This window comes from Eschrichtius robustus, chromosome 19 (genome assembly GCF_028021215.1).
Source record: "Eschrichtius robustus isolate mEscRob2 chromosome 19, mEscRob2.pri, whole genome shotgun sequence".
NCBI classification, from domain to species: Eukaryota; Metazoa; Chordata; class Mammalia; order Artiodactyla; family Eschrichtiidae; genus Eschrichtius; species Eschrichtius robustus.
This window is the reverse complement of record NC_090842.1, coordinates 13651706-13723435: the sequence shown is the minus strand read 5'-3', so window position 1 is coordinate 13723435 and position 71730 is coordinate 13651706. Positions and strand designations below refer to the sequence as shown.

Sequence of the window (71730 nt, the reverse complement as noted above, 5' to 3'; positions counted from 1 at the left end):
CTAAATGCTTTCCCCACTAAGATCAGAAACAAGGCAAGGATGTCTACTCTCACCACTTCCATTCAACACTGTAATGCTGAATGTGCAGTTAGTGCAATAAGGCAAGAAAAACAAATTAAAGTCCTCTAGATTGGAAAGGAAGAAGTAAAACAGTCTTTATTTGCAAATGATATGATCCTGTATGTAGAAAATCCTAAGCAATGTTTTAAAAAAAAAAAACCTACTAGAACAAAGGTCTCAGGATACAAAATAAATATATAAAAATCAAGAGTATTTGTATAAACTAGCAATAAACAATCCAAAAATGAAACTGAGAAATATTTCCTTTCACAATGGCATAAAAAAGCACAAGACCTAAATGCATAACACTATAAAACATTGCTGAGAGAAATGGAAAAAGATCTAAATAGATGGAGAGACATTTCATATTTATGGATTAGAAGACTCAATATTGTTAAGATGCCAGTTATTCCCAGATTCATCTACTGATTCAATGCAATTCCTGTCAAAATCCCACAACTTTTTTTTTTTTTTTAATATTTTTTATTTATTTTTGGCTGTGTTGGGTCTTCGTTCCTGCACACAGGCTTTCTCTAATTGCGGTGAGCGGGGGCTACTCTTTGTTGCGGTGCGTGGGCTTCTCATTGCGGTGGCTTCTCTTGTTGTAGAACACGGGCTCTAGGCACGCGGGCTTCAGTAGTTTTGGCTCGCCGGCTCAGTTGCTCCGCGGCATGTGGGATTTTCCCGGACCAGGGCTCGAACCCATCCTGCATTAGCAGGCGGATTCTTAACCACTGCACCACCAGGGAAGCCCGCCTTTTTTTTTTTTTTAAACAAAGTGAGAACTGGATCCTAAAATGTATCTGGAAAGGCAAAGGAATTGGAATAACCAAAACAAATCTGAAAAAGGAAAAGATGGGAGGACTTGTACTACCTGATTTCAAAACTTGCTATGAAACTATAATAAACACAACTATGTGGTATGGAGAAAAGATAGATATATAGATCAAGGGAAGAGAATAGACACTCCAGAAATAGTTAAATTTATAGTTAATTGGTTTTTTAAAATTTTTTTGGAGTATAGTTGATTTATAATGTTGTGTTAGTTTCAGGTGTACAGCAAAGTGATTTGGTTACACATATACATATATTCATTCTTTTTCATATTCTTTTCTCATATAGGTTATCACAGAATATTGAATAGAGTTCCCTGTGCTATACCGTAGGTCCTTGTTGGTTATCTGTCTTATATATAGTAGTGTGTGTATGTTAACCCCAAGCTCTTGATTTATGCACCCCCTCAACATTTCATCTTTGGTAACCATAAGTTTGTTTCGGTATCTGTAAGTCTGTTTCTGTTTTGTAAATAAGTTCATTTGTATCATTTTTTAAAAATTAGATCCCATATATGAGTGATATCACTTCACTTAGTATGGTATCTCTAGGTCCATCCATGTTGCTGCAAATGGCATTATTTTGTTATCTTTTGTTCTTTTATATATATATATACACACACACAGTGGAATATATATACCATGAAATATATGCCAATGGATGCCAATGGAATATATATACATCTTCTTTATCCATTCATCTGTCGATGGACACTTAGGTTGCTTCCATGTCCTGGCTACTGTAAATAGTGCTGCAGTGAACATTGTGGTACATGACTCTTTTTGAATTATGGTTTTCTCTGGATATGTGCCCAGGAGTAGGATTGCTGGATCATATGGTAGTTCTATTTTTAGTTTTTTAAGAAACCTCCACACTGTTCTCCATAGTGGCTGTATCAATTTACATTCCCACCAACAGCGCAGGAGGGTTCCCTTTTCTCCACACCTTCTCCAGCATTTATTGTTTGTAGATTTTTTGATGATGGCTGTTCTGACCGGTGTGAGGTGATACCTCATTGCAGTTTTGATTTGCATTTCTCTGATAATTAGCAATGCTGAGCATCTCTTCATGTGCTTTTTGGCCATCTGTATATCTTCTTTGGAGAAATGTCTATTTAGATCTTCTGCCCATTTTTTGATTGGGTTGTTTGTTTTTTTGACATAGAGCTGCATGTTTGTATATTTTGTATATATGCATTTGTTTATATTTGGAGATTAATTCCTTGTTGGTCGCGTCATTTGCAAATATACATTTTCTCCTATGGTCAATTGATTTTTGACAAAGATGCCAAGACAGTTCAGTGGGGGAAAGGATGATCTTTTTAACAAGTGGCGCTGGGACAATTGGATATGCTAAATCATGAGGTTACACAGCTACTTCACATCATACACAAAATGAATTTCAAATGGATCATAGACCTGAGTATAAGAGCTAGAACTATAAAACATCTAGAGAAAAAATTGGAGAAAATCTTTGTGACTTTGGGTTAGGCAAAGAATTCTTAGTTATGATACCCAAAGCACAATTCATAAAATGAAAAATTGATGGAATGGATTTCATAAAAATGTAAAACTTTTGGCTTTGAGAAGTCACCATTATGAAAATGAAAAGACAAGCCACATAGAATATGTACAAATCATATGTCTGATAAAGGATTTATATGCAGTACACAAAGAACTCTCACAGTTAAACAGTGAGAAGACAAACAACAAATTAAAAATTGGGCAAAGATTTTAATAGACATTTCACAAAAAAGATATATGAATGGAGACTAAGCACATGAAAAGATGCTAAACATCATGAGTCACTAAGGAAAGGAAAATTAAAACCACAGTGAGGGGGCTTCCCTGGTGGCGCAGTGGTTGAGAATCTGCCTGCCAATGCAGGGGACACGGGTTCGAGCCCTGGTCTGGGAAGATCCCACATGCCGCGGAGCAACTAGGCCTGTGAGCCACAATTACTGAACCTGCACGTCTGGAGCCTGTGCTCCACAACAAGAGAGGCCGCGATAATGAGAGGCTCGCACACCGCGATGAAGAGTGGCCCCCACTTGCCACAACTAGAGAAAGCCCTCGCACAGAAATGAAGACCCAACACAGCCATAAATAAATAAATAAATAAATAAATAAAAATTAAAGAAAAAAAAATTAAAAAAAAAAAAAAAAACCGCAGTGAGGTACCACCACATATCCAGTAGATTGACTATAGTCCAAAAGACTGATGATACCAAGTTTTAATGACATGTGGTCAAATTGGAACCTGCATATAATGCTAGTGGCAGTGTAAATTTTACAGCCACTTTGGAAAACAGTTTGGCAGTTTCTTAAAAAGTTAAATATATACTTATCACAAAACCCAGAAATTCCACTTCTAGTTATCTGCCCAAGAGAAATAGACACACATGTCCACACAAAGACTTATACACAAATGATCATAGCATCATTCGTAACAGCTCAAAGCTGGAAAAACCCAGATTTCCATCAAAAAGGTGAGCTGATAAACTGTGGTATATCTATATAATAGAATATCATTCATCAATAAAAGGGAACAAACTTTCCCCCCAGCTTTATTGAGATATAATTATCATATAAAGGAACAAATTTCGACACATGCCACAACATGGAGGAACTTCAAATGCCTTTAGCTAAGTGAATGAAGTCAGACACAAAAGATGATATATTGTATGAGTCCATTTATAGGAAATTTCTAGAAAGGGACATCTCTAGAGGAGAAAGATCAGTGGTTGTCTGGGGATGAAGATGGGAGCAGAGACTGACTATAAATATTTATGAGAGAACTTTTGGGGATGATAAAAGTTTTCTAAACCTGGATTGTGGTGAAGGTTGTACAGATGTATAAATTGACAAAAAGTCATTCAAATGTACATATACAGTGGGTGAATTTCACAGCAGATAAATTATATCCCAATAAAGCTGTTTAAAAAGCAAACAAACAGTAGGAAACACTTACCAAATCATTTTATGAGTCCAGCATTACACTGATATGAAAACCAGACAAAGATATTACAAGAAAAGTATGTAGGGTGAAGTGGACTAATGTCCACAATTTACTTTGAAATGTACCAAAACCGGGTTAAATTAGTGAATTGATATCGGGATGAATAGATGAATAAAGATCTGATAAAGGATGTTTAGAAAAATGGTAGAATCTAGCCTTAAGTATTTTGATATTCATTGTAAAATGCTTTTAACTTGACAGTACATTTGAAATCTTTAAAAATAAAATGCAAAAAAGGAAATGAATTTGTATGGCTCAGCTGAGAATAATTTTTATAAAGACAAAAAATGTAAATAGTATGGATTTAATCCAAAAGGAAAATAAAAACAAAGCTTACAAAATTGGTGGCAAGTGGAAGGAACGAGTGTGTGTATACAGTGTGGGAGCTAAATCATCTTCCAGGTCAGCGGAGAATATCTGAAAACTGGAAAACCAATAAAATAGCAGGATAAGCATGAATTAAGAAAAAAAGAGTTAATCACCAGAAGAAAGACCTGTAAGAGTCAGACGATTACCCCTGGGGATTGAGAATCACTTGTAGTATTACTTGACTTGAAATTTGTGTTGGTATTACTTTGATGAAAGTCAAAATTAAACTTAAAAATCAGTCATAAAAAGCTGATACTTAAGTCATAAGGAAAGTAATAAGCAGGTCCTACGTGAGTCAGCAGCCCAAGACCTTCGCCTGGTTGGGTTGCATGGTTGAGCTGGAGACCAAAGTTACCCAAGGCTGGTTCCCTGAGGTCAGGGCTGCTCCTCCGTGGAGGGTTCCTGGATGCTGAGGGTGGTGGACTGGCCCCGAGCCCTCTCGAGTCTCCAGAACCTGCCCCTGCCTCAGGTGGTGCAGTGGGGCTTAGAGGTTGCAGGAGCCTGGAGGTGGCATCCCCATCTGCCTCTCTTGTTCTCTGTTCTTCTTAGCTCCTGACTGGCTGGGCATCTGCAGGTGGAGATCCTGGAGGGCTGCCTGGAGGAGGAAAGCATGGCCTGGCTAGGCAAAGAGAATTTTACGTGTGGGATGGGGTGTGTCACCAGGTCATATGGAGAGAGTCTGTGCCTGACCTTTAATGAGAAGGGTATGTGGACCAGATGTTTAGAAAGCGTTTGGAGGAGGAAAGGTGGAGCCCAGAACAAGCAAGCGTGTTGTAGGCCCAGAGCTCTGGCACTGAGCGCGAGTGGAGAGGAGAGTGGGATCCTGCTTTTTCAGGCCCAAGTCCTCCGTGCTTGTTGCCACTGGTGTGTCTTTCTCCCGTGATTCTGCTGAGCTTCGGTTTAAAAAGCTGCCAGGATAAGGGGAACGAGTCACAAGTGGGGGCCCTCTGCTTGGGTGAGACTCTGGCCAGGCTCCCCTGAATCCACACTCTCCTCTGTGGCCAAGGGTCCTGGCTGCCTTTGCTCCTCAAGGAACAAGGCTGGCAGGAGCTTGTGACAATGGGCTGAGAGACAGGACACAAGTTTCCTGGGAGGCTGCTGTGATGTTTCAACCTAGAGCCTGTAGGAACAGAGGCTGGGTGTCCAAACTGGTCACCCAGGGGAGGAGGTCTAGCCAGTAGAGGGGGGCCAGCTGGTCCGAGTGGGAATGAAGCACAAACATCCAGCGCTACTCAGGGCTCTGAAGAAGCTGGAAAGCATGGAAGCCAAGTCAGCCAAGATCACCGGAGGCCGGGGTAAAACTGCTCACAGGTCATCCACACACATGCATCCCTGGGCCTGGAAAGAGCTCACTCAGCTCAGACAAGCCCACTGGATTCCCAGGCTGCCTCCTGAGTGAGTGAGTCTCCACCAAGCCCAAGTAACTCGTAAACAAGTCATGATGAGCGCAAAGCATCAGCCCCAGGGGCACCTGGGGACTCCCGCCCAGCTCCCGCCACAAGCGTCAGGCTCACAGGCCTGGGCGCAGGTCTCTGCTCTTCAGCTGCGCGTCACCAGCCTCCGTGGTCATTCAGTTTGGCTCATCACCCCCACCCCCCACAGTCTGGAGCCTCAGGTGCCAGGCCGTGCAGCTCACTTTGCAAGAATAATAATAAAAGTAGCTGTTGTGCAAAAACTTTCACAAATTTTGGGCCAAGTATTTTATACGCATTATTTGAGTCTGCAAAAACAAAAACAAAAAGATATCATTGCCCGTTTTACAAGCAAGTAATCGGAGGCTGTGATGATTAATTTTATATGTATCAACCTGGCTAGGATATGGAGACCAGATGTTTGGTCAAGCACCAGTCTAGATATTGTTGTAAAGGTATTTTCTGGATGTGAATAACAGTAAAATCAGTAGGCTTTCAGGAAAGCAGATTACCCTCCATAATGTGGGTGGGCCTCATCCATTCAGTTGAAGGTCTTAAAAGAAAAGACGGAGATCCTGTGGAGGAAGAAGGAATTGGGCCTCCACACTGCCTACGAACTCAAGACCCCCAACATCAGCTGTTCCCTGGGTCTCCAGCCTGCCCGCCTGCCCTGTGCATTTCAGACGTGCCAGCCCCACAATCCCATGAGTCACTTCGACATAAATCTCTCCCTCTACATATATACACATCCTACTGGTTCTCTCTTTTTGCCTATTAAAAAAAATTTTTTTTAATTATTTACTTTATTTATTTTATTTTTGGCTGTGTTGGTCTTCGTTGCTGTGCACAGGCTTCTCACTGTGGTGGCTTCTCTTGTTGCAGAGCATGGGCTCTAGGCACGCGGGCTTCAGTAATTGTGGCATGCGGGCTCAGTAGTTGTGGCTTCTGGGCTCTAGAGCGCAGGCTCAGTAGTTGTGGCGCACAGGCTTAGCTGCCCCACGGCATGTGGAATCTTCCCAGACCAGGGCTCGAACCCGTGAACCCTGCGTTGGTAGGCGGATTCTTAACCACTGCACCACCAGGGAAGCCCTTTTTGCCTATTTTTGAAATTTCAGGTAAATAAAGTTATATTAGCATGTGTTCTTTGGGGTTTTGTTAGACATAACAATATTATGTCCATGAGACTTACCCATGTTGTTAGGTTTGGCAGTAGTTCTTTTCCATTGCTGTGAATATACCACAACTTTTTTTAAAAATTATTTATTTATTAATTAATTTATTTATTTTTGGCTGTGTTGGGTCTTCGTTTCTGTGCGAGGGCTTTCTCCAGTTGCGGCAAGCGGGGGCCACTCTTCATCGCGGTGCGCGGGCCTCTCACTATCGCGGCCTCTCTTGTTGCGGAGCACAGGCTCCAGATGCGCAGGCTCAGCTATTGTGGCTCACGGGCCCAGTTGCTCCGCGGCATGTGGGATCTTCCCAGACCAGGGCTCGAACCCGTGTCCCCTGGATTGCCAGGCAGATTCTCAACCACTGTGCCACCAGGGAAGCCCAATATACCACAACTTATGCCTCCATTCTACTTAAGCGAAAGACCTGTTAATTAACAAGACATGTCTTCTGCCCTATTCTGCCTTTCCTCCTCTGCCATCCAGCAAACAGGACAGGATCACCACAGTCAACATTCCCATTGGGAAAAGGAGAAGATGGGACGCACACAGCACTCTTTGTTTCAGAGTAATTCTGAAATCTTGGGATGCAAATGTTACAAGAGCCCTCTATTCTCCAGGTGGAAAATATTCTATGATTAGATATTCATTCTGGCTTTGGGGAGCAGGCCCCTAGCACGTTGTTTTCTGTAGCTCCTTATTCTGTCCTCTGGGCTCTTCATTATACCCCCTTCCTTTTCCTCCTTGGTCACATCTGAATAGGCCACACCTGCGAGGGCTAAGCAGCTTTCTCATCCTGCTTTGATCCCAGAGAAGATTGGGGGCCCAAGCTGGTTTAAAGCTCAAACAGTCACTGCCAATTTTTGTCCAAGGCGATATTCCTTGGCAGTAAAACTTTTTCGAATACATAGCTTTTTTTTTTTTTATAAGTTTATTTTATGTTATTTTTTAATTTTTGGCTGCGTTGGGTCTTCGTTGCTGCATGCAGGCTTTCTCTAGTTTCGGTGAGCGGGGGCTACTCTTCGTTGCGGTGCATGGGCTTCTCATTGCAGTGGCTTCTCGTCACAGAGCATGGGCTCTAGGCACGCAGGCTTCAGTAGTTGTGGCACACGGGCTCAGTAGTTGTGGCTCACAGGCTCTAGAGCTCAGGCTCAGTAGTTGTGGTGCACGGGCTTAGTTGCTCTGCGGCATGTGGGATCTTCCCGGACCAGGGCTCAAACCCGTGTCCCCTGCATTGTCAGGCGGATTCTTAACCACTGCGCCACCAGGGAAGTCCCAGTTTTTTGTTTTTCTTTTCCATTATGGTTTATTACAGGATACTGAATATAGTTCCCTATGTTATACAGTAGGACCTTGTTGTTTATCCATTCTACATATAATAGTTTGTATCTGCTAATACCAAACTCCCAATCCTTCCCTCCCCCACCCCACCTCCCCCTTGGCAACACAAGTCTGTTCTCTATGTTTGTGAGTCTGTTTCTGTTTCATAAATAAGTTCATTTGTGTCATATTTTAGATTCCACATGTAAGTGATATCCTGTGGTATTTGTCTTTCTCTTTTTGACTTACTTCACTTAGTATGATAATCTCTAGGTCCATCCATGTTGCTGCAAATGGCATTATTTCATTCTTTTTTATGGCTGAGTAGTATTCCATTGTATGTACATACACCACATCTTTATCCATTCATCTGTCAACAGACATTTAGGTTACTTTCATGTCTTGGCTATTGTAAATAGTGCTGCTATGAATGTTGGGGTGCATGTATCTTTTAGAATTCGAGTTTTGTCTTGTTATATGCCCAGGAATGGGATTGTAGGATCATATGGCAACTCTGTTTTTCGGCTGAGGAACCACCATACTGTTTTCCATAGTGGCTGCACCAATTTACATTTCCACCAACAGTGTAGGAAGGTTCCCTTTTCTCCACACCCTTTTCAACATTTATCATTTGTAGACTTTTTGATAATGGCCATTCTGACTGGTGTGAGATGATACCTCACTGTAGTTTTGATTTGCATTTCTCTAATAATTAGCAATGTTGAGCATCTTTTCTTGTGCCTATTGGCCATCTGGATGTCTTCTTTGAAGAAATGTCTATTAGGTCTTCTGCCCATTTATTTTTTGTTTTTTTTTTGTTATTGAGTTGTATGAGCTGTTTGTATATTTTGGAAATTAAGCTCTGTGGGTTGCATTGTTTGCAAATGTTTTCTCCCAGTCTGTAGGTTGTCTTTTCATTTTGTTTATGGTTTCCTTTGCTGTGCAAAAGTTTATAAGTTTGATTAGGTCCCCTTTGTTTAGTTTTGCTTTTATTTCTATTGCCTTGGGATACTGACCTAAAAAAACATTGCTACGATTATGTCAGAGAATATCTTGCCTATGTGGTCTTCTAGGAGCTTTACAGTGTCATGTCTTATGTTTAAGTCTTTAAGCCATTTTGAGTTTATTTTTGTGTATAGTGTGAGGGAGTGTTCTAACTTCATTGATTTACATGTGGCTGTCCAGCTTTCCTAGCACCACTTGCTGAAGAGACTGTCTATTCTCCATTGTATATTCTTGCCTCCTTTGTCAAAGATTAATTGACTGTAGGTGTGTGGATTTATTTCTGGGCTCTCTATTCTGTTCCATTGATCCATATGTCTGTTTTTGTGCCAATACTATGCTGTTTTAATTGCCATTGCTTTGTAGTATTGTCTGAAGTCTGGGAGGGTTATGCCTCCTTCTTTGTTCTTTTTCCTCAGAATTGCTTTGGCAATTCTGGGTCTTTTATGTTTCCATGTAAATTTTAGGATTGTTTGTTCTAGTTCTGTGAAAAATGTCATGGGTAATTTAATAAGGATTGCATTAAATCTGTAGATTGCTTTGGGTAGTATGGCCATTTTAATAATATTAATTCTTCCCATCCAAGAGCATGGGCTATCTTTCCATTTCTTTAAATCATCTTCAGTTTCCTTTATCAATTTTTTTAAATTTAATTTTTATTTTTTTAATTTTTATTTTTTTTAACATCTTTATTGGAGTATAATTGCTTTACAATGGTGTGTTAGTTTCTGCTTTATAACAAAGTGAATCAGTTATACATATACATATGTTCCCATATCTCTTCCCTCTTGCATCTCCCTCCCTCCCACCCTCCCTATCCCACCCCTCTAGGTGGTCACAAAGCACAGAGCTGATCTCCCTGTGCTATGCGGTTGCTTCCCACTAGCTATCTATTTTACGTTTGGTAGTGTATATATGTCCATGCCACTCTCTCACTTTGTCCAGCTTACCCTTCCCCCTCCCCATATCCTCAAGTCCATTCTCTAGTAGGTCTGTGTCTTTATTCCTGTCTTACCACTAGGTTCTTCATGACTTTTTTTTTTTTTTCCTTAGATTCCATGTATATGTGTTAGCATACTGTATTTGTTTTCCTCTTTCTGACTTACTTCACTCTGTATGACAGACTCTAACTCCATCCACCTCACTACAAATAACTCCATTTCGTTTCTTTTTATGGCTGAGTAATATTCCATTGTATATATGTACCACATCTTCTTTATCCATTCATCCGATGATGGACACTTAGGTTGCTTCCATGTCCTGGCTATTGTAAATAGAGCTGCAATGAACATTTTGGTACACGACTCTTTTTGAATTATGGTTTTCTCAGGGTATATGCCCAGTAGTGGGATTGCTGGGTCTTTTGGTAGTTTTATTTTTAGTTTTTTAAGGAACCTCCATACTGTTCTCCATAGTGGCTGTATCAATTTACATTCCCACCAACAGTGCAAGAGGGTTCCCTTTTCTCCACACCCTCTCCAGCATTTATTGTTTCTAGATTTTTTGATGATGGCCATTCTGACCGGTGTGAGATGATATCTCATTGTAGTTTTGATTTGCATTTCTCTAATGATTAATGATGTTGAGCATTCTTTCATGTGTTTGTTGGCAATCTGTATATCTTCTTTGGAGAAATGTCTATTTAGGTCTTCTGCCCATTTTTGGATTGGGTTGTTTGTTTTTTTGTTATTGAGCTGCATGAGCTATCAATATTTTTATAGTTCTCAGCACATAAGTCTTTCACTTCCTCGTTCAGGTTTATTCCTAAGTATTTCTATTGTTCTGGTGCAATTTTATTTATTTTTAAATTTATTTTATTTTATCTTTAGCTGTGCTGCGTGGCTTGTGGGATCCTAGTTCCCCTACCAAGGATCGAACCTGGGCCCTCAGCAGTGAAAGCGCAGAGTCCTAACCACTGGATTGCCAGAGAATTCCCTTGATGCAATTTTAAAAGGGATTTTCTTTTTCTACTTTCCTTTTCTGATATTTCATTATTAATGTAAAGAAATGCGACAGGTTTCTGTATTTTAATCTTGTATCCTTCTACCTTGCTGAGCTCGTTTATCAGTTCTAGTAGTTTTTGTTTGGAGTCTTTAGGGTTTTCTATGTATAGCATCATATCATCTGCATTTCATGAGAGTTTTACCTCTTCTCTTCCAATTTGGATACCTTTTATTTCTTTTACTTGTCTGATTGCTATGGCTAGGACTTCCAATACTATGTTTAATAGAAGTAATGAGAGTTTTTATCATGAATGGATATTGAATTTTATCAAATACTTTTTCTGCATCCATTGAGATGATCATGTGGCTTTTGTCCTTTCTTTTGTTGATGTGGTATATCACATTGATTGATTTGTGTATGTTGAACCATCCTTGTGAGACATTTTGCCCAAGTGAAAGTATTAACTGGTTGCTATCATAATCAATTTTTTAAAATTAATTAATTTTATTTATTTATTTTTGGCTGCATTAGGTCTTCGCTGCTGCGTGTGGGCTTTCTCTAGCTGCGGCGAGCAGGGGCTACTCTTCATTGTGGCACGTGGGCTTCTCATTGCGGTGGCTTCTCTTGTTGCGGAGCATGGGCCCTAGGCACACGGGCTCAGTAGTTGTGGCACACAGGCTCAGTAGTTGTGGCTCGCGGGCTCTAGAGCGCAGGCTCAGTAGTTGTGGCGCACAGGCTTAGTTGCTTCGCGGCATGTGGGATCTTCCTGGACCAGGGTTCGAACCCGTGTCCCCTGCATTGGCAGGTGGATTCCTAACCACTGCACCACCAGGGAAGCCCTATCATAATCAATTTGAAAATTGATTTAAATCAATTTAAAAATTGCTCTTTCTCTTTAGATATAGTCTCTGTTGGTGACTGCTACAGAGATCCAGGAAAGGTAACCACCTCCCAGGGTGGTTACCTGGGTCATACACTAAGGAAGAGGCAGTGCTGTCCAGCTCCAAAGTTGTGCTCTTAACCAACCACCACAACAACCCTTTCAGCTTGGACTCTGAGAGGCTCCAGTCAAATGATGCCCCAGATCCAAGTGGCTGAGGGTCCCTAACCCTACAGAGCCTCTCATGGGAAAGACAGTGGAGGGATGGGCACACCCCTCTTTGGGAAGCTACACCAAAGGAGCCTCATTTGCTCCTGTGTCACAGGGACCACGCTGGGTTATCAGTTATCATCTCTCGGGGGAGATTTTATTAGTCTGACTTGGTTTCTAACTAATCTCCACAGTGTGTCCTCCATATGAGGGGCTTTCTGAACCCAGGAAACCCCATTTCATAGGCCACAGCGCCACCTACTGCTGGTTTATATGAACAAAGAGAGTGACTGAATCATGCTGATCTGAGACCACTCCAGCATTAGCCCCATTTTACAGATTGGAAAACAGAGGTTCTTTAAGAACCAGCTCAAGTCCTGCCTCATCCACAAAGCTTTACACAACTACTGTTTCTCCTCCAGACTCTTCAAGAGTTGGCACCCAGTGGATTCCAGAAACAAGGGGAGTTCCTGGAAAGCTCTTTAGAAGAACAGATGTGTCTCTCAGCCTTGTTGATTCCAGTTCATGTGGAGGATATGGGTTTAGATTCCCCAAGTGAGTCTAATGCACCACCACTGTCTCTACCACATTTCTTAGCACTGACTTGAATAGTTCACTACTTCATAAAGACTTAGATGTGAGGCCTGGTTTTTATTATCTGCAGCTTGAGAACGTGCTTCTCTAGGCCTCACTTTCCTCACAGGTCAAGCAGGGATACTCTGCTCTAATTCACACAGTTTTGGTGAAGTTTCAACAAGGTAAGGCAGTTAGGGCACAGGAGACACTTATAATATCACTCTGTCTTACAGGGACTCTGTGAAATAGCGCCCTGCACCCTGCACAGCACTGAGTCCATAGCAGTTGTTTTACTGCAAAACTGCACCGTGATTTGTGGGTGGAGGTTGGTGTGGTGAGCGCACTGGCTGCTTCTCTCAGACAGAGAGCTTTTTTCCCCACAGGTGTGAACAAGAATGTAGGCACAGCCCTGGTTTCCACACAGACATGGGCTCACAGGTACATGGGGGATACGCCCCGTGCCAGGTTCTTACCATGGAGTCAGTGTAAGGCTGGATGTCAAGTCCAGTGACGGCGGTAGTAACTTCAGGGGGAGGAATGGGGTTTCTCCCCCAGCCATGCCCCCACTGCATGGGGAGTAACACTTGTAAACGTTTGTGTCTTCGTTATGTCACTTCTCAAATTCTCTTTTACACTTCGGTAACTGGACAGTAGTTTTATGTGCAATGTTTATCCCATCACCCAGCAGGATGCCCGGCCACAAGAGGCCATCCATTAAACGAAATCGGCTTGTGTGGTGAGATGGGCTTGAATCCAAAGAATGGGAACCAGCGAGTTGGCCCAACACGCAGGGGAGACTGTACCATTAGATTGCTATGCATTCAAAGAATATGTACTTTGTGCCATGTGCTGTTCTAAGTGTTGAGAACATGGACCTGCACGAGATTTAGGTTCTGCCGTCAGAGGGCAGAGCTTGCAACTAGTGGGAAAGGCAATCAACAAACACTGATCTACTTCAGTGACAAGTTCTATAAAGGAAAGAAAACAGGGCGATGTGATAGTAAGCAAGGTGATGGGGAGCTTCTCAGAGGATGTAGTGAATGATTCCTCTTTCTCTGGTCCAGACAAGCAGAGAAGGCGCAAAGAGTAAGATCCGGCCCAGAGCTCAGGTCTTCTTATCCTGCCTCCGAGGTCTGGCGGGGCCAGCAGACCGGATTTCCGATCTGCTCTGCTAGCGATTCGCCCAAGAAGACCCGGGCGACTTCCAAAAAACAAAGCGGCTGTCAGTCCAAGAATCTTCTTTACGCCCTGACTAGAGTGTCTTTGGGCGGTGGGCCACGTGGGACCAGACCTGGGGACTCGCATAGAAGTAAGAGAGAACCCCCGCCCTCCCCACACTGCAGCGGGGCTGCCGCCATGTTGGCGGTCCCGGCTGCACCTGGACAATTTAACAGGGCCCGAGCCTAGAGTCCTAAAGCGGCCCTGAAACACCAGGTCTGCAGCTCGCCGCCATCTTGGAGAGGCGGTTCCCCCACCCACACACACTCAGGGGCGGGGCCTCGCGAGACCCAAACAGGCCCCACGTGTCAGGGGCGGAGCCCTACCCTGATGTCACGGCGCACGGCGGCTGGAAGGGAGACTAGCGCCGGCAAACCCTAGCTGGATTCTCGCGTTCCGGGAACTTTTTCCTCCCTCCTGTCCCGCCCCCTTCCCTATCCCTGTCCCACCTTCCGGCCCCCGGGACCCCCGGCAAAGGTTGTGGCTGCTGCCCCGCTTCAGCCGGAGTGTTGCTGAGCGCGGAGCCCGAGGGCGCCCGTGAGGTAAGGAGAAGCTGCGGGGCCGCTCTGGCGTCCCCGTCCGCGCGGACCGTGGCGGCCCGGGACCCCCAGCGCCCCCCCTTTCCGCTGTGGTCTCGGTCAGGGGGCTTCCGGCGTCCCTTGTTTCCCGTCGGTTCTGCCTGGTCCTCGGAAGGCGCGTCGCGGCGCCAGGACTCCGCCCGCCGGGGCCGACAGCGCGTCGCCCGGTCTCCCTCAGCCTCTCTGCGGGGGTGGCGTCTCGCGGACCCGTGCCCGGCTGCCCGGGGCCAGCGCACGGGCTCTGCCAGGCGCCCGCAGCCCAGCCCAGATGCCCAGGGCGGCCGGGGTAACCTCGCTCCTGATGCCCGCCTCGGGCAGGCAGCCCCCACCCCGCAGCGTGGGTCGGGCTTGTCCAGCTGGGTCGTCTCTGCAGGTGGAATTGTTTTCCCGCGTGGCAACGTGCGGTCCGCTTGTGCTTAACTAACCAGTAAAAGTGCTGCAGAGTCAGCGGTGAGGTTAGGTGGAAACGTCCAGGCCGGGGCGGTGAGCTCTCTTCCCAACGTTTGACCCTTTGGGCCTGATGTGTATGACACCGAGATTTGATTCAGGCATCTTCACGTCCGTTTCGCCCGTGCCTTGTAAGCATGTTGTCGGGGGCTGCGGGGCGGCGAGGTAGCCGGGCTGAAGGGGACACGTTCCTAGGGCTGGAGATTTGTATTAAGTTCTCAAACTTGGCTGATCACCTGGTGCACTTGTTGAAAAATACAGCACCCTGGACCGCAGGATCAGAATCTCCAGAGAGAGAGCGTGTGTGAGTGTGTGTGTGTGTGTGTGTGTGTGTGTTTTAAAACACGTGTCCCAGGTGGCTCTCGTTTGGAGGCAGGTGTGGGAAATGTGTTAATCCGCCTCTTCTCACCCAGTCTCCCTCGTGACCAGCAGCCAGTTTGTACAAGGTGTTGTGCCCACGCAGAGGAGCAGCTCAGGAGTTGGAGCTGTCCTCTTGCTCTTGTTGGCGTAAGCAGAGCTGAGCATAACCAGCGTCAGTATTGAGATTGTTTAGCAGAAACTCTTCTCCTTAGCAGAAATTAAACACATAATTTATTTTCAACCAGGTGTGTGTTTTACTTTGTTGTCTTTGACATCTTCCATTTCTTCTCTACTGGCTTTATCTCCTTTGCTCTCAAGCTTTATTTTGCTTTAGCTGCCAAACCTGCTGAAATAGACTGTGATGCCTTCTGTACCTTCATTGTTTGCATCCACTGTAAATCCTTCTTTTTTTGTCCTCACCACTTCACTGACTCTTGAAGGTCATGATGAGCACAAGGACAAAAATCCTTTTCTTGGTTCTTATCATCCTGGCCTTTTAGTATTATTTCTTCCATCTTGAAACTCATCTGTTGTTATGTTTTTAATGCTACCTTTGCAATTCCTTTTTTGTTTTAATATCCAGATGTGTGGTAACAAATACCAACATTTCAACTGCACATGCTATCTTCCCTATATTTGACATTTTGTAGTTAGCTGGAGCAGTATAAGAAGCACTGGTGGGCATTAAGGAGGCTTGGTTTCTTTTTTTTTTTTTTTTTTTAATTAATTAATTTATTTATTTATGGCTGTGTTGGGTCTTCGTTTCTGTGCGAGGGCTTTCTCCAGTTGCGGCAAGTGGGGGCCACTCTTCATCGCGGTGCGCGGGCCTCTCACTATCGCGGCCTCTCTTGTTGCGGAGCACAGGCTCCAGACGCGCGGGCTCAGTAGTTGTGGCTCATGGGCCCAGTTGCTCCGCGGCCTGTGGGATCCTCCCAGACCAGGGCTCGAACCCGTGTCCCCTGCATTGGCAGGCAGACTCTCAACCACTGTGCCACCAGGGAAGCCCTGCAATTCCTTTTTTCTATTAGGGGAAGTGCCTTGTGGTTCTGGCCTCCCTCACAGCTACCCTTTTTTAATCATCTAATCCTAACTTACAGGTAGCATGAAGTAATGATTCAATGGCAGACTGTAGTGCTGAACTGGCAGGCTTTGAGTTGAGGCTCTGCCACTCACCAGTATTGTAGGATCTTGGATCAGTCACTTCACGTCTCTGTGCCTCCTTTTCCTCAAGTGTAGAATAAAAATTGTAACATCTTCTAGATTTGTGAGGGTTAAATTAGTTGTATGCATAAAGCAGTACCTGGCACATCATAACTACCTATAAGAATATAACCTTTTTAAAAAAAATTATATCAGGTTATTTAGAGATCTCCTCACATCTGGGGGCCTAGCCTCGAGATCTGAGTCATCACTGAATTTTTTCCCCATCTCCTTTGTTCTCTGTTCTCATGTAGTTGTCAGGTTGTATTTCCAAGGTGCCTACGGTGACTGCTGGGAAAACCCTGATCAAGTTATAAGTGGTCCCTGCCCTCAGAGAGCTCCATTATCCCAGGGGGCTAAAGGCTACCACTTTCCAAGTGCTTCTGAGGCGCCACTTGCCATGTTGTTCCTGTATTTCTGCTTTAGTCTTGCAGCAGCCACGTGAGGTAGGTATTCCTAGCCCATGTAACAGACGAGCAGCCCGAACCACAGAGATTGAACAACTTGCTCAAAGTCATACAGCTAATGAGTGGTGGGGGAGATTATCAGACCCAGATCTGTCTGCTTCTGAAGTCTGTTTCGTCCTCACGCGGCTTGCTGTTTTGCTTCCCTGATTGGCAGACAGACCGTTACAGAGCGTGGCTGGCTCTGAGCTGGGGCTTGTGCAGGGTGTTTGGGGGAATATAGAACAGTTACCTAACTGAGTGTTGGGGGGAGAGTGGGAACAAATAAGATGTCAAACAGGCTGAGAGCTGCGGGGATTATCTTTATTTGGGGGGAGGGGTGGCAGGAACTATGCCAGTGAGAAGGAACAGTCTGCACAAATCCCAGAGGTGGAAGAGAAAGCTCATGCCTGACACGTGTGAGGAATTAAAGTAGTTTAGGTTTGATTAGAGCGTGAGAGGAGAGAGAGAAGAGAAATGAGATCAGAGATAAGAAGTGAGCAGGGTCTTGCACTTCGTATTAAGGAATTTGACTTTTTCTGAGGGCACCAGATAGTCATTGAAGGGTTTGAGCAGGCGCACGAAATAGGATCTTCATTTCAGAGATATGCTCAGGCCTCTGTGTGAAGGCTGTGGGGCGTGGGGAGAATGGTGTGCAGATTAGAGGCGGGAAGCCCAGTTGGGAACCTTCTGCAGTAAACTGAGAGAGGATGGCGGGCTGTGCTCAGTTCAAGGCAGTGGAGGTGGAGAGTAGATCCATTGGAGGGAGATTTAGGATGTAGGGTTGTTGGTTAGGCCTTGATGATTGACTGGAGAGAGGAGATGAGAGAGAAAGGGAGGAATGTGGGATGACACCCAGGATTCTAGTATATGGTGTTCCTGGGGGACACAGGAAGTGGAGCAGAGTTGGAGATTGGGGAAGATGGCTTTACCTTTTGGATGTGCTCAGTTTGACCTGTGGGAGTCCAAGTGGAGGTGGCCCTTCTTCCACTAGACGTGCAGGTCTAAGGCTCAGGAGTGCTGTGGGTTAGGCCATCAGTCATGGCAGGAAAGGGAATCACCCTGAACGGTGGTGGATGGGGAAGAGAAGCTGGCCTCAGGGAGCCCTGGGGGACGTCAACACAGAGGGAAGGGCAGAGGAGAGAGGCCAGCAAGATGTGATCGGGGCAGAAGGCGTCACAGAAAACAAGGAAAGAGTGTGTGAATAGGAGGGAGTGAGATGGTGCCCAGAAAGTGCCCTTGGAAAGTAGCAACATTTGGGTTCCTGGTGAGAGGAGTGCAGTGGCCTGGTGGGGCAGGAGAGAGTAGGATGGGGGAAAAGTGAAAAACAAAATATAAGCAATCTTTTCTGTACATTATTTATTGTGAAGTAGAAAAGACAGGTTGTGAAATACATGTTAAGAAATTTTTGCTTAAAAAGTCCACTGGCCGACTGTGCCATCACCAAGGTAATAAAAGAAGGATTTAAGACAAAGGTGGTGGCCAACAAGTGGACATCAGGGCAGCTCACTGCTGCAAAAGTAACATTCTGGGAAAATATAATAGACACTGGTATTGGTGACCTTTGAGTGGAGGGAAACCTTAACTTCCTCCTGTTTTTCTTTTTGGAGCTACTCTTGTTGCAGTGCACGGACTTCTCATTGCAGTGGCTTCTCTTGTTGCGGAGCACGGGCTCTAGGCGCGCAGGCTTCAGTAGTTGTGGCACACAGCCTCAGTAGTTGTGGCACGCGGGCTCAGTAGCTGTGGCTCGTGGGCTCTAGAGGGTAGGCTCAGTAGTTGTGGCACACGGGCTTAGTTGCTCCGTGGCATGTGGGATCTTCCCGGACCAGGGCTCGAACCCGTGTCCCCTGCATTGGCAGGCGGATTCTTAACCACTGCACCACCAGGGAAGTCCTTTACTTCTGTTTTTGATTTTTTGCAGACCATCATTTTATAACTTAGAATTTTAAAAATTAAAAATTGCTAATTGAAGAGTGTTTTGGAGCTTTATTTCTTAAATCCCCTGGGCGGGGGGAGGGGGTACTTGAGCACATCTAAATGCCAAGGAGAAGGAGGTAAATGTGATGGTATGTGAAAGAGCAAGGACAGTTGATGGAGCTCGGTTCAGGGAAAGGGGGCAGGAAGAGGGATCCAGGCCACTGTAAGGGATTAATTTCTGACCCTGTGAAGGAAGGCAGAGATGGTTTGCTGATGCAGGGAGGTTTACAGGTGGGGTTTTGGGGAATAAGATGAGACAGGTTATCTCCTTTGATGAAGGAGGAGAGGAAGTGGTGTTAAAGGTTGGGAGAAAAGCCATGTTATGGGTTCAGAACCCGGATGTAGAGAGAGCTGTGCCTGTGGCTTAATAGGAAGTAGCCCGGAGCTAGGCAGGGGTGCCTGCTAGCTTAAGGCTCAAAGGAACAGGGTCTTTTCCAAGCGTGACTGAGTCGTAATGGTTCTGAAGCAAGGAGGATGCCGACCGTGCCTCTTGATGGTGAGGTCAGTGGAACAGGGCTGGCCGTGTGACAGTGACAGTTCCCTCAGGAGAGCTGCATTTCCGTTAAGACAGAGGGTGGAGAGAACATTAGTGAAGTGTTACCAACCAGGGCTCTTGGCCTCCTTAATCAATAGAAATTGATAAGAGGCCAGACAAAAAATTCAGGCAAGGCTTTATTGGGCTCCCGCTGCAGCAGGCGGGAGTGAAAACAAGTAACAGTTTCCCTTGATCGCTCTGAGGCGGGCAGCGAGCTGGTTCCTTATATGAGGTGAGGGCAGGGGCGGGTCCAGGAGTTGGCTGGAGGGGTGGCTTGGGTGGTCTGCCCACCCCTCTGGTGGAGGTGAGTGCAGGGGGCATGCCCAGTACCCTGCTTTTGCTCTCAGCTCTTCAGAAGTGGCAGTTGGCTTTTTTTTGGGTCTTTTCGTATCTTGTCCATAATTTCCCCCAGCTGTGCATGCATGTATATAGTTATTTTTAGAACCTTATAGTTTCTTTGTATTTTGTTTGTATTTCATTTGTTCAGGTGTAAGCACTGCAGCAAAGGGTCCCAGGTCCTAGTCTGTCTCATTATCCCCTGAGGGATTCTACACCTTTTATTCTTAAGGGGTAAAGGGCCAAGGTCTCATCTTCTGGAACTTCTTCCTGCTGGACAGGGGCCACAGACCCTAGCCTACCCTAGAGGTGTAGAAGTCCCGCGCTGACTGTTCCAAGGGCCTGTAGGGACCTGGGCCACCCTCTGCTGGAATGGGTTGAATTCCTTGAGCCATCATGAGTCTTACTTGAAATGTTAGAGCCTAGAAGACACAAACTTGCCCAGAAGGCAAAACAAACAAGGGCCCAAAAGGAGAACACCAGTAGCCACTAAAGGGCCTAGAAAGGGAAGGAACCAGGGTAACTTTGGGAGGGCTTCCTTAACTGTTGACCAGGCAGGGGAGGCGATATCGCCACTGCTAAAATTGTGAAGCTAGTCTGCCTGGGCGTATATTTCCTTAATGTTAACTTCCACCTGTCCTATCACACTAATTCAGGTGCAGCAGGAAGTATTATCGCACAAACTCCGCCTTGTTCTTCCAGAAGGTTATCAAGAGCTAGACAATTGTCAAGAACTAAATTAGCCAAAGAAACGAGAGGTCTTAAGCCCCATTAAGGCTTGTCTGTTCCATCGTATAACCAAGCTGTCTGATCTCAGTGTTGCTTCATGATAGGTAGAGCCTCCCCATGGAGCTGCCAGGCCTGTGGCCAGCTCTGCCCTTGCTAAGATCATTCCCAGGGGACTTCCCTGGTGGTCCAGTGGCTAAGACTCTGTGCTCCCAGTGCAGGGGGCCTGGGTTCGATCCCTGGTCAGGGAACAAGATCCCACATGCCACAACTAAAAGATCCTGCGTTTCACAACTAAAGATCCTGTGTGCCGCAACTAAGACTCTGCGTAGCCAAATAAATAAACAAACATATGTAGAGAAAAAAGATCATTCCTAGTGCTTTCTGGGTTTGGTGGTGAGCCTGACTGGTTCTGTTGCAGATGAAAATCCCTCTTAACCCTGTAGTCCTTACAGCACACTCTCCTATGAAGTGAACATTATCGGTGCATTTATATGCTATAGCTTGGTTGGAAAAGGACAGGGTCTGTCGATAATTCCGTAACATATGATGGTTTGGGTGTCCGCAGAGGAAAACAAACCCTTCAGGGGGTGCAGACCTGAATATCCGTTTCACAGTTGTTAAGACCAGATAGCCCTTGAAGGACATAACTGTTGTTAGTACTTAAACAATTAGGAGACAGCAGACTATTATGTTGATGATTAAGCATATAAAGCTCTACAACATTTTTAACAAGATGTTCATGTATGATCCGCTGAGTACAGTAGCAAGAATGGCAAACAGGAGTCCAACCTACTACATCATTTTACTTATCTGTCGAAGGTGCCTGTCTTTTGAATAGGTATTTCAGATCTTCCAGTGGCTTACAGGTGTATTGTTCTTCTGTTGTTAACCTGCGGGGTTTCTGGAGGTAAAAGCTTTAGTCTGGACAAATGTACCCAACTAGATATCCCTTGCACTTTGACAGCAGTGGGAGTGGTTCAAATTACTTTATAGGGGCCCTTCCATTTTGGCAATAGTTGGTCTTCGGGGGACCCCTTTCCAGGTTTTAAGAAGAACTTGGTGCCTGGGATTTATTTGTGAAGGAACTGCTCCTTCCTCTGTATTTTTAGTGGGAGCTGGCAGTGCCTTGTGGGTATAGTTCAGGATTGTCTTCTGAACTTGTCCTAGATTAATAATATATCTCAGGGCCTGGTTCACTTCTTCATCTAGTAGAATGTCAGTAGTAAGAAAAGGTCTCCCATAGGTCCTTTTATTTTTTTACTTGTTTATTTTTTAAGGAGTTTTTTTTTGTTTATTTATTTTTGGCTGCGTTGGGTCTTCGTTGTTGCACACAGGCTTTCTCTAAGTTGCGGCAAGCAGGGGCTAGCTACTCTGTTGTGGTGCGCATGCTTCTCATTGCGGTGGCTTCTCTTGTTGCGGAGCACGGGCTCTTAGGCGCGCGGGCTTCAGTAGTTGTGGCATGCAGGCTCAGTAGTTGTGGCGCACAGGCTTAGTTGCTCCGCGGCATGTGAGATCTTCCCGGACCAGGGCTTGAACCCGTGTCCGCTGCATTGGCAGGCGGATTCTTAACCACTGCGCCAGTAGGGAAGTCCTGAAGACGTTTTTTAGAAGGCAGAATTGTGTTAATACGGTCTTTTATTCAATTTTAACATAATTTTTTTTATTGAATAGTTAAGATAGTCACATTCCAAATTCAAAATATATGCAAGGGTCTATAACGAAGAGTTTTCCTCTTTCCACTTGGACTTTATTTCAGGGACATTTCGAACTTCTAAAAGTGGAGAGAATAGTATAAAGAACCCATGTACCCACCAGCCAGCTTCAGTCTGGCTTCATCTGTTGCCACTGTTCCACTGGATTATTCCCTGGTGTTGGCCTTATTTTAAAACAAGCTGAGAATCTGTCTTATGCAGTGAAAGGCAAGGATTTCCTAAGTTGGAATTGCTGCAAATCTCTTTGGGGGCCATTTAAGAGCACTTTTACTACCACTGATCCCTTTAAGATTTTATTTTGGGGCCACATATAGTATTTGCTTTTCCAGAGCGCCTTTCCTTTCTAAAGAGTATCTTTTTTCTCCGTCTTTATGCCAAGAACTCTGTAGGAATGTCCCATACTTCCCCAAGGCTTCTGCTTCTGATAGATGGCCCAGTTGGCTCATCTTAGAAAACCTCCACAAGACATTTTCTGAAAGGAGAGGGGGAGTAGAAAAGTGTAAGGGGTAGGGAGTTTTGAATCCCCTAAAGCTGAGGACTGTGTTTGGGTCTGTTTTTGTTGCTCAGAGCCCCTGTTGAGTTCCCTGCTGTGTAGGATGCCAGAACTGGAGACTCTGGAGATCATGAAGTTGGGTGAATTGCCCCGAGACCTTCACCCCGGACATGAGGTGCATCATGGGCGAGTCCCCTTCAGTGTGGGGCTACTTCGTCCTGGCGGGAATGAACTCTGCTGGCCTTTCGTTTGGTGGAGCTGGAAGGTAAGTCTTCCCCACTCAGGTTCGGCTTGCAGGGCTTCTTCCTTTCTGGAATTACTTCTGGTTCATAGGGTTTGTGATATACCTAATCCAGTATGTTCATAATAAGAGGAAGACACATGTCATGAGAGAGTTGTCCCCTTGAAAGTACTTGCCATGGGAGGCTGTCCCCGTGTTCCAGACACGTCATTGTACAGAATGTTTTTGGAACTCCTCTTTTGGAGTTAGCCTTGGAGCCAGTGGGATGTTTTTTTGGAACTACTTCAGTCATAACAAATGTTGCTCATTCATGAAACTGGAAGTAGAGCAGGTTTGGACGATAAGATGATGAAATTTTTGTTAGACATGTTAGCCTACCTATGGATTCCCAGATGTGGTGGCTCACAGAACAGTTGGGTAAAGAGGATAGAAGTCCAGTGACTAAATTTCTGGATGGAAGCTAAGTATAGTAAAAGATCACTGGCTGCTTCTCTCTGATGATGTTTTTCTCTTCCTACTGCTGTAAGCAAAAATACACACACAGCTCGTTTTCCACACAGACATGGGCTCATGTAACGTAACATCTTACAGAAAGCCCCGAATGAACTTTTTGGACAACCCAATACTTGAGTGATGAGTAAAGTGCCAGGTTCTTACTACGAAGTCAAGTGTAAGGCAGCATGTCAAGTCCAGTGACAGTGATAGGGACTTCAGGAGGAGGAATGGGGCTTTTCCCCCACAGCCATGCCCCCCATCGCAAGGAGGGGAGGTATCTTGTTTACCTGTTCTCAAATTCTCTTGTACACTATGGGAACAGGTACAAATGGTTTTATGTACAGTGTTTATTCTTAGTGATGGCAAATACATATATCTGGTTACCACAGATGCAGGACATTTCTCAGGCAGACACGGCAAGAGTAGTGAAAATGTCCGTTTATTCATTTACAAACTTAGTAACATAAAATAAAATTGAAATCTGACTTGATAGAAATACAGTGCACACCATTAATACCACATTCGCAGAGGGCAGAAATGCTCTGTCACCCTGTGTGCCCGTCATCACCAGGGCTCGTGAGAAACATCCCATTTAGTAAAGTGCCTCGCACGTCTTCAGGACCACATGCTGATGCTACACATGGGATAGAAAAGGGCTGAGTCGAACTGCATGTTCACAAATGCAAAGAACAAGTTGTAGCCTTTACAGTAATTACAATGGCATTTTCTTACATCCCAAGAGTTGACCAGAGAGTAAAGTGTTAGCTGTGCTGCTGGAAGACCCTTCACTGAAACGAGCTGCAGAAGCTTTCGACCCTACACCCATCTGTTGAAGGTACTTTTTTTCGTCTCCACCCACCATGTGACACTCTGGAGTGTAAGGCACTAGAACCTGGCTTGGAGGAAAGAGGTGCCCCAAGCTCCAGTTCTTGGTGTGCAAAGGAAATCCTGGCATAGATCCATTGAAACAGATGCTGTAATTATCCTCTCCACTTCTTACAATTTCTGTCCTTGAGAGACAGAAAAATGAGAAGGCAGAAAGTCTGCAAAGGATGAAAGTAGGTGTATCTAAATATCATGAGAAAAATGGCCCATGAAGAAATGTGTAATTCCCCAAGGGTTCTGCTCAGAGAAGTCACGAATCATACACAAGGAACAACTCTGGTGTTTAATGGATAAAAGAGAAGGCAAAGACGTACAAAAATACTCAGTCCTCTTGAAAAATAGTGTATTTGTCATGGTTAAGGGACTGCAGATGCCAGCCCCGTGATGACAGTGAAGGAGCCTTACAACTAACGGAGCACCTTAAAGTGGAGGGCGGTGGCGGTGGGTGTGGGGAGCGGCTCTGACGCGTGGCTCCCTAGCTCCCTCATGACTCACTGCAGGACGCGGCTACTGCCTATTATTTCATCTGCCATCTCTTCCACTCAACTGTGCTGCTCCTGAGTCTATGTGCCTGCACATGACATGTGCCAGATGAAAATTCCTTACTCGTGAGAAACTTTTCTCTACCTCCTGTTGATAAAATGCTGCTTATATCAAAGTTTGTGAGGGATTGGGGGGGGGGGGTGTGTGTGCAGAAAGAAAATGAACACAGTAGGTTATACTTACATTTCAGGATTGAGCACTGTTGACCAAATCTCTCTCTTAGATACCAAAGATACTTAGATCCTTGCTGCCTACACTGGCCAAGAGGCAACAAAGATATAAAAAGGAACTTGTAGTTAATGCCTGGAAGCCAGCCAGTGCAGTTGTTTTACAGAGGCAGAAATCAAGGCAGAGGGGTCATCTCTCCAGTGAAGCAAAATCACTTTAGGAAGCTCCTATCATTCCTGCCACGTACATGGTGGCAGTGGGGAGGGGTTAACATCGCAAATGCATGCAAAAGGCAGGAGAAAGGAGAAAGCTGAAGAGTTATTTTTCACGTTGAGTTACTTTCTTGGAAACAACAGCCTAGGAAAGAAGAGATATGGCTAAAACTCTTGGTCTGTACAAGGAGGTAGAATCCAGGGCCAGCACACCTCCTGATGAGAATCAAACAAGTGACTTGGTTGCTACTCCTGCAGAAATGGGAACTTTGGGGCCAAAGTGAGACTGGGGTTAATCACTGGGCTAAATGGCATCTCTTGCATTTGGGGGTACAGGGACTCCTCAGAAAAGCACTAGAACGTAGTGGGAACTGTTCAGTTTTCTCTCCTGGAGCATGTCCTGCCCATGCAGTGCTATGTGACCAAAACACAAGTTAAAGGACATCAAATTGTGGTATCCAAGCAGGTAGGTCTTGTCCGTCCCTTTTTGCTCTAAAAACTTTCTGAATTAGAGCTTTTATCACAGACAAGAAATCTTCAATGTCAGTCTCATGACCATGGGATTTACATGTGGCACAAGTAACTAGGGGCTTATCTCAAGAGAGGAGAGGGCTCACAGGAGACTTGCAACCTTGATTCTCCATCTGTTTGTTTGAAGCCAACACACTTTGTGTTTCTAGGTTCAAAATGATTCTTCGATTGCATATGCTGAGAAGATGGTGGAGCCCCTCTCCCAATACAGCAGAAGTGGTGATAACAGATCATTTCAGAGAGAAGAAAAAAGTACCAACCACCTAAAACAAGAGTCCAGCTACTCCTTGAACAATCCCTCCAATCTCCAGGGAGAGGTGAGTTGTCACAGAAAGCAAACACATTTGATCCCAGTGCCCAAGTTGGGGATGACACAGAAATGAAGATGTTTTGATTATCAACTATGCTTGAGGCAGGAAAGAGTCACCCCCTTTCTGTTTAGGACCAAATAGAGAAACCTACCAGATTCATATTGCCTATATTTGAATGAACCAAAGGAGACTTGAAGGATGAATTGTAAAGTGCTGGAAGATAAATATATAAGTTTCAGGGCACTCAATAAACAAGTGATTCCCCCCAGAATCTTAACATCTTGTCAGAGTCTTAGAGTCTTAGAAGTGTGACCCCTACTTATGGACAAGATGTAATTTGTGCGTAAATCTAGATTTTCTTTTGGATTCAATCCCAAATAACTTTCCATTTACGAAGACGACTTTGCAGTGGTGTGAGCATGGGATACCTTTAGTTCTACATTTGTTTCCATCTTCTGGGGTCAGTCGGCTCCCTGCTGGTAACACATGCATTGTCCGGTGGCAGTTTCCTACTCTCCCAAGTTTCACAGCTGCTGTTCACTGCTCTCCACCTGGGCAGCACCTCTCCTCTTTGCAGCATCTCTCAGCTAGTTAAATTCACATTTGCACCAAAATACCAAGGCCCCCCGACAGAATTCTAATCACATACTCCCTCATTAAATCAATGAAGACCTCGTAAGAAGATGGACACTAAAGTCAGTGATCAAGTGGGTAAACAGAAATCCCAGAGAAACGCCAGAGCAGGCAGACACCTGAGAATTGTAAGCTGCTCTAATAAAATGAAAGGATTGTCTCTAATATGCTTATAGACCTATCAGAACTAATGCATCCAAGATACCAAGATAACAAAGGCTATGGTTAATTAAAATCTCTAGCAGCCATTTGTTTGCAAGGGGAAATTAAGTGTGGGGATGGATACCACAGTCTGTGCGATCCAAGTTCCACCCTTAGAAAACAGAGACACTGCTTAAAAGTGTGCAGGGCGCTCTTACCCCAGGTCACCTTCTATTCCAGAAGATGTGGAGAGATGTCTGGAAAGAGAAGACGGAAAGCAGACCTTGGACTCAGGTAACATACGCTCTCCACACTGGGAACTCTCAAGGGACCCAAGTGGGTCATCTCTGTGTGGATCTGTGTCTTTTGTGCGGGGGAAGCAACCCTGGGGTCCCAGTAGCTCTCTTCAACTCAGCGTGGCCACAAGGTTTAGTTACTCAGCCAGGATGCTTGTCCTGCCTCCCCCGTCCTCTTCTAAGGGAGAGAGCGTGCTCTGAGCCAGTGGGCCTCCTGTGGAAGGGACACATGAGGCTGAACTGAAAGTCACATGCGCTCGGAGAAGAGGAACATCAAGGTGGGGTGACTGAACTGTCAATAGCTGAGAGAAAAGCAGCACTGTTTCATAGAAAACTCAGCATCGCTGGAGCTTAGTTTGAGGTCAGACCCTTTCAGCTAGGAAAAGCAACACTAAAGGCAACATGGTCTTTCCCTTTCGAACACTGTGGCTTATTTGTTTAGTCGGCTAAATAAACCACAACCCCCCTCATTATACAGATTAGCAAGAGATGAAGAAAATTATAGGCAGGTGGCCCTAGCCCAACAGTCTGATAACTGGGTCAGTAGCGAGGCCCAGGATGGTTAACTACTTATCTGTGCTAAACCCCAGGTAACGCCCACACGATGCCTCTCATCAGCGAGGTAGATGGTCATCCTCCTGCTAGAGGTATCAGGGTGCCGACCCACAGCACAAAGGAAGGGGAGAAGGACCTACCTGGCTAAAAGGCGTAAGCTCTTCCACACGGCTGTATCACACAGACAGCAGCTAGCCAGAATTCGCAGGTTACTCCGAGAAAACTTAGCCCCACGGAGATGGACTCTTACCCTGAGGCCTGCACACCACAAGCCTCCCTTGCTTCAAGACACAGCATTTGAAGTCAGGCTGTCACTGTAACCCACTTCCACAAGTGGAGTCTACCTCTGTCCTGCCTTCCTGTCCCCACAGGAACCTGAGATGGGTGGAGGGATGACCAGCCCAGAGTGAGTATCAGGAGATGGGAAACTGCAGGAGGGAGGAGAAGATGGAGGGACAAGAGAGGGTGCAAAGGAAAAGTTTTAAACGCTTAAAATTATATCAGGGAGATAAGAGGTGGGAGGCAAAGGTTAAATCAAGAAGAGGGATGGGATCAGGAGGAGAAAAGCTCCTAAGATGACTAGAAGGTGGGAAGGTGGTGAGACTGCCTGGCATTACTTCCCGTGCAAGTCACTTAGCTCCACGTCATCCTTTCGGCGCTTATGGGTGAAGAGGGAGGTGACCGGGTAGAGCTTGGCCTTGGCCTGGAACCGCTGTCCTGCGATGTCAATCTCATATTCTCCCCGGTTGATGAAATCTGCTGTCACCACCTGCTCTTCTCCAGTGTCCTCGGAAAAATTGTGCACAAAGCCCAGGCACACGTGGCGCTCCAGGGTGTAACCATATGCGCTGCTGGTGGTCTTGCCCACGTACTGCCCGTTTCGGTAAATGGGCTCCCCCCACCAAGGCCAGAGGTCCAGGTCCGTGTCGTGGTCGTCCAGGATGAACATAGTGAGGCGTTTGTACACCCCGTTCTGCTTCTGCTGCAGCAGGGCATCTCGCCCAATGAAATCCATCCCCTAGGAAAGAGGCAGCACAGAGACAGCGTCACCACTCGGGACCCAGTGTCACTGCAGTGGGCCGCCCACTCCCCACCACACACCTGCAAGCTCTGGAGAAAGTGTGCTTCCCCCATGCGGAAAACTGCATTCCCAGTATGAAAGACACCTGCAGAGAATTCTTGTAACAACACAGGTACATATCGCTCTCTTTTCTATTTTATAAACACATTTCAATCACAAGACCACACAGAACAAAAATAGGAAGAAAAATCAACACTTGAAAATGCCTGCTAGAATTATTTTAGAAAAACAATGTTTTTATATAATCTCAACCAGAAATCCATGCATATATATCTGTATTCAATGCATAAATATTTACATATGCATATGTCCAAAAAAGAGCAGGATAAAATAAACTCTTAACAATGTGTGTCGCTGAAAAAAAAAAGCGATTTTTTATTCTTTATGCTTTTTCCCTATTTTCCAAATCGAGTATTCTTTACTTTTATATCAGAGAAAAATAGTTAGTTACCTAATTGCTCAAAAAGAACACCAGAGATCTACTATACTGATAGGGAATGACTGCTAAGATATTTTAAGTGAAAAGGGCAAGGTGCGATATACCAAGTATATAGTATCCAACCACCAAGGTTAAGAAAGTGGTGAGGGGAAACTACTCGTCTGTTTGCACTGCACGGAAGCTCTCTACAAGGAGAGGCAGGACACTGCTGCTTCTGGTCAAGCTGGCAGTGGGATTGGGTGGACTCAGAGGTGGGAAAGAGACTTTTCATCCTCTTGAATGGTGATGATGAAAAAATTAGGCGGTTGAATGTAAAGTGACTCATTTGTACATATATATTCATGGCATATTAATGAATTACCACAATCAACTCAGAAAAACTGCCCAGAAAGCACTCAGTCTAAAAGAGAGCAAAGTGCCCCAAACAAGTGTCGTCTATTTATGATGTTTCCATATTAAGCGTTTTATCCCATAGATACATTTTGAGGTCTCAACACCTATACACTTTTCCTCCCACCTCAGCTCTTCCTGTTCTCATGCAGGCTCCCTGCTCAGGAAGCTGAGGGCAGAGTGGAGTGCGCACAGGTACAGTACCTTGTCTAACTTCACCCGAGACTCTCGTCCACATTCCAGGGGTGTGGTGAGGGTGTTTAAATCCTGACCCCAGAAGGCAAAAAACTTTTCAATTCGGAGACTACGAAGAGCATAATACCCAGCATTCCGGATTCCATATTTCTGTCCAACACTCATCACTTCGTTGTATACGTGCAGGGCATACTAGAGGGAGAGACAAAAGGTCAGTAACCAGCAGACCTTCAGAATTAAAACATGGAATCTGTCTGGCAGTGCCTGATGGCTGACACTGTTACCTGGACAAGGGAGAAGGTTGTCTACAATCCTCAGGAACCAAAGTGCTGCAGCCCAGGCTTAAGCTCCACGAAAGCAGCACCCTTATCTTTTTACTTCTCTAAAATGTCTAGGATCTCAGTGTATAGCACTTATTAAATAATAACTCACAGAAGCTCTCAGTAAACGACCAGTCTCGTAACTGCCTCTCCAAGAGCCATGCCCCCTCCACTGGCTTTGTTCTCTTGCCCCAGTTCCCTGAACTTGGTCCTTCCCTTATGCACTGGCCTATGCTGTGAAACTGGTGTTACACATAACTCTAGACGTGCATGCACAGCTCTGATCTGTCACACAGATTATGGCATATCTTAAGAGACCTAGAGTGAGTCACAGAGGACCCTGAAAATCAGAGCTCTCCTACCCGTATCCCACAATATCCCGTCTCTCATGTTGTTTTGTTCTTGGTTCCAGACACGTTTAAGTATCACATAACTTAAATGAACAAAAGTTTTCCAAATTGAAAGCAAATACTCAATCTAAACATACTCTGTTAAGTCTAAAGCCCAACAACAAACTACACTGTTTACTTTAAAAACTGTAAAAGTAAAACAAAACAAGACACAGAGGAGTGAGGAAGACAGATACTGTATAATCTCACTTATATGTGGGATCTTAAAAAAACAACAACTAAACAACAATAAAACCAATATAGCAACTAAACTCACAGACCAAGAGATCAATTTGTGGTTACAGGTGGGGATTGGAGGAAGGTGGTCAAAAGGTACAAACTTCCAGTTACAAGGTAAGTACTGGGGATATAATGCACAACATGATGACTAGGTGACACTGCTGTATGATACGTATGAAAATTAAGAGTCAATCCTGAGAGTTCTCATCACAAGGAAAAAAAAAAATTTTTTTTCTTTTTATTGTGTCTATTATGAGATGATGGATGCTAGTAACTAAACTTATTGTGGTGATCATTTCACAGTCTATGTAAGTCAATCCACTATCCTGTCCACCTTAATCTTATACAATGATGTATGTAAATTATATCTCAATAAAACGGGGGGGAAAAAAAAAACTGGGGGGAGGGCTTCTCTAGTGGTGCAGTGGTTGAGAATCTGCCTGCCAATGCAGGGGACACGGGTTTGAGCCCTGGTCTGGGAAGATCCCACATGCCGCAGAGCAAGTGGGCCCGTGAGCCACAATTACTGAGCCTGCGCGTCTGGAGCCTGTGCTCCGCAACAAGAGAGGCCGCAATAGTGAGAGGCCCGCGCACCGCGATGAAGAGTGGCCCCCGCTTGCCGCAACTGGAGAAAGCCCACGCACAGAAACGAAGACCCAACACAGCCATAAATAAATAAATAAAAGTAACCAATGCCAAAGCTTAATAATTAAAAAAAAAAAAAAAATGGGGGGGGGGAAAAAGACAAAAACAAAAATCTGCTTCATTGGTATCACAATTCTTTATCCTGGCAATGTATGTTGCTCTATAAACTGCACTACTGCAGCCGAACAGGCATTGACTAAACAGACCACTGTGATCAAGACAACTTTAGATGTGGAAAAGGGAGTCTGAGCTATTGGGTACAACACAGCCTGTGGTATGTGTGTAAGTGAAACACTGCAAATAGCAAAGGTGGGTGGAGGAGACCAATGGAGACTGGCTGGGAAACGAGAGTAAGAATAAGCTGTATCTCGGGCAGGTTCAGTGTCTCAAGCTGAATGCTCCGTACTTGAATTAAAAAGACAAAGGAGGAAAGATTTAAAGCAGGTGAGTAGTCTTGGGCTAGAGAAGAGCAAAGCGAAAAGTGGATCCCCACTACTTACTCATTTTCTCACTAGATGCCAGGGATTGAGTGTGAACAAACCAATCTGCTCTCTGCCACCATGCTTTGGAAGGCAGCTCCTCAGAGACAAGTATAAGCTTCTTGAGGACAAAAGCCAGCTTGAAAAGAACCCAAGCAGTGCACCAATTACCTCTTGGACTCACAGAAAACCATAAAAATGGGACCAGCCCAGGAAAATTGGGTAGAAAACAGGGCTTCTCCCTCCTGATGGGCTTGGCTGATTAATGACCCAGGAGCAGGTGGTTAACACCTGAATGACCATATGGCACTTCAGTACAGGCAAAACATATCAGCTACATGCATATCAACTCTTCTCGAATCATGAATAATCCCTTCACCTTGATATTATTATAATACTTCTGAGTGTGGAAAAGCAGATAAAATTTCATGGGCTGGTAAATCCGTGCTTCATTTAATAATTAAAAGGAAACCTAACACCACGAGTAGTATGACTAATGTCAAAACATGACGAGGCTGAAGATCACTGCTACTTGTCACAACTGGACAAGGGAAAGAAAATGCAGGAATAAAAACTGTTAAGAAACAAGAACTATTGTTTGTGTATGGTAAGACTGAACCCTGGAAATTCCAGAGAATCAACTAAAAAACAGCTATAAACAGTAAAATAGTTTAGGAGGGAAACAGGTTAAAGCATTAATATACAGGGAAAAAAGCTTTCATAAATCAGAAGACACCGGAATACCATTCACAACAGCAACACCACCAAAATATTATTCATATAAATTTAAGAAATGTATACCATCTACATGAAGAAAACTTCAAAATACCTCTGAAGGTCACCAAAAAAATAAAAACCCGCATTAAAGAAAGGTATATTTTGATTGTAAGATTCAACACATATAAAAGAATGTCAATTCTTCCTAATTTACAAACATAACACAATCCAAAAACTCAGGGTGTTTTTAACTAGATGATTATAAAAGTTTATAAGGAAAAATAAGGAAACAGGAATTATTCTTTTCCAGAGTTTTCCAAGCTATGAGGGAGGATAAGCATTACCAAGTATTAAAATATACAATAAAGACTCAGTAATTAAAACAATGTGATACTGGATACACAAATAGAAGTCCAGAAATAAATCTATATATATATAGAAACTCAGTATGTGATAAAGGTAGAATCTCACATCAACTGGTCATCCATGTTAGAAAAAGTAGTTTGATCCATAGCTCATAAAGTGTACCAAGAGACAGTGCAAAAGGTTGGAGCATTTAAATATGAAAAAACAAACCACACAAACCCATAAATAGCAACAACACAAACTATAAAAGCACCAGAAGTGGAAAAATTTTTTAACTCTGGAGTGGGGAAGCCCCTTCTATGTATTAAGCTCTAGAAGCCACAAAAGATTCATCAATTCACCTACAAAAAAAATTTTTTGCAACATATGAAACATTTCCATAATAAAAAGTAAAATTTAGAAAACCCTTCTGGGACTTCCCTGGTGGCAGAGTGGTTAAGAATTCACCTGCCAGGGGACACGGGTTCCATACCTGGTCTGGGAAGATCCCACATGCCACAGAGCAACTAAGACCGTGTGCCACAACTACTGAGCCTATGCTCTAGAGCCCGTGAGCCACAACTAGTGAGCCCACATGCCACAACTACTGAAGCCTACGCGCCTAGAGCCCGTGCTCCGCAACAAGAGAAGCCACCACAATGAGAAGCCCGCGCACCGCAACGAAGAGTAGCCCCCGCTTGCCACAACTAGAGAAAGCCCGTGCGGGCAGCAACGAAGACCCAACGCAGCCAAAAATAATAAACTTAAAAAAAAAAACAAAAACAAAAGGTGAGGTGTGGGGACCTCCCTGGTGGTCCAGTGGTTAAGACTCCGTGCGTCCACTGCAGGGGACGTGGGTTCAATCCCTGGCTGGGGAACTAGGATCCCACAGGCCGTGCGGCATGGCCAAAAAAATTTTTTTTTTAATAAAAAAAAAAAAAGGTGAGGTGTGAATAAGACCTGAAGCAGGTGTGGCTGTGAGCTTGGGAGGCTCTACGGGGGGAGGGATACGCCAAGGAAAGGGGAAGGGCAAGTGGAAAGGCCCTGAGGCAGAAGCATGTCCAGCAAGGAGTGAGAGGCAAGAAGACAGGGTGAGATCAGGAGCAGCAGTGTGGAGAAGGGTCGGCAGAGCTGTGTGGGCCCTGCAGATGGGCTTTTACTCAGAGTGAGATGGGTTTTGAAAAGTAGCTTGATCTCCTGCATGAAACTGCACCCATCAGCCCGAAGTTTGACAACTCTGTGTGCTGGTACAAGCAATAAAGAAAAAGACACTATTGTACACTGCAGAGTTTTTTATAACAGCAAAGGACTAGAAACCCTATAAATGTCTATTAGTACCAGACTGGTTAAATAAATTACGATTCAACTATATAATGGCATACTATATCATTTTCATTAAAAAACAAAGAAAAAAAGAAAAAGGAAGCTCTTTCTCTTTAGGTACTGGCAGGGAAAAATCTCTAAATTGCTAAGTAAAAAAAATCAAGATGAAGAACAGCAGTAAGCCTCCATTTGTGTTTCTAAAAAAGAGGGTTATGAATACATCTTTGAACTTGCTTCCATATGCACAAAAATCTCTGACATGATATAAACTAACAATTATATCACTGGTGGTGGTTGGTGGGAACTAGTCGGGTGGCACTGAATACTTTTTAGAGGTTTTTATTTTTAGACCATGTAAATATATTACCTACACAAAAAAAGTACGTAACTTAGCTAAAAACGTTAAAATCTCTTTAACGCAGCCTACCTCAGTGACCAAGGCCCGGTCGGACATGGCGCTCTAACCCTGCCAGCACCCATCCTCTCGTGGTTCTCACCTCTATAGGAATATAAAGCATGAATCCTGGCTCTCCTGTGTGAGTCATGCTCATCACCCGGATCCCATTTGCGTAGCCCACACTCATCTCCTGTGGAAACAAAGGGAGAAGGTCATCGTGGAAACTCGTTAGGGGAAGTGGGCCCCTCCATGTTTGTTAGAGGAATGAATGCCTGAGGCAACCCCTCTCATTAGCTCTGTACCCTGTGTTGGACCCTAATGGAGATACACGTGAATAAAAATTTCTTCCTCAGGACAGTCTGTTTCCAGGCATTGGGGTCATTAGGAACAGAGCACAGCCTTTCCAATGCCTCTTCTCATGAACAGCCCCAGTTCAGGAGTGCCAGCCAAGCTACTGGAGGGAAGTGGAGGCAAAGTCTTTGACAAGCATGAAATACTTCTTTTTACAAGGTCGTGCTAAAGATTTGTTTTAGTCAGAGACGCCGGGAGCGATGAAGACCAGGCAAATGTGTTCTCTGGCGGACCTGGCAGACAAGTCCTGGGTACCTGCCCCACAGAAGATGATGCCGAATGACCAAAGAACACCGTTCACCTGCTACCCTGGGGGAAGAGACTGGGCTTCTCATGTTCAAAACATGTTTCCAGCAGCTCAGTTGCCCAAAAGGGGCCCCTGACTCAATCACCGTTCCTGCAATGGGAAGTGGTAAGCCCCAGACGGCCCTAAAGCAGACTGTTTCCACGAGGAGCAGGCATAGTGCAGTACACCGTAGGCGCACGCCATGTGGGTTACTTCTTCAAGGAGCAAAGAATGTACTGTGACAGGGTCTGCTGCCAGCTAACAGAGTTTCCTGTTGTTTTAACTGTGCCATGGAGAAAAAGGAGAGCTGTAAAATCACTTAAGAGGTGGATCCTAACTTCGGTTTGCACTTCAAAGAGCATCCCTGTCAGTCACTGTCCCGAAGCTGCCTGTTACAGGCTGCCAAAACATGTCTGTCTGGACCTCTCCAATCAGCCACTTCCCACAGAGTGTGCTCAGTTATCATTCCTTTTATTCAGTTACAATTTGTTTCACTCAGCTCTAGTTGCCAAGTATAAGAAAGAAAATTTATAAGAAAGAAAGAAAAGTAAGTTGTTTAGGGATTCACCTAAACCATTTCTTACCTGAAGGTGCCACATACACAGAAGTTACTTTGTGTACGGAAAAGAGGAAGCACTGCATGGGGAGAAGGGACCTGACCTCGACTGGCATTTTTTGGCATCCGCGTCATAATACTATAACTTAAAAATTTAATCCACCTCTACAGAAATCAATAAATATATAGAACTGATATTCAGAGAAATTAGGTCTTCAAAGATATCAATGTGTATTAAACAAGAACATGAAGACTGAAAAATAAAGAAATGGATTTACTCATTCTGTTTGCTTAATAAAAGTCAGAACACGCTTTGTGGGTATTAACACCATAGTGAAAACATGTAATTGCCATCTCTATAAAAGAAATATTCCCTGCTTATTTAAAAACTAGAACTTTACTAGTACCCACCTTGCAAAACAGACTTGGGAAATGGTCTGGAGTCATAGGAGCATAGGACAACTCAGACAGCACATCCACAGCTCGAGGACCAATCAGATTGAGGGCTAAACGGAAAAGAACAAGAGATGTCTGGCCGCTCCAGGTGGACAGCTGAACCAATGGGAAAGGTCTGTTCTGGACTTGCTCACCTATGGCCAGGTCTGGGTGGCAAGACCATGAAAATGTCCGTTTGCTTAGGCAATCCTAGGGTGGACCTTGATTCTGGCAAATACACTTCTCCTGACAGGGCTGCTAAATGCTGCTACTGACTCCTGGCATCTGACAGCCTGGCTAGTGTGTTGCCTCTTCCTGGGTACAAAGGAAGACAAAACTCCACAGCCTCCTTTGCAACTTGATTGGGATCATGAGGCCAGGGGATAGGAGCCCACTCCCGGGGCTGGCCAAAAACCCCCTGCACAATTCCTGTTCCTGGGAATTCCCTGACAGTCCAGTGGCTAAGACTCCATGCTCCCAATGCAGGGGGCCCGGGTTCGATCCCTGGTCAGAGAACTAGATCCCATATGCCGCAACCAAGAAGTCCACATGCCGCAACTAAAGATCCCGTGTGCCGCAATGAAAATCCTGCATGCCTCAACTAAGACCTGGCACATCCAAATAAATAAATTAATATTTAAAAACGAGACAAAACAAAAACAATTCCCATTCCCCTCCTCTTCCCAATGTGGCTACATGATGGAAAAAGCCCCAAACCCAAATCAGTACCAGGAGAGCCCTGAGGAGAGCTGCCCACCCAGCCTGGATTCTGTCACGTTGACGACAGCACCTAAGCTAATTACACATCGAATACCCTTAAATGGACTAGAAAATAGGCTTGCTTCAATAAGCTTCTATAGTTTTCTAATCTGGTAGCAAGAAGGTAATCATATTTGCTACCACGATGAACTGAGGATGAGGGCCTGGTGGAGGCGAGGGGCAGGGGTCCATTGAGGGTAGGGAGGGGTTAAAGCTGGAATCGGGTGGCAGAAGAGGAGGGGTTGCTCCCTGAGAAGACTGCTGAGGAAGAGATAATACGGAAATAAAGGTATCTATCCTTAAAAAGTATTTACTCATTAAAGGAAAAAGAAACTAAGGGGAAATTTTGAAGAAAATAATACTTAGGTAATAAATATAAAAATACTTTAATAATGAGTCACTCATTCATTCAACAAATATTTGCACTCTGTTATGCTGGCTGTAGGGGATACAGCAGTAAACAAAACACAAAGAAACTGAAGCACTAACTCATTCACACTTCACTTATAAAAACATGGGGAAGCATTAGAGATCAATTTTCTATGACCAGGAGCCTCTTCCAAGATTCTAATTCTGACACTCATTTTTGAATATCAGATATAGAGAAGGCAAATGGAGAAGACAGATATGGATCAACTTCGATCAGCTGGCTTTTCCTCGCTCAGCTGACTGCAGAGGGCCCCCTTACCAGTGTATTTCCAGGTGACGTCCTCCAGAATCAGGTTGCTGTCTTCTGGCATGTATTTCTTCAGCCAGGCCCAACAGTGGACCTGCTGGTCGGTTGGAGAAATCATGAAGAAACTGAAAGTGAGACCCAAAAGTAATCAAAACCAGGCAGCAGGAAAATGATCAGGAAGCAGTAAGTTCTCAGCTAGTTTCAAAGCAACGAACAGAATACTGGTGAATGATCTCTTAGCTTTTAGGGAAGGCCAACAGCACATACTTCTAGGATATACCACATAATGACAAAACAGAAGATTCTGGCTTTCTGCTAGTGCCAAGAAATTATACAGACCTACTAACATAAGATAAGGCATTTTTCCTCAGTAGAGTTACTAATTTTTCCACACCAAGTTTTACATAATCTGGTGGGGTTTTTTTTTTTTTTTCCCTCCTGGTGATTTTGTGTGTGTGTGTGTGTGTGCTGGGCTGCTAATGAACTGGCCCTGACTTAATGAAATGTTTTTTGTCCTCAGTGTTATTACAGCTTCCTGGAGAGGTGAGCTGAGGGCTCAGCTCCACCACAGCCATTAGGCGGAGGGAGCAGAGCGGCAGCCGGCTCACCTGCGCTTGCTCAGCCGTGCTATGCTGCAGTCATTTTCGTACCCTCCACCCTCGTTGAGCATGCCGGTATGCACGATGTGGCCCACGGGCACGTCAAGGTCATTGGAGAAGAGGTATTGGAGAATTTCTAACGCCTGATCCCCGGTGGACTGCAGGGTTAGGGAACGAAGCAGAGAGAACAAACGTGAGAACCTCTGGCCGGTAGTGCGGCCTGACAAGCAAAGTCACTTGCGGAGAAAATTCAATTAGCCGGTACTTGTGCAACGGTATTTGCAGATTTGCTCCACTGCAATGAGCTCCAGAGAAAGCTAGCTATTGATTCTAGTGTCAAGTGAGCCTCTGCAAGCAGATAAAGAACCAGAAACAAAGAGCTAAAAATTCCAGAAAATGTTATAATACAGGTGAAACACTAAAATATATCAGAGTTCTTAGTCTGTTTTGAAGTGACAGATGAAAAACAAGAGGCATTCAATAAATATGCAAGTTTCCAAATCTGTTCTTTTGGTTCCCAAATACTTACTGTTATTTCAAACTTTGTGAAAGAGGACATGTCAATGACACACACGGCCTCCTTACAGCACTTGACTTCGGACTCCACAATCTCAAACCAGTCCGGCTTGTAAAAAGTCTTGCTCTGCTCCAAGGCCAAGAGGTCTACAGGACAGAGAAAACCAAAGGAAGACAGAAAAGGAGAGGACTTGTACTGGTGAGTCTCCTTGATAGCTTAGTAGAGTATAATAGGTTTTTATTATTTATTCTCCTCAGAAGACAAACTAGCTATACACATTTAAAAACAAGGTTTATTATTCTTAAGACTAAAAAAACCCAAAAAACAAAAATGAGAATGTGCCTTCTTACCCTTGTCTGGTGGCACAAAGTATTTTGGCCTCTCAAATCCATGTTTCTCCATCCACCTGGCTCCTTGTGCATCCAGCCGGTCATACAGAGGAGATGTGCGTAACTGCCTTCCTGTCTGGAAGTCCCAACGGGGAACCTTCAGATCGTACAGCAGAGCTAGGAGAGAGAAGAGCAGTCTATGAAAGCCCAAGGCACAGAGCTGAGCACCAATATCCATGGGCCTCTGGAGTTGCTCCTATTCAAAAAAGCATGCTTCAGGCTGCTGTAGCCTAATTTGCCAAACAGTACCCAGTGTGACAGGAATGTTCCAGAAGAAAGGATCACATTGCAAGAGCTGGTATCGCCCCTCCATAGACTTATATAGCTGTGAGTCACATAACAACTGTAGATCTTTGTTTATAATTACTGTTCCAAATTAGTAGGTAGAAACAATGGGAGAAAGGTCAGAGTTCTAAACCTTGTTAAGCTCCCAGCAGAGATGAAGGTTACGTCTACACAGACACAGGTGGCTACAAAGTGTGAAAAAATGGCACCTGATTCTTTCCAGTGACTGTGTTGTTGGACTCTCAGACCTGTTACACACTTTTCCTAATATTTAGCCATTTCTGAAGCAAAAGGGCACACAGCATACCTTGATTTGGTGGCTCTGAAATCTGACAGGTTGCAAAGTATTGTCCCAGTGACATTATTTACATAACAAAGGGAGGGTCAGAATTCATTTCTCCTAATGTCCAATCTGCAACAGTAATAAGTAAAATATCCAGAAAGAGTGTGATCTCTAGTCTCTTGCAGAGAGAAGACCGGACTTCACACCAGGCCAAACAAGAGGTACATCAGCGTGGGGGGAGACTGGGAGATGACAGAGAAGGAAACCAAGCTGGCGTCCTTATACTGTGACAATCTCCTCTGGGCTTTAGGTTCTACTTTCCCTTTCCCCATTTTCTATCATGCCTGCAACTTCCATCTCATGAGAATCAGAGAAGGCCACCAAAAGTACTGTATCATCAAGAAGAAGCTCCAGCTCATTAACGATTTGCACAGCTTCCAAAGTAACGATGGATGTAGAAACCTAGACTCTTAACAGTTCAACACTGTAACCAAAACATTCGCTAAACAACCTTAGCAGTTACACATACTGCTTCCAGGTCCTTTAACTCCCATGGATGTGAATTCTCTGCCACAGCCAAAAGTGAGCACACAGGTGTGAAAGGTCACCCAAAGGCCTCATTGCTAATGGAACCTCCAGCTACTAAACCAGCAGTCCATCCTTAACCAACAATGCTGGTCACAACCAATGCAGAATCGTAGTCCTGAGGATAACTATTCCCCAAATAGGTATATTTTGGCAAGTCTGGAAATAGTTCCTCGGTATAGAAAAATGAAATTACAATCTGATTTGGTTCAATTCCTGATTCAAAAGCTATCTCTAAAGGGCTCACTGGAAAATAAAGCCACGACAAAGTAGTAACAAGTTAAAAGCGTCCAATCCTTCAAAGTCAGAGAGAAGCAAAAACAAGGAGAAAGAGCAGGAATGTATGTTTGGTATTTACATGAGAAATGGTTTCCTAACTTGCTAGCATAGGATGGGTTAATGACGAGAGTCACTCAAAGGAGCCTGAAGCTTTGAGACTAACTTGGCAAATTCTCTGCCTTGGAAAGCAAACCATGATCTCAAAGACCAAGTGGGGAGTGAGAGCATTCATTCTGACACAGCAAAGTGGAAAGGAGGCAATGCTGGGAATGTTCAAGAAGCTGCTGCCAGGAGTCTGACAGGAATCACCACCTGTACGTCCTAGTCCACTTTCCTGGTCCCGGAGGTAAGAAAGATACAACACACTAAAGAAAATGTTCCATCAGTGTCACGTGGGCATAATGCCCCCAACACAGGCCTGAAACAGCCAAACTCAGAAGCCCAACTCAAAGCAATTACTAAAGAACCAAGGAAGAATCTGCCCCTCTGGATGACAGAACCAGTCAGATGCCTGCAACGATGGGCAACGGGGATAAAGCTTCACTTACGCATGACTTCCATGACACGGTGGCGCAGGAAGGTCCGGCTGCTCTGGAGGGCTCCAAAACGCTTCAGGTCCAGTTCCCAGACACTTTCTGAGGGATAGCCGTGCACCATCCACTCAGCGAGGTACCTGTGTAGATGGGGGAAGTTGCTGGGCCTCTCAGCACCGTGATACTCTCAGCGCTGTACTGGGAATCAAGCTCCAACAGAATCGCAAGACTCTATCTTGTCAAGAGTGGTTGAGCAATTCTGGGCAATTTCCTTAACTTCTAGAATGAAACAAATTATATCCATCTACTGCTCTCACAAGACCACTATGAGGATATGAGCTCTAATGATAAGATTCCCTAGAAAGTATAGAGATAAGCCACAACTATGAAGAAATAAGACTAAAATATACATACAAGTGTACTCTATACATCCAATGGGTTTTTTTGTTTGTTTGTTTTTATGGGTTTTTTTTTTGTTTTTCTGTTTTTTCCTGTAAAAAGTCACCTCAGGAGGTTATACAGTTATCTGGCCATATCGCCTTTGCTCCAAACATTTTTGGTAACTTCTACTCCATAACTGTCTTCAGAGCCATTCTACAATTCACTCAAGAACACTGGTCAATTAATAAAAAATTTTTTTAAATTGTGGTAAAAAACACACAACATAAAATTTACCATCTTAACCATTTACAAGTGTATATACTTCAGGGGTATTAAGCACTTTCACATTATCTGTAACTTTCACCACCATCCACCTCCAGAATTCTTTTCATCAAACAAACATCTATATCCACTAAGCAGCCCCTCCCTACTCCCTCCTTACCCTAGCCCCTGGCAAGCACCATTCTTCGTCTGGCTCTATGAATTAGACTACTGTAAGTATTCATATGGATGGAATTATACAGTATTTGTCCTTTCAACACCGGCTTAATTTTTCTTTTTAATTTATTTATTTTTGGCTGCGTTGGGTCTTCGTGGCTGCGCACAGGCTTTTCTCTAGTTGCAGTGAGAGGGGGCTACTCTTTGTTGTGGTGCACATGCTTCTCACTGCGGTGGCGTCTCTTGTTGCGGAGCATGGGCTCTAGGCACGCGGGCTTCAGTATTTGTGGCACACAGGCTTCAGTAGTTGTGGCACACAGGCTTCAGTAGTTGTGGCACGTGGGCTCTAGAGTGCAGGCTCAGTAGTTGTGGTGCACGGGCTTAGTTGCTCCGCAGCATGTGGGATCTTCCCGGACCAGGGCTCGAACCCGTGTCCCCTGCATTGGCAGGCAGATCCTTAACCACTGTGTTACCAAGGAAGTCCCTTGCTTAATTTTTCTAAGTACCAAATTTGAAAATAAAAACTTGTGTGATCAGCATGATCTTCTACTTCACTCACCACACTTGGCTATTTCCAAACTCAAATACATATTCAAAGGACCAACGTTTGTTATGACTGAAGTAGTACAGAAGAACATCCCACTGGCTCCAAGGCTAACTCAAAAAGAGGAGTTCCAAAAACATTCTGTACAATGACGTGTCTGGAACATGGGGAGAGCCTCCCATGGCAAGTACTTTCAAGGGGACAACTCTCTCATGACATGTGTCTTCCTCTTATTATGAACATACTGGATTAGGTATATCACAAACCCTATGAACCAGAAGTAATTCCAGAAAGGAAGAAGCCCTGCAAGCCGAACCTGAGTGGGAAAGACTCACCTTCCAGCTCCTCCACCAAACGAAAGGCCAGCAGAGTTCATTCCCGCCAGGACGAAGTAGCCCCGCACTGAAGGGGACTCGCCCATGATGCACCTCATGTCCGGGGTGAAGGTCTCGGGGCAATTCACCAACTTCATGATCTCCAGAGTCTCCAGTTCTGGCATCCTACGCAGCAGGGAACTCAACAGGGGCTCTGAGCAACAAAAACAGACCCAAACACAGTCCTCAGCTTTAGGGGATTCAAAACTCCCTACCCCTTACACTTTTCTACTCCCCCTCTCCTTTCAGAAAATGTTTTGTGGAGGTTTTCTAAGATGAGCCAACTGGGCCATCTATCAGAAGCAGAAGCCTTGGGGAAGTATGGGACATTCCTACAGAGTTCTTGGCATAAAGACGGAGGAAAAAAGATACTCTTTAGAAGGGAAAGGAGCTCTGGAAGAGTAAATACTACATCTGGCTATAGAATCTCAAAGGGATCAGGACTCACGGAAAAGCTCTTAAATGACCCCCAAAGAGATGTGCAATAAAAGGCAATGTTTTCCTAAGTTGGAACAGCTGCAAAAGACAGATCCTCAGCCTGTTTTAAGGTAAGTCCCTCATCAGGGAATGATCCAGGGGGACAGTGGTAAAGATGAAGCCAGACTGAAGCTGGCTGGTAGGTACGTGGGATTTCTTTATATTATTCTCTTCACTTTTAAAAGTTTGAAATTTCCTAAATTTAAAGAAAAAAATTTTTAAGTCCAAGTGGAAGGAAGGACACTCTTCACTATAGACCCTTTCATATCTTTTGAATTTGGAACCATGTGACTATATTACCTATTCGATAAATTAAATTAAAATTATTTAAAAACTGAGTAAAAGAACATATTAATGAAACTATTTTGCTTCTTAAAATTCTCTTCAATTTTAAATGAAGTCCTATCAAAAGAAGGTTTCCTCCCAGCCTAAAATTTCAGCAATGATTTTAGGCGAATAAGTGATAAGCCAAAAGTCCCTTAAACCAATATTTTAATTTTAGGTCCCTGAATCTGCTCACCAATAACTGTATCCTTAGATCAGACAAACTCTGTAGACTACCCTCTGTAACCACCAAAAGGGGCTGTTACAAAGATCAAATAAGGAACTACAGGTATACCTCGGTTCAGTTCTAGACCACTGCAATAAAGTGAATATCGCAATATAGAGAGTCACGTGAATTTTTTGGTTTCTCAGTACATATAAAAATTTTGTTCACACTATACTATAATGTACTGTATGTACAATAGCTTATGTCTAAAAAAACAATGTACATAACCAAAAACAATGTAAATTAAAAACTACTTGGCTAGATGTGCAAGCAACCTAGGTGTTCATCAACAGATGGCTAAAGAAGATGTGTGTGTATATATATATATATATATACACACACACACACACACACACACACACACAATGGAATACTACTCAGCTCTTAAAAAAAAAAAAACTTTTGCCATTTGCAATAACATGGATGGACTTGAAGGGTATTATGCTTAGTGAAATGAGTCAGAGAAAGACAAACACTGTATGTTATCACTTATATGTGGACTCTAAAAAAGAAAAACTAGTGAATATAACAAAAAAGAAACAGACTCACAGATACAGAGAACAAACTAGTGGTTATTGTTGGGGAGAGGGAAAAGGGGAGGGACAAGATAGGGGTAGGGAATCAAGAAGTACAAACTACTATGTATAAAAAAAATAAGCTACAAGGATGTATTGCACAACACAGAATGTAGTCAATATTTTATAATAACTATTAGTGGAACGTAACTTTTAAAAATTGTGAATCACTATATTGTTTGTATGCATGAAACTTGTATATGGTACATCAATTATACCTCAAAAAAAAGATCATTTAAAAAAATTTTCTACTTAGACTTCAGTGTATTACTAAAAACTTCTAAAAAAAGTAAAAAACAAAAACAAACCAAAAAAAACCTTTACTGCTAAAATATGCTAATCATCATCTGAGCCTTCAGCAAATCATATCTTTTGCAACAGTAACCACAAAAAGCACTGATCACAGATCCCCGTAACAACCATAACAATTAAAAAGCTTGAAATATTGTTAGAATTACCAAAATGTGCCAGAGAGACAAAGTGAGAAAATGCTGTTGGAAAATAGCACCAACAGACTTGTTCAACACAAACTTCAATTTATAAAAAACTCAGTATCATACAGCAGAGTTTGGCATGACACTAAATCAACTATACTTCAAAAAAAAAAAAAAAAATTGAAAAACCAAACCAAAAAAAAAAAACTCAGTATCTGTGAAGCACAATAAAATGAGGTATGCCTGTGTTCCTGAAAAGGCTTTAAAGTGTAACATCTTAGACAAATATAAGGCAATATTGTTAGAATCTAGTTCACACACCAAAGTGATCCCAGTCTTCCTGTAGATTCTGAATCTCCAGCTGGTTCTTGCCCTCAGTGAAAATTGGTTTTGGGTTCTTCTCAAAGCCCCCAGACAGGATGCCACCCTGCCAGTTCCGAATATAAATTCTTCCATCGGCATCCACAATAGCTGAGGAAGAGAAATGACAAGGGGGTGGGGGGTAGAGGAGAAGACAGGGTTGAGAGGCAAGCCAGCTGTCTAAATGGACAGAAAAAGCAGCAAAACAAAAACACCCAAAATTGGACTTATTAACCAAACAGCATTCAGTGAACACAGGCATTCACTAGCTTTAAAATACTGTTCCCGGTCATGGGGGAGGATCCTCCCTTTCAGATTGACAGTGGAGACTGTTTCTCAGATTATCCCTAACCAGATCACTTACCTAGAAGCTTTGACTAGTTCTCAGAATCAAACTGCTTAACTGCCACTGTGCCATGTGAAAGCCAGAGAGAAGGGGAGACTGCGGAGCCCACTCCAGGGATGAAGGCCTCCAAGTGGTATCAAACCCTCCCTACAGCGCTGGGAGTCTCTGAACAGCCCGAGTTTATAGCTCACCTGTGACATCTCCACAACGTGTAGCATTAAGTCAAGAACTCTAGGTTACGTTCCAAACACTCTCAGTTTAGACCTCTGTTTGGGACTACCCGTTAGCTTGCAAACAAACAAAACTGCTTAAGTGCAATGCCCACTTTGTCCATCCTTTCATAAAGAGTTATTAAAGTCAAGTTAGAATGGGGTCCACCTCCCTGTACCATGCTTCAGAAAAGAAACGAAAAGAAAAGACTCTTCCAGCGCAGTCTGTCCTTAGCAGAAAGCCTTCCTTTGCAGAGGACAGAACAGGGGCAAGGAAACAAGATTAAAAACAAAGTGCAAGTCCTCACTTGGTGTGTTGCTCTGCAGAGGGGTCTCCCAGGGGCGAGTCAGAAGGTAGAAGTGTTCGCAGGCATGTAACGGGATACTAACCGGCTCCTCGTTGGACAGACCCAGCTCGTATGCCCACTACAAACGGACAGATTGATTTGTGGGTGGAAGAGGAACAGAAAGACAAATGAGCAAGTGCAGCCTCTTGAAAAGAGTTTAATTTCAAGTGGCTTCTGTGCGCTCTTGCCTCCACGTCAGCTGTGGGAAGCCAAGTTCCAGCCTGCTTTAGTTCAGGTATTGGACGAGAAGCAACACTCCAGCCTTTAAACCACAAAGCCTGCTTTCCGAGCAGCAGAAGACAGACTTACCAGCTCGTGAAAGGAGCTCGTGGGGGGCAAGTGAGGCCCTTCTAACAAAACGCCTGGCCTCAACCACAAACCCCAAATACCAATCATAAAGAACTCCACATGGCAGCAAGTACTCCTAGGCCCCCTTAGGACTGTGGAGTGGGAAGCAAGGGACCAACCTGCCTTCAAAGCAGCAGCAGTTTAGTGTCCTGGAAACTGAATCCACGCTCCTGACACAATAAAACAGCCTAATACTCATCTGCTGGGTGGTAGGATGAAATGAACCACCACAGACAGACCTGACGCCAAGGACTGATTTCTGTCAATGCCCAACTCTCTCCTGGCCTTCCTGACCAGGACAGTGCCAATTAGCCAGGGGGGAGGAAGGAAAAGGTCACCCAGGCTACTATTTGAGGAATAAGAACAGGCTTCCGATTTGGAGTGAGAGAATTCTGAGTTTTCCTGTCCAAACAAGAAACAATGTGGTCCCTGACATTTGCTTAGTCCATCACAATATTAACTATACGTCTGTACCACCCCGCCCCACCCCCGCAAAAAAAGTCCTGGAGACAAAAGTTAAGTAAGAAAAGCAGTGACCCAGTGTTGTCGCTAACCTACCTGACCGGCACAGTTGACAAAATAGTGGCACTGGATCTGTCCTTTATCAGTCTCCACACCAGTGACTTGACCTTTCCTCACCATAACATGAAGAATACTTGTCCGGTCATAGATCTGAACACCTGTTCCAAGGTAAACAAAGAGTTGGGGCATCACCATCTGATGTTTCAGAATTAGGCATCTGCAGCAGACTCTCAACGAACACGGAAGAGGCCAGGTTGATGATGGCCTTTAATTTTAAAAACCAAAAAACTCCTGGAACCGCATCCTGAGACTGTGTAAATGGACCTTTCCCAAGATTGAAAATACCAGGCCAACTGAAAAAACTGACTTTAGTATGTAATCAAATTCCAGGAATCATGGGAATTCCCTGGCGGTCCAGTGTTCAGGGCTCCGCGCTTCCACTGCAGGGGGCACGGGTTCGATCCCTGGTCAGGGACATAAGGTCCCACATGCCACGCAGCATGGCCAAAAAAAAAAATTCCAGGGATCATAAAAGGGGTAGGAGAGAAAAAGTGCCATAGGGCATCCTTAAATCCTAATCTCCGTACATCATGAATCAGTTCATCCAAAGTATATAACACCATGGACACTGATTAGTCTTCCCCCCATTCATTCCAACATCAGGATATGATCCAAGCTGCGGATTAAATCCCCAAGGTGTGTTTCAACCTTAGAGCTTCTCAAGTCCTGTGGGGGAGAAAATGCCCTTAAATCTGAAGTGCTTTAAACAGGACTAAAAGCAGTTCCTTGGAACTTAATAAGAAAAATGTGGCCCTGAGGAAAAATATTTATTAACAGATACTATATTAAGACAAAAATTCTAGGAGCCAGTGTCCCAATATGGAAGTTGGTTGGTGTTCCTGCCTACTGAGAGATGCTTTCTTAGACGACCTCTTCCTTCCTAACCCCAAAGCCTGCTTACCATTTTGGGAGGCAGCACTTGCCAGGGCAAGAGCCACATCAGCGGAGGACACCACTGCATCCTCGGGGACATGCATGGCCCCCACCAGGTCGTGTACATTGAGGAGAGGGTGAAGTTCGGCCACTTTCTTGGGGGAGATGATCTCGGAGGGGATGCCTATAACACTGCCACAGAACACAGGGGGACAATGACATTCACTGCCCTCTGGCAGAGATCAGCTGACAGTAAAGTCAGGACAGGCTTCTAGCCTCATACGTACTTCAGCCTTGAATTGATGCGCTTCAGGGAGATCAGCCGGTCCCGAGTTTGGGCCAGAAAGATTGAGCCTGTCCTTATGTAACCTGGAAGAAAAAACAGCCCAAACTGAGACAGACCAGGCCAAATGCAGGGGGGCAGAGTGGCAAGCCCACTAGACTGTAAAGTGGGAGACCCATGATGAGTCCTGGACTGCCACGTCCCAAACATTCTCAGCTCACAGTTTTGTGAGGATCAAATGAGTCTAATGTACATAAAATCACTCTTACACTAGAAATGAAGGACACCATTGTTGAACAAACCTTTGTGTTTTTTTGGGGGGGGGGGGGCGCGAGAAGTAACTGTGACCCATCAATTCTTCACTCGTTTATGTAATTATAATTAGACCCTTTCTCCTCCTGTTGTTGGTGGGAGAGTAACCCTTGGTGAAGGCCACTCAGCACATCTTCCGCCTCAGTACAGCCGGCAGGCCTGTGACCTAAGCTCAGCCAATCTGATCCTCCGGGAATACTGAGTCTTGAGCAAGGAGGGGAATGGCTGGACGTCCCTCATCTCAGGAGCAGCAGCGTCCTGGCCACATGATTCCTGTTCCAGCGGAGGGACTGGCTGCTGCTGGGTCCCTACAACCTGGCCTCCACCCTGCCTCCAGCTGGCAGCCTCCTGCCAACTCTACAGGCCCCAGTGGCCTTCCAACAAACTCCTTTTGCCCAAGTTAGCCACGGTCAATTCCTGTTGTTTGCAATCAACGTACTGGATACGACCACTATTACACCTGAGTCAATGACAATCCCCCCTAGAGTGCAATGAGTCTTAGGTCTTATGAACAAAAACTTGAATCAATCAAGTGTCTTCTTAAAAAGGAAATACAGTCACGATAATTTAAATATTTTATTGTTCCTTCTGAAATCATCAGATAAATATGCCCTTCGCTGACATGACAAGTTTGCCAAGTTCGGAAAACTGAAATTTCAGAGCCTGGTTTTATAAGTGGTAAATTTATCCTCAATATATTTACTCCTTTACTCAATCCTGGGGTACACAGAAAGCAACTGTCCATACCACTGTGAAAAACAAACTTGCTAATTAGGGGTCAATGTTTGTTCACATTTCCTTGTGTCTTCGACTGAAGGTGGAGTCTACATACTGAGATCAGAAGCCCCTGGGTGTGTTCCTCCTTCTTCCCCTGCAGTAAAGCTGTCATTCATACGAAACGCAACTAGATTATTTCTCATAGTGTTCCACTGAACGTTCCCCCCTTTTCCTGATGGTTTTATTCTATATTTGAATATGCAAAATGTTTACATTGTTCTAAAAGTCAAAACTACACGAAGTCAGGCCAGAAATACCACTACCCCCCAGGCCTCCACCCTGCACCCTGTTTCCCACCTACCCTGGGAGGTAACCAACCTCAGTACTTTCCGGTTTATCCTTCCTATGTTTCTTTCTTTGCAAAATTAAGTATACATTTGCATATTTTCTTATTTTTTCTTAGTTCTTACACAAAAGTAGCACATTTTATATACTTCTTAACACCTTGTTTTTCTCATTTAACAATTATCACAGGGATCACTCCATAGCAGTTCACAGACATCTTCCTCCTTCTTTTTACATCTACCTAATAATCCTTTGTGGGGATGTTCCATTTTATTTTACCAATCTCATGCACGTATATTTTTGTACAAGATGTTCTTAAGTGGAAAAAACAAAGTACATAATATGCTTAATACAATCTCATTTGGGTTAAAAAAAAAAAGTAGACCTGTATATACATACAAACTAACCACAGACTAGTAACCTTCTGGTGGGTATTCAGTGGGGAGGATCACTTTTTATTTTTAGATTTCTGTATTGTTCACATTTATTATAATGAGTATATAACTTATTGCATATGTTTAAACCTTTTTAAAAGTTCCTTCTAACCCACTAAATAATTTTTAAAAATTGATTTGTCACCGACTTGGTAAATTAATGGTTTAATCTACCTGCATCTAGGTTTTTCATCTGTAAAAGAATGATCTGGGCTTCCCTGGTGGTGCAGTGGTTAAGAATCCGCCTGCCAATACAGGGGACATACGTTCAAGCCCTGGTCCGGGAAGATCCCACATGCCACGGAGCAACTAAGCCCGTGTGCCACAACTACCGAGCCTGCGCTCTAGAGCCTGCGAGCCACAACTACTGAGCCCCCATGCCACAACTACTGAAGCCCGCGCACCTAGAGCCCGTGCTCTGCAACAAGAGAAGCCACCGTAATGAGAAGCCCGCGCACCACGACAAAGAGTAGCCCCCGCTTGCTGCAACTAGAGAAAGCCTGCACGCAGCAACGAAGACCCAATGCAGCCAAAAATAAATAAGTAAAATAAACAAATTAAAAAAAAAAGAATGATCCTTCCTTATTTTAAGATCAAATAATATGTGGAATACTTTCAAAGATTATTAAAACTTTTAGATTATCATGTTCAATCACTTGACAAAAATTACATCATGTGCAAAAGAAGCACTGCAGAAACTAGTATCTGCATAATGAGGACCCTTGGAATGACCCAGTAATTCAGAGTAGAAAGCAGTTAACATACACCTCACATGAATGAACTATTTTCAGAGGATTAGCTTATTATATGTTATCATCAAATCTATGTTGTACACATGTCACTTATTTAATATCTCAAAGCAGTCCACTGAATGACAGCAGTCATTGGAATGCACACCTGTACATTCTGCTGGACAACAGAATTCTCCAGCAGGGAAGTCCCTACATCATCTTTCACTGCATCACTGGTGAACTACAATGGGGGTGACAGATTGAGGGGGATGCCCTTACTCTCTGTTGCCTGACTTCCTCACTGCCCCACAGACATCAAAGAGAGATCAGGCCCAATAAAGGATTCCAGCCAATGACCTCGAACAAAAGCTAGACTAACTTACCTTACAGAAAAGAAGCCTGCAGCCCTGATTCCTCTGGAATCTAACCAGCTGAGCCATGCAAGGCTCAATAAAGCACGAGTAACTGAACCAAAGGACCAGGAGTCAGCAGTTCCATTTCTGGGCTCATTATGTGGACCCTCTTCTGACTCAAATACTGGTTAGTATCTGATTCAAGTTACCTTGTTGTCATTAAATTAAATCCAACCAAAAAGGAATGAAATACAGTTAGGTCCATGTCTATCATATCCAAGTTATTAGAAAATCAGTCTTAAGTTACAATTTACAAATAAGGTTACACTTCAGTTGGCAAAAAGAAAAGCTACCAATTTTTGTCAGTATTAATCTTGAAGTATCTGTGATCTGAATTATGCAAGGTCTGCCTCATATAGGCATTGTCCTGAATTTCATCACTGGGCCTCACTACCCTCTCATGATTATACTGTGGTCACCAAACTGCTTCATCAGACACGAGACTGGGTTTGACTCTGGGCTTCTAGCTAATCCATCACCTTATAACAAAGTGCTGGACTTTCTTTCTACCTTGTTACCATATGGGACCATAACGTGGCTTCGTCTTCCTCTTCTTGGGACAGTTCCTACTTACTCCAGTATTATTTAACTTACCATTCTGTGTCCTTACCCTCTTAATCACACAGGTAAGGAGAAATACATGTTTATGCTTTCTAGTTAGAAATATCCTTAATATCAATTTTTGAAGTGCAGTGGGTCAAACTATGATTTAACTACCAAGCACCTAAAGTTGAGTTGTTTCTCCTCTTCTTCATTTAGGAGCCAAGTGTTGCCACTTACTATACTTCAATGAGTGAAATATATAGGAAATGGCCCAGGAAAACTTTCACTTTATAAGAATTATAGAATCTGAAAAGGAGCTAGGATACTGACTGAAGGCCCTCGATTTACAGATAAGGAAAGTGAAGACAGCTCAACAAGCTAAGTGACTTGCCCAAGGTCATATCCTGACAAGTGGCAGAACCTGTATTAAAACTCAAGTCTGAATTACCAAATCACAAGCTGACTTGGTACAGGACCAAATACAGTACTGAGTAAAAGAGTCTAGATTACCTGCTTACCTGTATGGATCCCTGTTTCTTGCTCTAACTGATGGTAGAGTTTGTTTGAATAGTCTGCCATCTTTTGCTCAATGGTCAAGTGCCTGGCGGTGCTTAGGATGCCAGCACAGAACCTCGTAGAGCCAGCAGCCAGCCTGCAGGATAGATGCAAATGCTATTAGGTAGACACATATATCGGTGAATACAAGAAGTTCAAGGTTCCTCATTATACCACTGTTGTAACATCCAAAGATGGAAACAACTGCAACGTCCATCAACATGAGAATGATATAAAATTTTGGAGTTCACCTATACAACAGAATACTTTACGGCCATAAAAAATAAGTGAACACTTTTATGCACCAATCCTAATGGAACAACCTTAATGAAAAAAGCCAGGTGAGGAACACTGTTTAAGGTATGCTACTTCTCGTATGAAAAAGGGAAAAAAAATAAATGAATATGCATATACCCACATACATACCCAGCAATACATATCTGATTATACATGGAGAAGAGTATCTGAAATGGTACCTAAGGAACTTAACTGGCTTCCAGTGAGGGGAACTTGTAGCTAGAGGTCAGGGAGCAGATGGAGACTTTTCCCTGTATACTCTTTTACACATTTTCGATTTTGGACTATGTAAATGTATCATCTGTTCAGAAATAACCACACTTTAAATTTTTTAAATGTTGTCCAATTTGTGGTAGGCAACAGAACATAAAGAGCATGGAACAGAAAAAGGACAGTAGGTGAAAAGTGAATAAATTCGAATAAAGCAGCAACGTTAGTTTAAAATAATGTATCACAATTGCATCATTAATTGAAACATTAATCCTAATATAAGATGTTAATAGTAGGTGAACCTGGATGCAAGGTATATGATAACTCTGCACTATTGTTGCAATTGTTCTATAAATCTAAACTGTTCTAAAGTAAGTTAATCAACTGAAAAGGAACAGAAATAAGAAGGAATGTAGCCAATTTCATTTTGGCTCAAAGAGGAAGCACCTGAGTCTCAGGATTTATTGCTGTATTATTACAACAGAGAGCAAGATGATAAGATGTGCTTTGAACCGGAAATAAACACATCCTTTAGCTACTTGTTATGTTCCAATCTGCCATCTCTCTGAAAACCAGAAAACAGGAGTATTAGGCATCGCAAAACAAAGTACCAAAGATCTCACTTTTCTGTTATTCTACTTATGCTACTTAGTGACACTTACATTCGCTATTGCTGGGTCAGTATTACTGAAATGAGAGGGATGAGGGAAGCCCATATAATCAGTGCAGCACAGCCACAAGCCATGTCCAGCTGATCCCTACCTGCCCTGCTCCAAAAGGACGATATCCTTCCACCCCATCTTGGAGAGATGATAGGCCACAGATGTGCCCATGATTCCACCACCACAGATGACCACCTGTGCCTGGGCAGGCAGGGCCACAGAATGCGCTTTGGCAGCTGACGCACCGCTTCTGGCTGAGGACCACTTCTGCCATCCTCGGCTGCTTCTTGGTCTTCGGATCACCGACAGCAACCAGTAAAACATCACGTCTGTCAGCAACTGGGAGACGTGCTCTCACTCAGGTAAGAAGCAGATCCCAAGAATTCAAACTAGACAGAGAAAACCAAGAGCATAAATTAACGAGAAAGTGTTGAAACACAGAACAATAATTGTACATTCAGCAAATGTCTGAGGACTTACTGAGTTCCAGACACATTGCTAGGTATAGATACAGCAATGAAGACCAATGACGAGGTCCCTGCCTTTACACAACTTACATTTGAGACAGAGAGAGACAAGCAGCCAATATACAAATAAAACAAGTAACAAAGCTAGTACGACGGAGTCACTAGGGGGCACACTCAAAATATCATGGTCACAAAGAAGGTGACATTTGAAAAGGCCTGATGGATGAAAAAGAACCAGCTATGTGAGTGTTCGGACAGAAGAACCAGCATGTGCAAAGGCCCTGAAGTGAGACAGAGCTTGAGGAGTCCAAGCACAGAAAACAGGCCAGTGTGTCCACAGCACGTGAGGGAGGGGAGGGGACCTGGGACCGAGCTGGAGGTGGCAGAGACCAATGGTACACGGCTCTTGGATGCCACCACGAGGAGTGGGATTTATTCTACATGCAAAGGAAAATACTAAAGCAGGGCAATGACATAATCTGGTCTGTTTTTCCAAGATCAGGCTGGCTCCATGGAAGGCTCCTAGAAGGACAGGGAAAGCAGGGGTAAGTCAGGAAGCGATGGCAATTCTCCAGGGGGGACACCATGGTGGCTCAGACAAGGATGGTGGCAGCAGACTCAGAGAAATGACTGGATTGTTTGGGAAGTAGAAAAGACAGAACTTACTTGCCAACAAACTGGATGTTAAAACGGGAAAAACGGAGAAATAAGGATGATGGCTAAGTTTGTGGGGTAAGCAACTGGGACCACGGATTATGTGAGATGGACCAGACACAGGGAGGGAGGCTGTGAGGGGGTGCATGTGTGTGAACAGTGAAAGGCCCCAGTCTTAAATGTCAACAGCCAGAGACCCAGCAGGCAGCACGTGGAAACAGGGCACAGCAGCTGGGTTCCCAAGCCTGAAACCTGGGGGTGTGGTCCGGGAGTCATTAGCATATGTACCATATTTGAAGCCCTAGCATCTCGAGGAACAAGACCCCCAAGGCTCCCGGCATTTACACACAAGGAAGAGAAGGAAAGGACTACAAACAGGACTGAACGCTGTGGACGCACAGAGTGTCCTGAGAAAGAAAAGTGGCTAAAGAGATAGAGAAGGAGTGGCCAGTGAGGTAGAAAGAAAACCAGGCAGAGGGCACAGAAGCCAAGAGAGGAACATGTGTGAAGAAGCGGTAACTACAGAGGGTGCCGAGGGGGGAGCAAGACGGCCACGTGTCCACCGGATGTGACAGCACAGAGCCCCAGGTGTCCTCAAAAAGAACATTCTCAGGGGAATGGCAGGGATAGAACAGAGACTAGAACAAACTAAAGAGTAAGCGAGGTGAGGGAGTGAGGCAACTGCTACACCGTGCTCTGAGGGGAGCAGAGGAGCTTGGAGCCGAGCAAGGTGGTCTGCGTTTAGGGCCCGGAGCTATTAAGCATGTTTCACTGCTGGGGGGATGAGCCAGTAAAAAGGGAAGAGACGGGTGAGAAAGGAGAGGCAAGAACAAAGGATGAGGCCCAGGAGGAGAGAGAGAGAGACGGGGTTCAAAGCTGCAGGGAAGGACAGCTCGCCTCGTGCTTCCACGCGATGGGGGGAGTTGAAGGTACCAGGTGTGCGCTCCTGAGAGTAGAGGATGAGGAGTCCCGTCAGGCTGATCACTTACACACCAGTCACAGGCTGTAACCAAGACACATTTCTACAAGACAATAAACATCCTAAGCTAGACAAGGAAAAGCGTGGAGGCCAGGTCCACGGGGACGAGGATCGTGTACAGAGTAAGACCTAAGCTGAGCCTGGGAGGGGCAAAATCGGGACAGAGACAGGAAGCACATGCCATCAAGTTGCAGGACAAGTCTGACCCTAACTGCCTGTGAGACAGGCTGGGACCTGGGACCCTTTGTTGCAGTGCCTGCCCCAGGACAAACATCTCCTGGAGCAACCGAACACAGAGAAACAATAAGGGACTAAAAATAACTGCATGCAGGGCAGCGGGGGCAAAAAGAACAAAGATACAAACAGGCCAAAACCCACCTGCCATTTCTGAGGTGCCAGAAGCAAAAGCAGGGTCCTGCGCATGATCCCCGCGCACAGCACCACCAAGGGGGTGGGCAGGCCACCCGAGCCACCCGAGCCACCCCCTGGCCCCACCCACCGATCTGCCCCCACCCCGGGGGAGTGAGCAAGGGAACCCGCCGTTTGCTTTTGCTCCCTTGAGTCCCGATAAAGCCTTGCCTCAATTTCTACTGACTTAAGAGTCCAAGAACCCACTGGTGGATGACAGCGAAGGACCTGGCCCAGAGGCCGCAGCTTCTATGAACCCTGGGTAATAGCAGAAACTGAAGTACAGTGAAGCCAGACCATGGAAGGCTCTGATACTTGGTCCAGTACCACAGGCTGAATATAACAAAGGCAGGGTTTTAACAAAATTAATCTAACAGCAAAACAGGGGACTGTTCAAGTTTCAAGAAACTGAAGAAAGACCTGCTCGCAGACTATGCGGTCACAGACGTACAGGAAGACGAGGCCTGAAGACCAGAATGGGGGCGACAAGCAGACATGAGGGTAGGACGTGGCTAGCAAGTCACCAACACATGTCCACCAGCAGCCTCAGGACCCAGCACGCTCCACCATCAGCCTGAATCACCTAAGGCCACGTATCAACACCCATATGTCAGAGGACTCTCAGATCTGTGACGAGGGCAGGCACAGACTGCATCCCAAGAGAAATCCCAACCAACTAGGGACTAACTCTTCTGGCCCCACCACGCCTCATGTCCCTGTCAAACTCTGTCTCAAGATGGAAGCTTCTCCACACAGCTAGTCTAGCTGTAAGCTCACCTCCACATGACCAATTTCTCTCCCCAGTTCCAAACCATCTGTTTTCCTCCCCTAAAACCTCTCTATGGGTCCTCTAGAACACCCTTACAAAAGTGACGCACCCACCCCTTCACTAATGTTCTCTCCACCCTCTGTCTTAACGGAAATGCAGCTCTCCTGAGGGAACTGTCACTGTCACACGGCCAGCCCTGTTCCACTGACCTCACCATCAAGAGGCACGGTCGGCATCCTCCTTGCTTCTGAACCATTACCACTCAGTCACACTTGGAAAAGACCCTGTTCCTTTGTGCCTTAAGCTAGCAGGCACCCCTGCCTAGCTCCGGGCTACTTCCTATTAAGCCACAGGCACAGCTCTCTCTACATCCGGGTTCTGAACCCATAACATGGCTTTTTGCCCAACCTTTAACACCACTTCCTCTCTTCCTTCATCAAAGGAGATATAACCTGTCTCATCTTATTCCCCAAAACCCCACCTGTAAACCTCCCTGCATCAGCAAACCATCTCTGCCTTCCTTCACAGGGTCAGAAAGTAATCCTTTACAGTGGCCTGGATCCCCCTTCCTGCCCCCTTTCCCTGAACCGAGCTCCATCAACTGTCCTTGCTCTTTCACATACCTTCACATTTACCTCCTTCTCCTTGGCATTTAGATGTGCTCAAGTACCCCCTCCCCCCGCCCAGGGGATTTAAGAAATAAAACAAAGCTCCAAAACACTCTTCAATTAGCAATTTTTAATTTTTAAAATTCTAAGTTATAAAATGATGGTCTGCAAAACATCAAAAACAGAAGTAAAGGACTTCCCTGGTGGTGCAGTGGTTAAGAATCTGCCTGCCAATGCAGGGGACATGGGTTCGAGCCCTGGTCCGGGAATATCCCACACGCCGTGCAGCAACTAAGCCCATGCGCCACAACTGCTGAGCCTGCGCTCTAGAGCCCGCGTGCCACAACTACTGAGGCTGTGTGCCACAACTACTGAAGCCTGCGCGCCTAGAGCCCGTGCTCCGCAACAAGAGAAGCCACTGCAATGAGAAGTCCGTGCACTGCAACAAGAGTAGCTCCCACTCGCCGCAACTAGAGAAAGCCCGCGCACAGCAACAAAGACCCAATGTAGCCAAAAATAAAAATAAATAAAATTTATTAAAAAAAAAAAAAGAAAAACAGGAGGAAGTTAAGATTTCCCTCCACTCAAAGGTCACCAATACCAGTGTCTATTATATTTTCCCAGAATGTTACTTTTGCAGCAGTGAGCTGCCCTGATGTCCACTTGTTGGCCACCACCTTTGTCTTAAATCCTTCTTTTATTACCTTGGTGATGGCACAGTCGGCCAGTGGACTTTTTAAGCAAAAATTTCTTAACATGTATTTCACAACCTGTCTTTTCTACTTCACAATAAATAATGTACAGAAAAGATTGCTTATATTTTGTTTTTCACTTTTCCCCCATCCTACTCTCTCCTGCCCCACCAGGCCACTGCACTCCTCTCACCAGGAACCCAAATGTTGCTACTTTCCAAGGGCACTTTCTGGGCACCATCTCACTCCCTCCTATTCACACACTCTTTCCTTGTTTTCTGTGACGCCTTCTGCCCCGATCACATCTTGCTGGCCTCTCTCCTCTGCCCTTCCCTCTGTGTTGACGTCCCCCAGGGCTCCCTGAGGCCAGCTTCTCTTCCCCATCCACCACCGTTCAGGGTGATTCCCTTTCCTGCCATGACTGATGGCCTAACCCACAGCACTCCTGAGCCTTAGACCTGCACGTCTAGTGGAAGAAGGGCCACCTCCACTTGGACTCCCACAGGTCAAACTGAGCACATCCAAAAGGTAAAGCCATCTTCCCCAATCTCCAACTCTGCTCCACTTCCTGTGTCCCCCAGGAACACCATATACTAGAATCCTGGGTGTCATCCCACATTCCTCCCTTTCTCTCTCATCTCCTCTCTCCAGTCAATCATCAAGGCCTAACCAACAACCCTACATCCTAAATCTCCCTCCAATGGATCTACTCTCCACCTCCACTGCCTTGAACTGAGCACAGCCCGCCATCCTCTCTCAGTTTACTGCAGAAGGTTCCCAACTGGGCTTCCCGCCTCTAATCTGCACACCATTCTCCCCACGCCCCACAGCCTTCACACAGAGGCCTGAGCATATCTCTGAAATGAAGATCCTATTTCGTGCGCCTGCTCAAACCCTTCAATGACTATCTGGTGCCCTCAGAAAAAGTCAAATTCCTTAATACGAAGTGCAAGACCCTGCTCACTTCTTATCTCTGATCTCATTTCTCTTCTCTCTCTCCTCTCACGCTCTAATCAAACCTAAACTACTTTAATTCCTCACACGTGTCAGGCATGAGCTTTCTCTTCCACCTCTGGGATTTGTGCAGACTGTTCCTTCTCACTGGCATAGTTCCTGCCACCCCTCCCCCCAAATAAAGATAATCCCCGCAGCTCTCAGCCTGTTTGACATCTTATTTGTTCCCACTCTCCCCCCAACACTCAGTTAGGTAACTGTTCTATATTCCCCCAAACACCCTGCACAAGCCCCAGCTCAGAGCCAGCCACGCTCTGTAACGGTCTGTCTGCCAATCAGGGAAGCAAAACAGCAAGCCGCGTGAGGACGAAACAGACTTCAGAAGCAGACAGATCTGGGTCTGATAATCTCCCCCACCACTCATTAGCTGTATGACTTTGAGCAAGTTGTTCAATCTCTGTGGTTCGGGCTGCTCGTCTGTTACATGGGCTAGGAATACCTACCTCACGTGGCTGCTGCAAGACTAAAGCAGAAATACAGGAACAACATGGCAAGTGGCGCCTCAGAAGCACTTGGAAAGTGGTAGCCTTTAGCCCCCTGGGATAATGGAGCTCTCTGAGGGCAGGGACCACTTATAACTTGATCAGGGTTTTCCCAGCAGTCACCGTAGGCACCTTGGAAATACAACCTGACAACTACATGAGAACAGAGAACAAAGGAGATGGGGAAAAAATTCAGTGATGACTCAGATCTCGAGGCTAGGCCCCCAGATGTGAGGAGATCTCTAAATAACCTGATATAATTTTTTTTAAAAAGGTTATATTCTTATAGGTAGTTATGATGTGCCAGGTACTGCTTTATGCATACAACTAATTTAACCCTCACAAATCTAGAAGATGTTACAATTTTTATTCTACACTTGAGGAAAAGGAGGCACAGAGACGTGAAGTGACTGATCCAAGATCCTACAATACTGGTGAGTGGCAGAGCCTCAACTCAAAGCCTGCCAGTTCAGCACTACAGTCTGCCATTGAATCATTACTTCATGCTACCTGTAAGTTAGGATTAGATGATTAAAAAAGGGTAGCTGTGAGGGAGGCCAGAACCACAAGGCACGTCCCCTAATAGAAAAAAGGAATTGCAGGGCTTCCCTGGTGGCACAGTGGTTGAGAGTCTGCCTGCCAATGCAGGGGACACGGGTTCGAGCCCTGGTCTGGGAGGATCCCACAGGCCGCGGAGCAACTGGGCCCATGAGCCACAACTACTGAGCCCGCGCGTCTGGAGCCTGTGCTCCGCAACGAGAGAGGCCGCGATAGTGAGAGGCCCGCGCACCGCGATGAAGAGTGGCCCCCACTTGCCGCAACTGGAGAAAGCCCTCGCACAGAAACGAAGACCCAACACAGCCATAAATAAATAAATTAATTAATTAAAAAAAAAAAGAAACCAAGCCTCCTTAATGCCCACCAGTGCTTCTTATACTGCTCCAGCTAACTACAAAATGTCAAATATAGGGAAGAAGATAGCATGTGCAGTTGAAATGTTGGTATTTGTTACCACACATCTGGATATTAAAACAAAAAAGGAATTGCAAAGGTAGCATTAAAAACATAACAACAGATGAGTTTCAAGATGGAAGAAATAATACTAAAAGGCCAGGATGATAAGAACCAAGAAAAGGATTTTTGTCCTTGTGCTCATCATGACCTTCAAGAGTCAGTGAAGTGGTGAGGACAAAAAAAGAAGGATTTACAGTGGATGCAAACAATGAAGGTACAGAAGGCATCACAGTCTATTTCAGCAGGTTTGGCAGCTAAAGCAAAATAAAGCTTGAGAGCAAAGGAGATAAAGCCAGTAGAGAAGAAATGGAAGATGTCAAAGACAACAAAGTAAAACACACACCTGGTTGAAAATAAATTATGTGTTTAATTTCTGCTAAGGAGAAGAGTTTCTGCTAAACAATCTCAATACTGACGCTGGTTATGCTCAGCTCTGCTTACGCCAACAAGAGCAAGAGGACAGCTCCAACTCCTGAGCTGCTCCTCTGCGTGGGCACAACACCTTGTACAAACTGGCTGCTGGTCACGAGGGAGACTGGGTGAGAAGAGGCGGATTAACACATTTCCCACACCTGCCTCCAAACGAGAGCCACCTGGGACACGTGTTTTAAAACACACACACACACACACACACACTCACACACGCTCTCTCTCTGGAGATTCTGATCCTGCGGTCCAGGGTGCTGTATTTTTCAACAAGTGCACCAGGTGATCAGCCAAGTTTGAGAACTTAATACAAATCTCCAGCCCTAGGAACGTGTCCCCTTCAGCCCGGCTACCTCGCCGCCCCGCAGCCCCCGACAACATGCTTACAAGGCACGGGCGAAACGGACGTGAAGATGCCTGAATCAAATCTCGGTGTCATACACATCAGGCCCAAAGGGTCAAACGTTGGGACGAGAGCTCACCGCCCCGGCCTGGACGTTTCCACCTAACCTCACCGCTGACTCTGCAGCACTTTTACTGGTTAGTTAAGCACAAGCGGACCGCACGTTGCCACGCGGGAAAACAATTCCACCTGCAGAGACGACCCAGCTGGACAAGCCCGACCCACGCTGCGGGGTGGGGGCTGCCTGCCCGAGGCGGGCATCAGGAGCGAGGTTACCCCGGCCGCCCTGGGCATCTGGGCTGGGCTGCGGGCGCCTGGCAGAGCCCGTGCGCTGGCCCCGGGCAGCCGGGCACGGGTCCGCGAGACGCCACCCCCGCAGAGAGGCTGAGGGAGACCGGGCGACGCGCTGTCGGCCCCGGCGGGCGGAGTCCTGGCGCCGCGACGCGCCTTCCGAGGACCAGGCAGAACCGACGGGAAACAAGGGACGCCGGAAGCCCCCTGACCGAGACCACAGCGGAAAGGGGGGGCGCTGGGGGTCCCGGGCCGCCACGGTCCGCGCGGACGGGGACGCCAGAGCGGCCCCGCAGCTTCTCCTTACCTCACGGGCGCCCTCGGGCTCCGCGCTCAGCAACACTCCGGCTGAAGCGGGGCAGCAGCCACAACCGTTGCCGGGGGTCCCGGGGGCCGGAAGGTGGGACAGGGATAGGGAAGGGGGCGGGACAGGAGGGAGGAAAAAGTTCCGGGGAAGCTTGATACTGCGACCTTCCGTGCTTTACGGTGCCTAGCAAGGGTACGCCGGCGCGTGACCTCACTCGCGCACGCGCACCGTGACGTTAGTGAGTAGGGCTCCGCCCCTGACACGTGGGGCCTGTTTGGGTCTCACGAGGCCCCGCCCCTAAAGGGGGGGGGTCGCCTTCGCCAAGATGGCGGCGAGGTGCAGCCCTGGTATTTGAGGGCCGCTTTAGGACTCTACCTTCGGACCCTGCTCTTTCTGCAGTTGCAGTCCTGCCGGCCGAGTTGGCGGCAGCCCCGCTGCAGTGTGGGGAGGGCGGGGGTTCTCTCTTCCTTCTATGCGAGTCCCCAGGTCTTGTCCCACGTCGTCCGCTGCCCAAAGACACTCTAGTCAGGGCGTAAAGAAGATTCTTGGACTGACAGCCGCTTTGTTTTTTGGAAGTCGCCCGGGTCTTCTTGGGCGAATCGCTAGCAGAGCAGATCGGAAATCCGGTCTGCTGGCCCGGCCAGACCTCGGAGGCAGGATAAGAAGACCTGAGCTCTGGGCCGGATCTTACTCTTTGCGCCTTCTCTGCTTGTCTGGACCAGAGAAAGAGGAATCATTCACTACATCCTCTGAGAAGCTCCCCATCACCTTGCTTACTATCACATCGCCCTGTTTTCTTTCCTTTATAGAACTTGTCACTGAAGTAGATCAGTGTTTGTTGATTGCCTTTCCCACTAGTTGCAAGCTCTGCCCTCTGACGACAGAACCTAAATCTCGTGCAGGGCTATGTTCTCAGTACTTAGAATAGTGCTTGGCACAAAGTCCAGTACATATTTTCTGAATGGACAGTGATCTAATGGTACAGCCTCCCCTGCGTGTTGGGCCAACTCGCTAGTTCCCATTCTTTGGATTCAAGCCCATCTCACCACACAAACCAATTTTGTTTAATGGATGGCCTCTTGTGGCCGGGCATCCTGCTGGGTGACGGGTTTCAGCAGTGCACAAGAAAGAAAGGGCTTCTGCTATTGAGGAGTGGCAGTAAAATTCCAGGGACCTCTGTGTCACCATGCCAGCCCACAGCCTTACATGCTCTCACTTGCCAGTTAACTCACACAAGATAGCCCGTATGAGGTCTGGTTTCTTGAGAACAGACACTGCCTTTTGCTACTCTGTTACATGAAAGTTCAAGGCATTCTGGGCCTCCATGCTAGCTACATACGTTAATATTTTAGCTCTGGGCTTAAAGCTTAGGGTCACCAGCTGCCCCAAAAAAGAAGAGGAAATAGACTAACAGATCTGAGGTATATTCTTGGGGAAATCTTTCTGATACCTGGATGTGGCAATTTCGAGGGAAAATAGTCACAAATTTTTTAAAAAATATTTTTAAAAATTTATTTATTTAGGCTGCATTGGGTCTTCGTTGCTGCACATGGGCTTTTCTCTAGTTGCGACGAGTGGGGGCTACTCTTCGTTGCAGTGCACGGGCTTCTCATTGCGGTGGCTTCTCTTGTTGCGGAGCACAGGCTCTAGGTGCACGGGTTTCAGTAGTTGTGGCACGCGGGCTCTAGAGCTCAGACTCAGTAGTTGTGGCACATGGGCTTAGTTGCTCCGCAGCATGTGGGATCTTCCCAGACCAGGGATCAAACCCGTGTCCCCTGTATTGGCAGGCAGGTTCTTAACCACTGTGCCACCAGGGAAGTCCCGTCACAAATACTTTTGATGAGCCATCTCCCAGGCATGTGAATTTGGGAGAAATCTAGTTGTCTATAGGAAATGGTGGACGGAATAGTGATATTTAACCTGTTAATTACATTGTTTTCAAGCAGTAAGTACTGAACAAGCTGTTTAGATTTCTCCCTGCTTCCCTCCCCCATTGCCATTTCTGGCCTCCACTTTAAAATGCTAAGTCCTAAGGCTCCTTTCATTGTCAATTTTGTCTTGTGCTTTCTAGGCTCTCATAACAACTGATGCACTATTTTTCAAGAGGATTGAGTGTTTTTATGATCTTGACTTCTCTTTTTCTATTAAAGACCAGAGTTATTTCTTCTGTGATTCTTGAATCCTCTGAGAAGAGTGTATGTAGCCCTTGCAGAAGTACACATTTCTTCATGGGCCATGTCTCTCTTGATATTTAGGTGCATCTATTTCATCCTTTGCAAACCTTCTACCTTCTCATTTTTCATTCTCTCAAGGACAGGAATTACAAGAGGTGGGGAGGATACTTTTAGCGCCTGTTTCAAAAGATCAATGCCAGGATTTGCTTTGCACACCAAGAACTGAAGCTTGGGGGACCTCTTTCTTCCAAGCTATATTCTAGTGCCTCATAATGCAGAGTGTCACATGGTGGGTGGAGATGTGAAGGAGGAAGAAAAAGTACCTTCATTTCTGTCTAAAGGTAACCATTCACTCTACACAGCTTCTCTTTTCCCAGAACAAGAGGGTGTGGGGTCAAAAGTGCAGCTCGTTTCAGTGAAGGGTTTTCTAACAGCACAGCTAACGCTCTACTCTCTGGTCAACTCTTGGGATGTATGATAAACACCACTGTAATTATTGTAAAGGCTACAACTCATTCTTTGCATTTGTAAATATCCAGCTCAGCTCAGCCTTTTCTGTCCCTGTGTTGCATCAGCATATGGTCCTGAGGGCATTTGAGGCACTTTATTATTATTACAATTTTTTTTTTTTGGCTGTGCCTCGCGTTTTGCAGGATCTTAGTTCCCCACCAGGGATTGAACCCAGGCCCTCAGCAGTGGAAGCCGGAGCCCTAACCTCTGGACCACCAGGGAATTCCCTGAGGCACTTTAGTAAATGGGATCTTTCTCACGAGCCCTGGTGATGGCAGGCACACAGGGTGACCGAGCATTTCTGCCCTCCGCAAATGTGGTATTAACATTGTGCACAGTTTCTATCAAGCTGGATTTCAATGAAGATTTTCTTTTCATGTCACTAGGTTTGTAAATGAATGAACAGACGTTTCACTACTCTTGCCATGTCTGCTTGAGAAATGTTTTATATCTGTAGCTACCAGGCATATGTATTTACCATCTCTAAGGATAAACATTGCACATAAAATGGTTGTCCTGTTACCAAAGTGCAGATCTGAAATCCAGTCTGCTAGCCTGGCCCAACCTCAGAGGCAGGATAAGAAGACCTGAGCTCTGGGCTGGATCTTACTCTTTGCACCTTCCCTGCTAGTCTGAACCAGAGGAAGAGGAATCATTCACTCTGTCCTCTCAGAAGCTCCCCATCCACTCCATCACCCCGCTTACTATCACATCACCCTGTTTTCTTTCCTTTATAGAACCTATCACTAAATTAGATCAGTGTTGACTGCCTTTCCCACTAGTTGCAAGCTTTGCCCTCTGACAACAGAACCTAAATCTCATGCACGACTATGTTCTCAGCACTTGGAACTGTGTTTGGCACACTGTCCAGTAAATATGTCTTTGAATGGATAACAATCGAATGGGCACAGGTTATGCTCCATTTGGGGCCACACTCACCAGTTCCCATTCTTTGGATTCAAGCCCATCTCACCACACAAGCCAGTTTTGTTTAATGGATGGCCTCTTGTGGCCGGGCATTGTGTTAGACGATGGGATAAACATTGCACATAAAACCATTGTCCTGTGACTGAAGTGTAAAAGAGAATTTGAGAACTGACATAACGAAGACACAAACATTTAAAAATGTTACTCTCCATGCAGTAGCGGCATGGCTGGGGGAGAAACCCCATTCCTCCTCCTGAAGTTACTATCGCTGTCGCTGGACTTGACATCCAGCCTTACACTGGCTCCATGGTAAGAACCTGGCACGGGGCGTATCCCCCATGTACCTGTGAGCCCATATCTGTGTGGAAACCAGGGCTGTGCCCATTCTTGTTCACACCTGTGGGGAAAAAAGCTCTCTGTCTGAGAGAAGCAGCCAGTGTGCTCACCACACCAACCTCCACCCACAAATCACGGTGCAGTTTTGCAGTAAAACACCTGCTATGGACTCAGTGCTGTGCAGGGTGCAGGGCGCTATTTCACAGAGTCCTTGTAAGACAGAGTAATATAAGTGTCTCCTGTGCCCTAACTGCCTTACCTTGTTGAAACTTCACCAAAACTGTGTGAATTAGAGCAGAGTATCCCTGCTTGACCTGTGAGGAAAGTGAGGCCTAGAGAAGCACGTTCTCAAGTTGCAGATAATAAAAACCAGGCCTCACATCTAAGTCTTTATGAAGTAGTGAACTATTCAAGTCAGTGCTAAGAAATGTGGTAGAGACAGTGGTGGTGCATTAGAATCACTTGGGGAATCTAAACCCACATCCTCCACATGAACTGGAATCAGCAAGGCTGAGAGACATGTCCGTTCTTCTAAAGAGCTTTCCAGGAACTCCTCTTGTATCTGGAATCCCCTGGGTGCCAACTCTTGAAAAGTCTGGGAGGAGAAGTGGTAGTTGTGTAAAGCTTTGTGGATGAGGCAGGACTTGAGCTGGTTCTTAATCAAGAACCTCTGTTTGCCAATCCGTAAAATGGGGCTAATGCTGGAGTGGCCTCAGATCAGCGTGATTCAGTCACTCTCTTTCTTCATATAAACCAGCAGTAGGTGGTGCTGCGGCCTATGAAATGCTGTGTCCTTGGTTCACACAGCCCCTCATATGGAGGGCCCCACGTGGAGATTAGTTAGAAACCCAAGTCAGACTAATAAAATCTCCCCCGAGGGGTGATAACCCAGCGTGGTCCCTGTGACACAGGAGCCACTGAGGAGCAGCTCCTTTGGTGCAGCCTCCCAAAGAGAGGTGTGTGCCCATCCCTCGGCTGTCCTTCCCGTGAGATGCTCTGTAGAGTTAGGGACCCTCAGACACTTGGATCTGGGGCATCATTTGACTGGAGCCTCTCAGAGTCCAAGCTGAAAGGGTTGTTGTGGTGGTTGGTTAAGAGCACAACTTTGGAGCTGGACAGCACTGCCTCTTCCTTAGTGTATGACCCTGGGAGGTGGTTACCTTTCCTGGGCCTCTGTAGTAATCACCAATAGAGACTATATATAAAGAGAAAGAACCAATAGGATGTATATATAGAGAGAGGGAGAGACTTATGTCGAAGTGACTCACCACGGGATTGTGGGGCTGGCAGGTCTGAAATGCACAGGGCAGGCGGGCAGGCTGGAGACCCAGGGAACAGCTGATGTTGGGGGTCTCGAGTTCGTAGGCAGTGTGGAGGCCCAATTCCTTCTTCCTCCACAGGATCTGTGTCTTTTGTCTTAAGACCTTCAGCTGAACGGATGAGGCCCACCCACATTATGGAGGGTAATCTGCTTTCCTGAAAGCCTACTGATTTTACTGTTATTCACATCCAGAAAATACCTTTACAACAATATCTAGACTGGTGCTTGACCAAACATCTGGTCTCCATATCCTAGCCAGGTTGATACATAAAATTAATCATCACAGCCTCCGATTACTTGCTTGTAAAACGGGCAATGATATCTTTTTGTTTTTGTTTTTGCAGACTCAAATAATGTGTATACAATATTTGGCCCAAAATTTGTGAAAGTTTTTGCACAACAGCTACTTTTATTATTATTCTTGCAAAGTGAGCTGCACGGCCTGGCACCTGAGGCTCCAGACTGTGGGGGGTGGGGGTGATGAGCCAAACTGAATGGCCACGGAGGCTGGTGACGCGCAGCTGAAGAGCAGAGACCTGTGCCCAGGCCTGTGAGCCTGACGCTTGTGGCGGGAGCTGGGCGGGAGTCCCCAGGTGCCCCTGGGGCTGATGCTTTGCACTCATCATGACTTGTTTACGAGTTACTTGGGCTTGGTGGAGACTAACTCACTCACTCAGGAGGCAGCCTGGGAATCCAGTGGGCTTGTCTGAGCTGAGTGAGCTCTTTCCAGGCCCAGGGATGCATGTGTGTGGATGACCTGTGAGCAGCTCTACCCCGGCCTCCGGTGATCTTGGCTGACTTGGCCTCTGTGCTTTCCAGCTTTTTCGGAGGCCTGCATGGTGCTCGTTGTTCACACCTCATGTTGGTCACTTCTCAGAATCTTCCTTTCCCTTCAAAAGCGTAACTGAACCATTTCACGGCTGCTCCTGTGAACCCGCTGGGACACTCGCAGAGTTATGTTAATGGTGTTTAACTGAGCAAAACCTGTTTTGCCTCCACTTTGAAGACGCCTGCCTTCACCAGATAACTGGGTGCCCCACCCTGAGAAGCTCCTACATCAGAATTAGAGGGGGATTCTTTCCTTAGGTGTTTCCGGAGTCTCTTACCAGGAGTGGCTGAATGACTATACCCTACCTTTTGAGGAAGAATCAAACACACCCAGAACGCTCTCCTTCCCTCACCCCACCTGCTCACCAGTGCCCAGCAGATTCTCGAGTTGGCTCTTCATCCTATGAACCCCAGGACATCTGCCCGCTGGCTGATTTCTGCTCAGTGATTTGTTCTTCTGTTAGGAGACTTGACATGTGTTTTCTTTCCTCAAGTTGCAACTAGAGTTGAGTGAAACACACTGAATAAAAAAAAGGATAGCTGAATACTCTCTAGGAAGCAGCTAATAAGAGAGGTGCAACCATTTCGACACCTTGATTGTGCAACTAGGAGACAGTTATTGATGGAGGCTCTTTGAAGTTCAAACCAACATTGGGATCCACCTACAAACTATTTTTACAGTTTTCCTTTTTCTCCACGGCAGACTGAGAGCTATAGAAAATTCGCCGCTGTTAGCCATCAGTCGTCCCCTTCCCAGCACTCTCTTCACTGCTTAGAGGAGCACCTAGAGGGGCCCCTCACGTCAGGCTGCTTCTGGATGGGATTTACCACTTTCCCTTAAAGGAACAGCAACTGAGGCAGTGGTTCCTATTAGATAACTGAGCTGCTGTAAATATGTTTTGAAAATTCGGTGCCAAAAACTTGCACATGAATGTTCATAGCAGCATTATTCAGAATAGCCAAAAAGTGGAAACAACCTAGAGGCCCATCAACAGATGAGTGCATAAATAAAATAGAGTATATCCATACAATGGAATATTATCCAACAATAAAAAGGAATGAAGTGCGGGTACAGCTGCAGCATGAATGAACTTTGAAAACATTAAGCTAAGTGACAGAAGCCAGACATAAAGGCCACATATTATATGATTCCATTTATAGACAATGGCCAGAACAGGCAAATCTATAAAGACAGAAAGTAGATTTATGGCTGCAACAGGCTGGGATGGGAAGCTGGGGAGAAACAGGGGTGACTGCTGACAGGTATGGGGTTTCTTCTGGGGGTGATGTAAATGTTCTAAAATTTACTGTGGCGATAGTTACACAACACTGTGAATGTACTAAATACCATCGACTTCTACACCTAAAATGGGTTAATTGAATGGTATGTGAATTAAATCTCAATAAAGCTGTTTTAAAAGAACATTGGATGCCAGTCTCTGCCCCCAGGGGAGCCGGTGAATTGTGTTCTGTGGATATCAGGTGTGGTCTTTTGCGGGGCAGGTGCCCAGGATACGTCTGCAGAGCCTGCGACCATGGGACTCTGTGAGAGCTGCAGGACTTTGTTACTGGATGGCCTTTGGTTCCCTGATTTTTTTGACATGAATCCAGTGCTCCGCCCCTCAATCTATCTTCTCCTCTCCAGCAGGGACATTCATAAGTGCTCAAAGGCAATGATTTTGTTTTGTTTGTTGTTTGTCCTCTAACTCCCTGCAAAGGGCCAGTGCTCAGGAAGCTCTTTAGGGAGAAGGGCATCGGTGGGCACTCAGGAGGCCTGGAGAGCCCGTGCCACGGCTGACTCGACATGTGTCAGTGACCCCTCCCCACCCACGTTCCTCAAGTGCAAAATGATGGGGCCAGGCCCCGTGACACCGGCCCTCCCCTGCCCCACAGCTGTGTACTTTTCTAGACTTTCGTTGCTCCCTGTAACATTTGGGCTGAATTTCTATTGGGCCAGAAGGAGGAAGACTGTGGCATAGCCACAGTCAGGAAACAGCTCTGACAGCAGCCACTGGTCATGTATGGAATGTCTGCATAGTAATTAATGAGGGGCATCGAGAAGTGGGGATTTAAGGACTTGCCTCGAAACTGTTTCATTGTTTTGGCAGAAGGAGTTGATGGGAATTATGGAGGTGCCAAAGCCCTCCCAAACTGCCCCCCACCCCGTGGGAATGGGACTGCTCCCCACGTGAGACCACAAGTTAGCGGAACTGGGAGTGAGGAGGGGTCTGCGCCTCTGAAGGAAGCTGCTCAGTCCTAGACACAGCTGCCATCCGAGGTGTGGGGACCTGCCCGCTGGAGCAAATGTGGGAGGGTCAGGAGGCCCCGACACCCAGCCGGATTTCCAGAGGAGACACCCCGTCTTCAGGAGTCTAAGGAGGCATGGGGATGGACCAGCTTCTCACTGGGAAGCTGATTTCAGGAAGCTACTCCCATCCATTAGGCCGCCTGACCACCCCATGGTGCTTACCCAGAAACCAGAGAGCAAGCGCAGGGAAAGGCCCCGGGCAGTGGAGTCAGGCAGACCTGGGTTCTAATCCCGGCTCCGGCTCTGGCTGGCTGCTTGATCCTGGGCAAGTTATTCCACTCTGAGACTCAGTTTCTCCATCTATAAAATAGGGCAAAAATAGTTATCTGGAACATAGTATATTTTAAATTTTATTTGTTAATAATCTGAATTTATCAATTTTATTCATTTATTAAAATTTATATTTAATTTTATAACAACATAGATAATATAAACATTTTAAAGCTCCAAAAAATATACATTGAAAAATCTTCCCCCATCCTTGTTCTCCTTCCTCAGTAACTATTACCTGCTGCATCACAGAGTAAATGTTATTAGTGTTAAAAGCTACCATTTATCAGGGGCTCACTTTGTGTCAGGACAGTGCATTGTAACGTCACTGCATTCACCCCTGTTTGGCAGACAGCATTACCCCTGTTCTGGGTGCAGGAAAGTAGGCTCAGAAGGAGGGAATATTTTGCCTGGAAATATAAGACCTGTAAGGAGAGAAGCCAGGATTTAAAAACGCAAGTGAGGGACTTCCCTCGTGGTTCAGTGGTTAAGAATCCGCCTGCCAATGCAGGGGACATGGGTTCGAGCCCTGGTCCAGGAAGATCCCACATGCCACAGAGCAACTAAGCCCATGCACCACAAATACTGAGCCTGTGCTGTAGAGCCCACGAGCCACAACTACTGAGCCCATGTGCCACAACAACTGAAGCCCGCACACTGCAACAAAGAGTAGCCCCTGCTCACCGCAACTAAAGAAAGCCTGCACGCAGCAACAAAGACCCAACGCAGACAAAAATAAATAAATAAATTTATAAAAAAGAAAAAAAAAATGCAAGTGATTTCATGTTTGTAAATCTCCTAGGACAACGGATGTTAGCTCTTCCCACCCAGACACCTGACGCCTTTCCATCAGGAGCTGGGCAGACGAGCTACCTGAGA

General features: G+C 45.4%; 1 protein-coding gene and 1 long non-coding RNA gene across 3 annotated transcripts; one reads left to right on the top strand and one right to left on the bottom strand.

Moving 5' to 3' along the window:
* Positions 1 to 22940: 22940 nt before the first annotated feature.
* LOC137752558 (uncharacterized) lies at positions 22941 to 27288 on the top strand. Its single transcript, XR_011071196.1, has 4 exons — positions 22941 to 23084; positions 24296 to 24390; positions 26044 to 26211; positions 27220 to 27288. It is a non-coding gene; the product is annotated as an uncharacterized lncRNA (long non-coding RNA).
* PDPR (pyruvate dehydrogenase phosphatase regulatory subunit) lies at positions 23969 to 62356 on the bottom strand. 2 transcript variants are annotated; one of them, XM_068527243.1, is made up of 18 exons: positions 62178 to 62356; positions 53764 to 54052; positions 52458 to 52591; positions 48449 to 48530; positions 48190 to 48353; positions 47265 to 47386; positions 46320 to 46437; positions 45418 to 45567; positions 43022 to 43214; positions 41339 to 41463; positions 39320 to 39475; positions 38982 to 39115; positions 38462 to 38610; positions 37866 to 37978; positions 36395 to 36489; positions 34891 to 34980; positions 29945 to 30127; positions 23969 to 28848 (listed from the first exon to the last, which is right to left on the bottom strand). In XM_068527243.1, the coding sequence occupies exons 2-18, from the start codon at positions 53985 to 53987 to the stop codon at positions 28444 to 28446; spliced, it is 2637 nt and encodes an 878-aa protein (XP_068383344.1). In that variant the 5' UTR covers positions 53988 to 54052; positions 62178 to 62356; the 3' UTR covers positions 23969 to 28443. The 2 variants fall into 2 exon arrangements, with proteins under 2 accessions (XP_068383344.1, XP_068383345.1); XM_068527244.1 differs by having other exon boundaries at positions 53909 to 54052.
* Between the last annotated feature and the right edge of the window lie 9374 nt (positions 62357 to 71730).

What these genes read in the sequence shown, in the direction of transcription:
- PDPR (XM_068527243.1), bottom strand. Translation starts at nt 53,987, where the DNA reads ATGTTTTACTGGTTGCTGTCGGTGATCCGAAGACCAAGAAGCAGCCGA. An exon ending in CGCATCAATTCAAGGCTGAA is followed by an intron (nt 48,354 to 48,448) that starts GTACGTATGAGG and finishes GTTCTGTGGCAG; the next exon opens with TGTTATAGGCATCCCCTCCG. An exon ending in TTGTCAACTGTGCCGGTCAG is followed by an intron (nt 46,438 to 47,264) that starts GTAGGTTAGCGA and finishes GTCCGTTTGTAG; the next exon opens with TGGGCATACGAGCTGGGTCT.